This window comes from Lepidochelys kempii, chromosome 8 (assembly GCF_965140285.1).
Source record: "Lepidochelys kempii isolate rLepKem1 chromosome 8, rLepKem1.hap1, whole genome shotgun sequence".
NCBI lineage: Eukaryota > Metazoa > Chordata > Testudines > Cheloniidae > Lepidochelys > Lepidochelys kempii.
The window spans coordinates 11209224-11281312 of NC_136387.1; the positions used below are offsets into that span (position 1 = coordinate 11209224).

A 72089-nucleotide genomic window follows, 5' to 3' on the forward strand; every position below is an offset into this window, starting at 1 on the left:
AAATCAACGCACTGTATCAATACACCTTGCTTAAGTGTGCAACAAATCACAAGCCTAACACCACTGAGTTATGCTACCTTCTACCTCCTCTCATGCAGAGCCTCACCAATTAAGCCCCAAAGAGTTAAGCTGGGTATTTGCTATCTAGCTCACATGCCAAAGCTCACCATGTTAAGGTTAAGATCCAAACAATCATCTTAAAAGAACACATGCAAGGCAATATGCAATATATTGCCACAACTGAGGCCAATATGATGACTGTGGAAGTTAATTGCTTTTCTGGAGATTAAAACAGATTCCAGCACAGTGTTCTGATGGACAGCAGTCACAGGTAACCGTGCCAAGAGAGAAATATTTCACAAGCATGGAGCCTGGAGTAGTGCTGAACTTGGCACGGAGAGATCCCTGTGAAATAGCTGAACTCCTTTCATGGAGAAGAGAATAGCAGAGGCTGTCTGAGCAAATTGCATTTTTTCCCAGTTGGTTAAGCCTTGATGCGTATGTAACTCCCACTCATGCCAATGGAAATTTAGACAAGGACTATGACACAGGGATAACGGTAGAGAGCTCACCCCATACACTAAGGTGAAAGTGGATTTATAGCTTCTCTCAGTGGTGAAACTTGGAGCCTCTGTAGAGGTCACAATCATTGCTGCCGGCGTATGCGTTAAAGTGCCATTCAAAGATTCCTGGTGTACAAAGTATCATCCTGAAACCAACAGGGCTCAAATTTGAAGTTTTAGCCTGTTTTCCGATTATCCTGAAATACCCTTTTGGCTAGAGTGACTAATAACTCTTGAGATCATATTGGCTTAGTTTGTTGTTGGCGTGAAGAGCAAAGTCTTAAGTTTATCCACACAATGGGCAGAACATATGCAGCAGCCAAACCAATTTCTCCACATTGCCCTGCCAATGCGTCTCAACCTTACGAAATATCACACTGCATGAGACCTATAGTCCACCTAATTCAGTGTCCTGTCTTCAACAGGGGCCAGCATCAGCTGCTTCAGAGGCGGTGCACAAAAACCTGCCGTAGACAATTAACCTTGACTGGAGTGACCAACTCTAGATTTAAGGGTTTGGGTGAATTTCCCTTTGGCTTTCGCCTAACACTGCCCATCACAGGAGCAAATATTGGTGTTAGAGCAGGGATTTTTTTGATGGAACTTTTCTCTGGAAACTGGACTGAAGCCATCATTCCATTCCACATAGGCTACTCAACAGCCATTAGTGGATAGTTTTTACTCACTCCAGCTCTGGCCTGGATCTGAACCAGCACTGTAAAAGACAAAAGACTTGTAACCCACATCCAGTTGCATAAACTACCTCATCCCTTGAAGGAATCCACTGTTTGAGACTCATTTAGCTGAGACTAGTTTAGAGCCAAATGAGAGCAAAATACATATTTCAAAACTAGGGGTGAAATCCTAATCTCATTGACATCAATCACAAAATTCCAGTCCCATTGATGTAGCAGGAGCCAGATGCTCACCCTTCTTTCTTTACTGTTGTTCACTTTTGTTTGGTTGACTCACGCAGCAAGTTTTTTTGCTTTTGAAGTGTATGAAATGTTACACAATTGTGCTGGTTCCTCTTTTTTTTTAGCTGTTCCCCTCCCCCACCCTGTTATTTCGCTCTGTCACAGCATCTGGGTTAACCAAGCCCAGGTGTCAACAGCCACACTGCACAGATACACCTGAGGTACCGTGTCCTCACTGGTGCTGCACTCACCTGTGTGTGGTGCTAGGCCTTCGGATGGCTCAGCCCATGGCTCTTTGGGCTGCAGTAAGTTGATCTGCTCTATGATTCTTCCCCAGTGAATTGTGGGAGAACTTGTCTGTCCTTCCGGGCACACAGGAGGGAAGGCATTGGATGACCAGCAGCACTTGAGTGATTTAGCCTGCATCCTCACTGCAAAGTGAGTGAGTTATCAGCCAGAGTGAATGTGGAACTAGGCTCTAACTCACACCCCCAGTCAGGTGGAACTAGCCTAGGCTGAAAGCACCACCAAACTCAGGTGAGAGGTTTGGGTGTGTGGATGAGAGGATGTGTAGGGCAACACCTGGGTAAGAGTCTGTGGTTAACTTTGCAGACTCATTGTCCCATCACCTAGTACTGCAGTGAACGTACTTTGTTATGTTGTTGTAGTTGTATAAATTAGCTGTATTTCTATAAAACAGCTAGTATCTGAAAACCCCTGTAGCTAATACGTAGGCTACCAACTTGGTTTCCTATAGCTTAGCTGATGGCAATATGGAAGGTTTACATTGGACAGGCCTCATTTTTATTTTCCACTGTATTTCTCAGTTGGTAATTTGTTTTTCCAGCGTAACTTATTAGAGTCAGTCACTTGACTTTGTCTCTGTGGGAGTCCTCCGCTCTTAAAATTATACTTCCCTAGGAGAGTTATGTTTTTTCTCAGCAAGGGTCAGTTCCTTTTTTTAAGGGTCTTCCTTATTTAGCCAGATTATGTAATGATTTCCCTCTAGCAAACAAAGAGCAAGTTCAGCATTCTCATCTCAGCTCCCCCTGTGTCTCCAGCTGCTACGCTCTCCCACTCCCTCCCTCTTAACCTCCTCAGAAACCTAAGCAACACACTCATACACATGCAAAATGTAACAGATTTACAAAGTAATAATCAGAAATAGGGTTAATGGAATACAGGTAAGACTTGGATCAGCCAATGCTTTAGCTCTCTCTCTAACCTGAGCTATCTGTGTAAGCTCTGTCCAGCTGCAGAGAGAGAACAAGCAAGATAACATTGGCCAAGGAAGCAAGAGAGCAGTTCCCCTCTAAAACTTCCAAAGACACACAAGCACACAACAGCACTTTGGTGCTTCCAAAAGTGGTACCAGAGAAAATATTTCCCATTCTTAGTTGCAGCCTCTCAGCTCTTCTCAGCTAAGAATATGCCTGCTCACAGCTCAGGCTACAGGAGAAACAAGAAGGAAGGAGCATGCCTGTCTCTCTAATACCAGTGCTGATTGGAGCAGTGTCTTTATTTTCTTCTGGCCACCTTCAGCCCTAGTAGAACAGGGCACAATGGCATGGCCAAGGGGTGCTTTATGGCTAGGCAGTGGAAGGGGTAGAGAGGCTATAGCAGGAGTATGGAAATATGGGGTTACAAGGCTCAGAAGGGATGGAGAGGAGGAAGAATAGTTGGAGAGCAGAATAAAAGATTGAGTGGCAGGAGGGAGGGAGAAAGAAGGGAAAGATGACCCCCAAAAAAAATGTGAAAGGAGGAGGAGACATCCATGGTTAAGGGACAAGAAAAAGAAAACCAAAGTGAATGAATAAGAATGGGTGGGATTTCCCAAAGGGCCTACATAAACCTAGAAGCACACATACCCTTGATTTTGAATGGAATATAGGTCATTTAGGAGCATAGGAGTTTTCAAAAATGCCCTCTGTTATAAAGCAATCACAAAAGCAGGACAGGTCAGTGATGGGAAAGGCAAGATCTGAAATGGAAAGACGGAAAATTAACTTTAATATTTTTGATTCCGTAGAAAAGGGACTTGTTGCTTTGATCTCATCACACCCGTCTTTGCATCATTCTGCTGGCTCCCCTTCTCCAGCACATCAAACACAAATGACGTATCTTCACTTTCAACGTCCTTCACGCCCTGTCCCTACCCTACCGATCATTTCCTGTGCACTATCAAGCTGCTAACGCCCACCTCCAACCAACCAACATTGCTGGCCTTCATTGCCCACTTGTTACATTTTCAAACAAGTCCCTTTGAGGCACTTCTCCCATGCATGCGAAGCAAAATGGAAGAAAGCACAAACATCCACAAAAGCACCTCACTGTTGTCCTTCAAATCAGCCCCTTAGGTTTCTCCTTTGCCACAATGCCTACCAAACACTCACTCAATGGCTAGACACTCTGTGTGCTGAGATCACTCCCTCTCCTGCTACCCAGTATTGTCCCACCGTTTCCTTGTGTGCCCACATTTGTATCTGTCACTACCAGCAGGAGAGTGGGGTGGGGGGGGGAGATGAAACCTTTTGTAGTGATAATCACCCATTTTTTCATGGTTTGTGTCTATAAAAACGTCTTCTGTACTTTCCACTGAATGCATCCGATGAAGTGAGCTGTAGCTCACGAAAGCTCATGCTCAAATAAATTGGTTAGTCTCTAATTTGCCACAAGTACTCCTTTTCTTTTTGCAAATACAGACTAACACGGCTGTTACTCTGAAACCTGTCACTACCTCTTATCTTAGGCAGACCTCTCTTTGGAGCATGGATCATTTTTGTTCAGTGTTTGTACGGGATGTGGTATACTGTGGGACCAGGACCGCAACTGTGGATCTGACCTAGGCACTACTGCAATATAAATCATAAAGGGTGAGTATTTCTAATGGAATGCTGGTATTACCGTGGTCGAACTGTGTTTAGATTAAAAAACTCAGTCTCAAGTTGTGGGCCAGGATGGCCTACCCACTTTGGAGAGGTCAGGACCTCCACTATCCTTGCCTATCACTGGCTGATTTTCAAGCCTTCTTCCTGCAACAAAAACTTTGATTTAAAAATGCCACCTCCACCCCCAGTAAAATTTGGGCCTGCTCCTGTGATCCTTCCAGTCTCACTGAGGTAAACCTGCATGTGGTGCACAGAATGTGGCAGGCTCAGGGCCCCCCCCACACGTACCTTTGCCTTAGGCCCCTGTGACTATAGGGTTGAAAAGCTCCATGTCACTGCTCTGTTTTCAGAAGACTCAGATCCCAAAACCAAGTTCATCGTGCAGAAAAGTAAGAAGTGCGAGAACCCAGACAAAAAGAGAGAGGCTGTTTTTCAGCTTCCTATTATACACATGGTTCAGATACAGCGCGGGGAAACTGGTTTTGCATTTAATGGAAGAAAAATAAACTGGCATTTTTCTCAGCTTGGAAAACAAGAGAAGCCTAGATTTAATATTTCTGAAGTGAGATGTTTATACATTTGGCTTATTCGTTTTATACAGGCTAACAGATGGGCTCAACAGTGACTATAAAGGCTATAACTCAGCGAAGAAACGTTCCTGGCATCCTGATTTCAGAAAGCTTAACTCCAGATGTTTAGAAAATGCAGCAGAACTCCAGGAGGGAAGGCAGCCTTATGTCCGCTTCCCAAGTCTGCAGAGTAGAAGGAGATTGATTTGATGCTCATTAAGCTCCTAGAAGCCTTGAGGCATTAAAGTTAATGCTAATTATACTTGTTTTTCATATTTCTTCTGATACACTATTGGTTGGCGTGTGAAGACACTGGCTACCACAAATCAGTGGAGAGGTCCAGGGGCGGTTTTCTGGCTGGTATACAGAGAGACCAGAGAGTTTTTGCCTTTTAGATGGCCTTTGGACAGGCTTCAACACTTGGCAGCAGGAATTAGTGATTTAAGCCTCCACCCACCAAACCTGTTGAGGCGACTCCAGAGACTTTAACCTCAATGCAAGGTGATGGCCACTGGTGTGTCCCTGTCAGAGCTCGTAGGGGGTCTCACGATCCTCTGACGCTTGTGGAGAGAGAGTATAACCCTCAGCACTGACACCTGATGGCACTGTAGAAGACCAACAGTCCCTGGTAATCGGCAGGCGGGATCGAACCTGAGGCCTCTGGAGCTTAGTACATGAGCAAAAAGCCATATGGCCCTTAGCTAAGGCTGTAGAGAGAGATTAATGATTCTGCATTAAGTGGTCTCGATGCTACTCGATGGGACAGAACACCCCCACCCAGGAAGTGTGTGGGTTATAGTAGCACCTGAAGCCACTCACAGAGGCTCAAGCCAGCTGTCCTAGTCCCATGTAAGGCCAGCCTCAGTGCATAAACAGCTACAAAAATCTCGGTGTGGAGGTGGGCTGTACTACTCAGACTGCAAGGGCTGAATGTCCCACCTCCTGTCCTTGGGACTGCAGCCCTTCAAATTCCTGTCGCTTTGGGAAATGGAGCCAGTTGCATGGTGGAGGCTTGAAACCCTGGAGTGAGAATCCTGCAAGATGATCTCTTCAGGAGAAGCACAAGTGCAAGGTTAGAGATGATTCCTTTCAACAAGTCACTTGTAAAGAGGAACAAGATTGCAAAATAGAAACAAGTGGGAGTTTCCAAACAGATTGTTTTTCTCCTTTCTTTTTACAGTCAGAGCTGAATAGTACTGCCCTGCCAGTTGATGGTCAGGGGGAATCAAGCCTCCAGCCTCATTCAGAGGGACCATTACTGCTACAAGCAGCCAGGACTACTCCCATCTTCCAGTCCATTCTGCAGTGCAACCAGCCAAATTATGGCTGCTCAGGATTTGGGGAGAGAACTGCCGTGAGAGAAAACAAAAAAGGGGAAGGGTCTCTTGTTCTTTCTCCCCACTCTAATGCAGCCATGGTTTGGTCCACAGTATTTACCAGGCCAAATATAACCTAGGTCCCCAGCAAGTCTGAAGTCAAACTGTACCCTCGAGCAATAAAAATCATTCTGCTGTCATTAGTCATATGTTTTTGATTTTATTGTTTGTTTTTTTAAAAACCAACAGTTATTACAAATGAATCATTTGAAGGCTTCCGAGAGGGAGAAGTCTCATTACAGATATGATGTATTTTCAGTCTTCTTGTGAACTGAGACAGCAAAGTCAAATCCATATGCATAAACAAAACCAAACAAAACCAGAACAGTTCAGACCGCAGGTTTATATCATGCAAATTCCCTAATATCAACAGAAGGCTTTTAAAACAAAAACAAACCTCAAACTCAGACTTCCACGGAAGACTTTCAAAACACAGACGGGGGAAAGGAGGGGTGAAGAGAAAGAAAAGATGTATTCTTTGGTTTAAAACACAGTATTGCTTGGAAAACACTTAGTGAGTTCAACAAAAGGATAATCTTTACAATAATCACTGTGTAACCAACTGTAAGGTTGGCACCTGTGTGATCTATTTACTTGAAAGGTGATCACGTACAATTATGGCCCGGTCATTAGGTGAATGTTTTTGAAAAGGTGACACAGACTTTGGATGCTTTTTTATTTTTTGCACAAATTGAGACCATATACTTTAGATCTTGATTTTTCAGAGGTGCTTAGAATCCACAACTGCAGTTGAAGTCAGAGCTGAAGATCAGTCTTGATTCAGGAAAGTGTCCCTGTTCAGGCTAGCCCTTAACTAGTGCTGTCCTGAACAGGGACGGACCCAAGTACTTGCTTAAGTGCTTTCCTCAACCAGAACTGTAATCAGCACTTGCTCTGTGGCAGTTGTGGGCCTTACTTTTCAGAAGTGCAAGAGCAAGTACCTAAACTTGAAGCATCCAGAATCAGGGGTTACTTCTGAAAAGCATTCACCTTAATGTACAGCCCCTAAAGGTCAAAAAGAAGCAAAAATGGTTTAAAAATATATGGCTTTTTTCTCCTATCCATTTGAGTGGAAACAAAATAATCTTAAGTGTTATATTTGGTTTTTAAAAACCAATTCTGTCCTTCCCTTAAAATGACAGCAAAAGCTGATTGTTCTGCTGAATGTTCTTCACTTTATTGTTTCATCCTTGCTAATAACCTGGAATATACAGGTGCTGAAAAGGGAAAGGAAGAAGACAGATGTGAAAAATACAATGCACAGAAACGTTTAAATTCCATCTTCCCCTGGATTCACACAATATAATAAATCTCACTTGGACAGAAATCAGTAGCCAGCCATATACATTTGCTATTGCTTTTGCTCTGTGCTCATATGGTTCTAGTCAAGTCAGTAGAAGGATTCCCACTGATTTTAATAGGCTCTTGGTTATGCTCACAGTGCATGTTTTGGGCTTGTTCCTGAGAGGCAGTGAGCACTTACAACTTCCACTGATTGCACAGGGAGTTGCAGGTGTTCAAAGCCTCTCAAGGATCTGGTCCTTTAAGTCCAATAAAAGGAGGTAACCGCGCTATTTCTGATCTGCATTTCCCATTTATTGGAACATCATTAATACTAAGCTTGCAGTTGCATGGTGGCACCTTGGTCTCTTCTGTGGCACACAAACAGTTTAGTCTCCAGAGGCCTGGAATGCCTTAGTCTAACCCAAGTTATTGGGCTCAATATAATGGCAACTGGGTGAAATTTAAATGGCCTGTGATATACAGAAGTCAGATAAGATGATCGAGTGGTTCCATCTAACCTTAAACTCTATGAAATAAAACTTCGATAGCAGATGGTCTGGCCTTGTAACACCTACAGTAGGTGACTACACACCAGCATCATGGTGGGTAGGAAAGTATTAAGGATCCCTTTAGAGCAGGGATCAGCAACCTTTGTCACGCGGCCCATTAGGGAAAGCAGCTGGTAGGCCAAATCGGTTTGTTTACCTGCCGTGTCCGCAGGTTCAGCTGATCGCAGTTCCCACCAGCTGTAGTTCACCGTTCCAGGCCAATGGGGGCCGTGGGAAGAGGTGGCCTGGCCCGCGCCGCTTCCTGCAGCTCCCATTGGCCTGGAGCAGCGAACCGCGGCCAGTGGGAGCTGCGATCAGCCATACCTGTGGATGCTGCAGGTAAACAAACTGTCCCGGCATGCCAGTGGCTTTCCCTGACAGGCTGCATGCCAAAGGTTGCCGATACCTGCTTTAGAGGATGATAGTGCAACTCTTATTGCAGGTTCCACATGGATTTTTTTTTTCAGCACTTATGAAATAGGTCAAAGGCAGCCTAAAAGTGCATGTTTATTGGGGGAGGGATTGATTTAAAGTGATAAGTGGAAGTTGGTGACACGTAGAGTTCCATGAGCACAGTAGCAAACGGAGAACTATTTGACTCCTAAAGGGGAAAGTTATTCCATTGGTTTAAAAAAACAGAGGGCTAGTAAAATTGGAAATATCCCAGAGAATACAAGAGAGAAAGGAAGATGTGTTATTTACCTAGCCGAGCACTCCTCTGGGAAACCTGTAAGAAAAGAATATTTAAAAACAAAATAAATTCTGACTCTTATCTATATTGGATAGCAACTAATCAATCAATATTTTCCAAGTATACTGAACAGAACTGGTCAAAATGTTTGAAACTATCAGCAAAAAGGATTTGTTGAAAAATAAAAGCCATTTTTTAAATTGGCTTGAATATCAAAGCCTCAGCAGCAATAGCTTGAGCAGAATACAACTGCATCCTGCGTTCAGTGATGTGAGCTGCAGGAAGCACGTTACACTAGCTCTTCAAAGACAAATGCGGACTTCCTAGCTTTGTTTGGGTACAAGGGAAGGTACTGACTATGATGGCTAAGGTAGCAATCCTGAACAGGCTTCTGCAAGTACTTAAACTTTATACACTGAGACTTCAATGGATGATTGTTCACAATTGTTAAGCACCTGCCTTTTTAGGATCAAGCTCTAAAGTCCTACATGATTGGGGTCCTGGTTACCTGAGAGACCTCTCCCATTGTCTACCACCAGGGCCATAGAGATCAGCTGGGGAGTTAGAGATTTTTAGAGTGTGCCATCAAGTGGCTGGTGGAAAGGCATTCTCAGCAGAAGGTCCCACAATTATGGAATTCCTTGCCCCAGTGCGCTAAAAAAACCCTCAATCTGTAAGTGGCAAGGATCAGTGCCAGGTCCATCTCCTCTCCAAGGCATTTTCCTGAGGGGAGGTCTGAGGTAGTTATGGGGTATGATACATAGTTTAATGTTGGATAAGAATCTCCCATTGGCCAACAAGTTAAACATGTTTCTTTCTGGTTATTACTTCTACAGCTACAATTCTCTAGGAGTGCCTGGCACATTACAAACAAATGCAGAGGGGAAGCTCCCTGCAGTAGAGAACTTACTGGATCTGAACAAAGGAGCAGGGGAAATGGTGTAATAATTACATTTGAATATAACATATGCTATTGAGGTTTGGCATGTGTCTTACAGCACCAGGATTTTATCTGCAGTATGTTATGAAATGTTTTTTTTTTTTTTTTAATTGTAAGCAAGAAAGAGAAGACTGCTCAGGGTCCAGAGTGTTATGTGATTAGTATTTTCTTAAATCAAAAACTGAATAAATATAATGATCCTTAAAAATTGTTAATAGGTTTGTAATTTCAAGAGTGTCCCAATACATGGGCTAAATGTTGTTTACCTTGGATAATGCAGATGCCTGTTTGAAGATTTCTAGCGCAGGATCTGCGGGCTCATCTCCTCTTTCTTGAGGCCTAAAAGCTGTGGGTGTAATTAAATCATCATTAATATAGAGACTAAGAATATTTCCTGCTTCCCTCTACTAGTGTTCTGTATATCTAGGCATGAAATCACAATCACACATCAATACAACAGCACCCACTGAATTATAATACTTACTAGGTCATCCCCCGTCTTCAGATAGCCAAGCAAGCAATGGTCCCGCAGCTTGTTCTGAGTAACTTGGGTTGATTTGAACTATTCCTGTGACAGCCCATTCTCTACTGTACTTTAATTGATGCATACATAACAATAGACAGATAGTCCCACTTTACAAAGTTGTTCACTGTAGCCGATAGCTGTATAGTCACTACACTACCATTAGCTCCTTCAGAGCAGGAGCACAATATACAAAGGCCCTGATTCATCCCTGGTCAGGACCACTCTTGAGACGTTAAAGAGAAGCATACGCTTAAATTCCACTGACTTCAGCAGGACTGCCTACATGTTTAAAGCTAGGCACATGCTTATGTAGCTTTCTGAACTAGGACCAAACTTAATAGAACCCAGATGAACAGATTTCAACTGTGACACCATATGTGGTTAAAATATATTAAAAACCACTGGATATGGATATTTTATAGTGTAGCTGCATTGTGTAAAATGAACAGACTATATGACTGATGGTATATTGCACAGATGCTCACAAAGTATCAAAAATTGTACCTATTCTGCTAGCAGAACTTAAAGAACTAGTATATTTGCTATAGCAAATACAGCTATACAAATTTTGCTTCCTAATAAACCTGCACAGAATACCCCTTCTCTTAGCTTCTGCAGAGAAAATGTATTTCCTTTTATAAACTGTGCAAAACATCAGTGAAATTCCTAGCCAGCAGCTTTATATATTTAGAAATGTTGACCTACCTGGAGGTTGTAAGACAGCATTCACAGCATAAATCACACCATTAGTGGCCATGATATCAGTTTCGGCAACAGGTTCCTTGTTGACATTTACTACATTGTTTTTCTGGAAGGGGAGAAAAAGTGAAACCACCATTTAATGGATGGGACAACCCCCCCCCCCCCCCCACCCCCAAACCTCTACAATAAAGTTAGCCTGTATTCTCCGTAGAAGGCTTTTCCTGAGATCTCAAAACAGAGGTTATTATTTCAAGACCATCTGCTTCCTGAGGTTACAAACATCTCTCCGCTAGGAACCAGTGATGCCATTTAGTGAGAGCATATGTCCATTTGGAAGCTGTTTTGACATCGTGCAAGTGAGCATAACCATATTGTGGAAAAAAAAAAAAAAAAGCAAAAAACAAAAAACCCACAAGGAAATCCCGAAACCCCCCCCCACACAAACTTACAGCGGTGACTTCAATTTTATCACCCTGCAGAGACTTCAATCTCACAAGAGCTCCAACTGCTGCACTGACCAAGATTTCATCCCCAATATGGTACTTCAAAATGGTCGCAAGTTCTTTAGCATTACCTGCCAGAAGAAACATTTACAGAACAATGTTACAGCTTTTCCCCTATACACGGTCATAGTTTTAAGAGGTAAATGCCATATGCACAATCAGGTGGGTGAGATAATATTTTCTCATCTTTTATTAAAGGACATCTCACCACCTGGTGTCTCTAATATCCCAGGGCCAGCATGGCTACACCACCACTGCACGTGCATATAAAGTCACTTCACCCTCTACTGAAATCCAATCACCTCCGACATCAAATGGAAAAGATCATCGATTGTTCAAAGCACAGGGGCAATCTGGGGAGGTAAAATGTAAATATCCTAGCTGGAACTGGTTAGAACTTCAGGGTTAACACTCAGCTGTACAGAAAGGCCCCTGGGATCTTCAACCACAAGCAGGCCTAGAGCTGTGCAAACAGCGGATTTTCTTCTGTCTGGTGACCAAAGCTGGAGGTGGAGCGGGGCGGAAGAAAATAAAAATAAAAAAAACGTGCGTTTCGGATTGAGCCCATACAAAAAATTCAAAGCAATTTAAACAATTTTTTTTTAAATGAAAAGAGATTAATTCCAGATCAAAACGTTTTACTTGATTCAAACCCAAGTGTGTAATTTTGAGTTTTTCTAAAACTTTTTAAAATAAAATTGAAGCAAAATTCTAAACAAAGATTTTTGCTTGCGGTTGAAAAATTGAGGTTTTATTTTTTAAAAAGGTGAAAAAAAAACATTTCAACCTAAACAATTTGGTGAATGGACACAAATTCGCAAAACGTTTCAGTCGACCCAAAACTGCAACTTTTGGGAAAGGGTTAAAAAAAAAAAAAGTTTTAGCTGGAAAACATCAACCAACTTCAGTCAAGACCAGTTTATGGTCCAAAAAATAGGTCAGTAGTGCAGTGCCCTCAAACCCCATGCAGAGGTGTTGGGTCAATGGTCACTCGTTGATATTTCCTACTACTTCCAGTACAGATCAGTCCCGCCCGTGCTTAATTTATGAAATCTAACATGACGACAACCCGGAGCCACTCCCAGTCACTTAGAAGATGAGGGGCATACTGAAAAACTCTCCAAAATTAAGGTGTTTCTTTATATTATTTGCTTTATTTCCTGGTATTGACTGGGTTTAAAAAAAAAAAAAGGAAGAACTCCGAGAATCTTGCCTGCTAGTTCACATATCAGAGTTGCCGATACTAATGTTACTTTAAAATAGATACAAAGCTTGCTCGTAATGAGCTAAATTGTAGCACTGGAGAGTCACTATTTTCACGGAACCAGAGTTTACAGACCTTGGTATCACAGACTCTGATCCAAACCCCACTGACGTCAAACAGGAATCTCTCTATTGAATTCACTAGGCTTTGGATCAGGCCCTGGAAGAACTAAGTTGGTGTATTCCTCGCAGTCTGTTTCCTGGTTAGCCAGAGGGTGGAGCAATAGTGGACATCAATCTCTCTCATTTCTCCTTAGAGATGCAGTGCCAACAACTAAACTCTAGGTCAGGCAGAACATGTGATGCTAAGGGCCAGATTTATCAAGGTATTCAGGCACCTAACTTCCACTGATTTTAATGAGAGTTAGGCACCTAAATCCATTTAAAAATCTGGGCCTTGGTCCAAAATGAAAGAAGCCCATCTAGCAAGATGTATATTTTATTTCAGCAGCTTCATCTCAATAAGCAGCAAATCTTTTCCTCTGTGGTCCATGTGAGTCAGTTCACACTCATATCCTCACCAGCACGATTCACTTCACCTTCAGAACCATAAGCTAAATATTTGCTTTGAAAGACCAAGAACATTTCAAGCACTCATGTCTGGGATATTTCACCCGTAGAGCTGGTTACAGTAGTTGCAAAAATAGATGTGAAATATTTATACACAAACACTAGAATGACTGCACAGGCCGACGTAATAGATTACTGCTCCATGCACTTAAAAGGATAGCCAGCTACCATACACAGATGCTTTACAGATTATGTCGTCAGTGTTTGGTTGGGTTTTAAATGAATAATTAGCATTCTTTCCAAACCACAGCCATTTTTTAACTCAAAAAGGGACAACATTCTGTTGCTTACACAGAAAATGGCTGTAAAAGTTCCCATACTTTTTCCATGTCATGTCTGCAAGCCTGTGCTTTACAGCTGTGGTTCTCAACCAGGGGTCCGGGCCCTCTGGGGGGCGGGGCGGGGGTTGGCACAAGCAGGCTTCAGGGAGCCCACCAAGCAGGGCCAGTGTTAGACTCGCTGGGGCCCGGAGTGGAAAGCCAAAGCCCCACCGCAAGGGTCTGAAGCCTGAGGTCCTAAGCCCCATCACCTGGGCTTGAAGTTGAAGCCTGAGCCTCTGGGATAGCTCAATGGTTTGAGCATTGGCCTGCTAAACCCAGGGTTGTGAGTTCAATCCTTGAGGGGGCCATTTAGGGATCTGGGGCAAAAATCAGGGATTGGTCCTGCTTTGAGCAGGGGGTTGGACTAGATGACCTCCTGAGGCCCCTTCCAACTCTGAGATTCTATGATTCTATGAATGTAGCTTCATGGGGCACCCTGTTGCTTGGGGCCCCAGGCAATTGCCCAGTTTGCTACCCCCTAATGCTGTCCCTGCTTTTATATGCAGAAAAAAAAAAAAAACCAGTTGGGGCACTCGTGGGCCATGGAGTTTTTAGAATATGTTGAGGGAGGCCTCAGAAAGAAAGAGGTTGAGAACCCCTGCTTTACAGGGCATCAGTCTCCTCCCGGTCTTTATCTTTTCCTAGTCCAAAATATCGGTCTCTTATCGCCAGATTTGTTTTCTTCTTTCCCTGCTATTTTATATATAAATATAAAAAAAAAAAACACTCAGTTTGGGGTAGGACTCTGCCTGATAAATGCTTGGATAGGAATCATTTTCCATCTGCAATATTAAACACTTCTTTCCACACCCATGCAAAACCTGGTTGTTAAAGCGTCATGAAAAGAGGGCGCAATGATCCTTCTGCCATATACGTTTACTGTGCAGCAGACAGGCATGCAGACTTCAGGCAGGCTCATAGTTCTTGCACAGTCGGCATGTGAGGACCAGAGACCTCAAGTGCCAACAGCATTGCTAGAAACACCATGGACAGGGGAAGCAATTGTGATTCCATGGTTCCAACCAGTCTACACTGGCCAGAAGAGCTAAGCCCAGGCAGGGGAGTGTTCCCTGCAGGCTCTGAACAATCCTAACAGATGCCATTGTATCCCAAATGTTCCCAGAGACCTTGTATCTGCCTCACTAGAAAATTTAAGGCCACTTTTTGATGCCTGCTGGACAGATCACAAGCTTTCTGTTGGTGCATGGCATATGAGTTGGTTATGTAGGACAAGAGCTTTCAATGGATAAGGAGACACACAAATTTTAAGGATCAAAGAATGTGATATTGAAGGCATATTTATCCTGGTCAGCCCTTCAACATTACACAACATTAAAAATCATATCTATGGATATTTACCCATAAGTTTGTTCAGTTCCCCTTGTGGCATAGCTTGGAAAGCTTCGTTTGTTGGAGCAAACACCGTGAAGGTACCTGGCCTATTTAATGTCTCCATTAGACCTGCAGATTGGATGGCAGCCACCAACGTACTGCAAGACACACACAAAACACAGTTGTAGGCAGTGCTTAATTTGTAATGAAAGAAGTGCCAGGGCTTAAGCAATTTTTTTACATTCATAACTGATGCAGCAAGCCCAGAGGTGCCAGGGCTAGAAGCTGCCAAGCACAGAGGTGCCGGGGCTCAGCCTGAGCAAGCCATGGCACAACACACTGGTTGTAGGCTTCGCTAGTTTAAACCTACATTTATCATTATTCTAATGGCAGATACATTCAGCTAAAGAGTAACTGTTGTAGTTATTTTCAAGAAGAATTATAATGTTAAAGATACAAAATACAATAGGTTCTGGCAAATAATGTAACTGAAAACTTAAGGCCTAATCCAAAGTCCACTGAAGTCAATGGCAGTCTTTCCCTGGGGCTTTGAATCACATTCTTACTGTATTAACCTACAGATGATTCTTCTTTTAGATCCCAATCCAGCTCCCACTGAGTTGGTCTAAGGTCCTTTGATAATTTGAAACAAGGAACAAATTGGGGGACACAATAGAAATATTCTGGACTCACTTGGTACTTAAAAGAATTTTAAACCCCATTTTTATTTTAAAAGTTTTGCTGCTTATAATTTAGCAAGACATGCATTTAGATGCTTTTTCATTAACAAATTATATAGTAATGACTTCAATCCATAGCTAATTGGAATTGCTTTGACAGCTCTGCCGCTACTGCAAGACTAACAGCAAGAACAAAATGTCACCTAGTCTATTCTATATGGGTTCTGATATTGTGCTCATCATCACACTATCGGAGCACTTTCCATAAGGTGCATTAAGCAATGTGACTACACACGTGAAACGTTGGTCTGCCTTTAGAACATCCATGACTGTTCCTACTGGTGGAGTCAGCATTTTATCCACTGTAAACAAGGTGCCAAACCTTCCTCTCCTGTCATGGGCAGCAATACAGACGTTTTCAATGCAGAGGTTCTGCAAGTATAAACACAGACAAAATAAATTAAAATACATTTCAAGGGATAGAATATTTTAATTGTTACATTGTTTGTTTGTATTTTTCACTTTGATACTACATTCAAGTTAACTTTTTTATATTATATAAATTAGCCCTTAGCAGGCTTGCATATGTATAACTAAGGGCACCATTTGGCCTCCAGAATCTTTGCTACAGATGACGGATGAGAAAGAATACAGCCTGACTCTCAGATCCCAAACTGAGTTTGCAGATCTGCCTTGAGATCCTGGCCCCGTTGAATTCAATGGAAGAAATCCCATTGACTTCACTGGGACCAGAATTTCACCCCTGATGTGTTATCAGTGAGACACTAATAACAGAGCAACAGCCCTTCTAGAGCAATAATACTGTATCAGACTAAGAAAGAGAGTTAGACAGACACTCACATTGCGGTATACAAAAACTCTCAGTTCTTTGCCACCCAGAGTTTCTAGCTTCTGTCCATGGTAAAGATATTTAGAAGAAAGCTGTTCTTTAAGAATGTGATCTAGAAGCAAACTCTTCGTGTTCTGGTTCATAGGAGGAGTCCCATCTGCAGCAAAAAGCATTTCAACACATAGGGACTCATTTTAACACAATCATTAAGACTCTACAAGGATCTAAACAATAAATATGGTATCTGGATCGCCTTTCAGTTTCAAAGCCACTCTAGCAAAACCAGCTTAAGTGAGAGAGAGGGGACGTGTGTGTGCACACACACACCCCTCAATGAAGAAAGCAATCATTAACAATAGTAAAAATCTGGCATATAACTCTGGTTCCTCCCGGAAGTGGGTCTGTGATAAGAACCAATGGAACGTATAGAAGATTTCCAAAGTTTACCTTTGAACGCAATGTTTACTGGGGCAAGAAGCGTCACACGCTCATTTCCAGTGAGATGAGAGCTGAGATCAGCTTGTCTAAAAAGGTCAATAGACGTTGAAACATCAGATTCTTTTCCTAACTCAAACAAAGTTTTAGCTAAAGAAAAAAAAAAAGGAACAGAAATCACTTGTTAAAACCATATTAAATGCTTCAACAAATTTGTTTCAGCATGGACTACCATCTATTTGTAATTAGAAGTACATACTAATGAGCAATGCATATTGCTGGAAAGCAAATGGATGCAAAAAAAGGATCAAGTAAGAGCACTACTTATTTCCAAAGCAGTCATACTGGGATTTTCAAAACAAACACTGAATTTCAAAGGGAGTCGGATGTCCCAACTCTCTTAGGCGTCTTTGAAAGTCCCAGCCTTGATTTTTTTGACTGAATATAATACCTATCTTCTCTCTTGCCATCTGTTGAGTTATTTCCAATGAGTCCTTCATTAAAGAAGCTTAGAACTTTAAATTAGACACCCTGTTAAACTGTAATGATACAAAATTCTACTGAAAAAAGATTTCCAAAGCAGGGTTGGAGAGGAGGAACATAAGGACATCACCCATGTAAAGGTGCATGTCAACCTCCCTAAAGGATCATGAAAAACCCTGTATTTACGCATGCAGGTCAGGTAATTGGGAACTTAATGACATACATAGTTACCGAATTTGTATGTGCAAATACTGGCTTAGGTGGGCAGACATATTAGCGTGTGCACAGGCATGCTTGTTACATTGCCACGTGAAAATTCTATCACAAAATATTTTAAAACCCCACTATATGTACTGCTCAAAAACAAAAGAAATCCAGTATACAGATCAATGGTTTTACCTGAGTCTGGAATCAGCAGCTCATTAACAAAATGTACTACACCATTAACAGCTAGGACATCCTTTTCAGCAATGATAGCCCTTCCATTCAGGGTGAGTTCATCACCAGTACAGCCTACTTCCAACATGGTACCTTCCAGAGTCTCCATTGACAAGCCAGCAATAATGGCCTCAGCACACATGGCTGATTTCAATATGTGATGGTTTAACAGGTCTAGAAGAGAGAAAATGCACATGGTAAATAGAAGTGTGGAAAGCCAGCCTGGAAATTATTTGTAGTGCCTAGGAGCCCTAGTCAAGGACCACAACCCCACCGTGCTAGGCACCGTACAAAGACCAGTCCCAAAAGAGCTTACAATGATTGATAAGATTTTACAGCCTATGGACTAAGACCCCTGCAAGTGACAAAACCTGCACAAAAGGAGTAAGTCACTGTACTCGAGTTTTTATACAGGATACCATCTAGCTTTTGCTATGTTAGCGAAGATTTAGAATTGAAGGCTCCATTCTTGTCCAAGATATGGGTCTAAACACTATCCAGAGAGTTACATCAATGGAAACCTGAGGGAGCTATATTGACTTCAGTGAATTGCTCCAGATTTACTGTGCTATAGTTGAGGGTAGGATTTGGCCCGAGATATTTAACTTCTCTAGTAAAAATTAATAATCTTCTGCTGGTGATAGATAAAGGCCAGATACCAGCCTCAACTAACTCCCCTTTGAGCTACTCCATTAACCCAAAGGGATGCAGCTAGGGATCTCCCCCGCAAGTAGGCTCAGTGTTACTTCCTCTCAATCTCAGAACTTGGGGTGGGATGGCATGAATCCCAGGCTGCATAACAGCTCCTAGAGGGCCCACGAGCAGCTCAGAGACTGTTGTAACTTATACCTGGAACTGAAGCAGCCACTGGCTGGAGGGAGTGCAAAGGTGGATCTTAGCCCACTCCCCAGGTCCTACACTAAGCAGGGCTTGGCTAGATACAAGGATCCGTGTCCAGATGGCCATTCCAATGGACTGGTAGCTGTGGAACTGATCACATGAGCAAGGTAGCGTGGCCCATAATTTTATGTTCTAAAATTCATTAAGCTGCCTGGATGTTTATAGCAGGAGAAACCCGATTTTCTCTCTACACAGCAGCCCAACGAGTGCATTCGTTTTGATCCGAAGATAGTAATTCTTTTATGGCCCAAATCCTGCCCCATCCCTGTCTGGGTGCAAAGGCTGTCCTACACAGCGGAAGAGCTGCAGTTCCGCTACATGGTGTGGGCATAGATGGATGGCTCTTTGTGCGGGGCACCTTTGCCTTCTTAATGCCACAGAACAGAGTTCCCAGTACAATCACACACACTGGCTCTGTAGCAGTAAGGTAGAGCTGGAGGATTGGTTGCTTTGTGTGTCTGATTTTTCCCCCCACTCAGGCAGAGATTTCTAAAGGAGTTTGTAGTCCAACTCCCGAACACCTTTGGAAATCTCAGCCTCAATTCCCCTGTGAACTAGCTGTGTGCTCTGGGGACTGCATGGCTTCCTCTCTTTCCCCCCAAGGAGTTCTCCTATGCACAGCTTGGTGCAGCATGCGGACCTTAAGTTCCCTGTGTTTTGTCCTAAAGAAAAGGCTGCACCATCTAGGGTTAAAAAAAATAATAATAATAATGTCAAGTGGATTATTCCAGCCTATCTCAGGACATATCAAGGGTCAGTTCTCTTACTTTTCTACCTTTCAACACACTTGGTAAACGGTCATTTACCTTTGAGAGCTTCTGGGTCCCCAAGGATCCTGTTCAGTGTTTCTTGTGGGATCTTCTCAAAGGCTTCATTAGTTGGAGCCAAGAGTGTGAATTGGCCATCACTTTCTAACAAGGTATTAAGATCAGACGCAGCCACAGCAGCCTTTAAAGAAATGGGAAGAGAGAGGCTAGAATGCGCTCAACAAGAACACAAAGAAGGAAAAACGTTCCCCCCTCCCCCCCCCGAATCCAGACAAGGGCTAAGGAGCAGACTTTTAAAAGCATCTGGTGCCTATCTGCATTCATAGGCACCTAAATACCTTTTCTTAAAAATCTGGCCCTATGTACTTAGCAGCATCTTACCCTTCAGGCAGGCAATCTTTGGAACACATCAGGTGGCAGGGGCGGACTTAGGGCTTGCTCCAATACCTATTGAAGTCAATGGAAAGGATCCCAGTGACTTCAAACGGCACTGGCTCAGCTCCTTAACCTGGTTAACTGGGAAATGCCAATTTATGTTTAAATGTTAAAGTTCAATGTATAAGATGTGCATTAACAATTAATATTTTAAGTTGGCATTTATTAAATCAGTTGGGTCAATGTTTCTGAACAGTAACATCTAATGCCAGGATTTTCAAAAGGAAATAAGGGAGTTAGGCCTGGTGCACATTTAAAAAGTTTTACCAAAATAACTGTCAGTAAGCGGTGTGATTTTTTTATTGACGTAGTTAAGCCAGTAAAGGCCTCTGTGTAGACACAGTTATACCAGTACATGATGCTTTATACTGGTATAGATTCCAAATCAGAATAAGCTATATCAGCATAAGTAGTTTGCTGGCAAAGATAAAACAGCAAAACTTCAAAGTGCAGACAAGTCCTTGGTTACGTACATCCTATTGAAATTCAGTGGGAGTTGGACACCTTTGAAAATCATGAATGAAAGCATAAACAAACATGCTGTAAAGCCTTGAGATGAACTCACCCGAAGAGTTTCAAGATTTTCATTGGTCTCAACGATTTGCTGAATAGTGTTTGTTGTGGTGGCGATGACTTTATCTATCAGATGGACCACTCCATTGGTGGCATGATGGTCTGCTTTCAAAAGTCTGGCACAGTTCACGGTCACAATCTGCAGAGGAAACGATCCAGAGGGGACAGAGTTCAATTAATTAAAAAACAAAAACTTAAAAACCCCACAATCCACAAACTGCATTACTACTAGGAGAAGTTAAAGAAACATATGTAGAGAGGGTGCCATGCTATTAATCATCAGGAAGCAACAGTGTCTTTCTGTGCAACTGCTCTCAGGAGCTCTTTTACAAACCATTCCTCTCTAGGTAACTCTACGGTTTACTGCATCTGAAACTTAACAGCATGCAGTATGGTTAACCAGTCCCAATATACAGGAAATAAAAAACACATTACCAGCCAAGCTAAAATTGTACTGTACTATAGGCCCCACCCTTACTCGAATGAGTAATCCAGTGACTTCAGTTTACTTGTAAATAAGAATTACGCAGGTAAATAAGGGTTGCAGGCTCAGGCCCTATATCTAGAAAGATGCCATTCATTTATATTTTAAATAAGTGGTTACCCTTTATAATAGTGACAAACTGCAGTGTGATTATGCTTTATAATACCTGTAATTACCACTAATTCATATATGCTAGAAGGCTAGCTACAGAATAAATCTAATTGCCTTTTAGTTTCATATTTAATACTGTTATGACTCTGAAGTTATACTTTTCAATAAATGCTCCTAGTATATAGTTCTGTCATCAGAAGCTTAAAACACATTTGACATAATTATACTTCAGCAAAACTGCTCTCACTATAGTATGAAGTAAGAGCAAATACATATCAGCATGCTTACCAGAGTGTAACATTTACTGCATCATCATCATCTATGGATCGATCTGTGTATAAAAATTCTATACAAGCACCTTGTGCACCTATACACCAATATCTGCTCAGGTAATTTGAGGCTCAATCGTGTGACATGCAGAGTGCCTTCAATTCTCATGGAGGTCAATGGACACTGATCACCTTCCTGTATCGGACCCTCTTCCTCAGAGTTTTTGGTCTCTTTATTATTAATATTTTACAAAAAAAAAGATACAGTATAAGAATTCTGGGGCCACTGGCATAGCTCCATTGACTTGGATCAGTTTACTCCATTTGGGGATCTGGCCCCCGTTGTTACAGTAGTACAAGTAATTCACTTACTCCGTTAGGATAGTGGTGGATCTGGAGATCAATATTCTGGTACATTGAAGGAAGGGATGTTCCATGTTTCAGCTCATCTGTTAGGACCCGTCTGTTCACCATATGGTAGCGAAGAGCATTTAGCAGTTCAATGTTAACGTTACTGACCAATGAATCCAACATTTCCTGAAAATAAGCAAAAAATAAGCAAAAAAAAAAAGTAATTTTCAGGCAAATTTTTAAGTGTCATTAAATCTAGTGTAAACAGAATTTCTTCAATAGCAGGAGCCCTGATATTGCACAGGGATCTTCCAGCATGGATCTTGACTCCCAAATGGATTTCCACAGCATTCCATGCCACTGTAAAGTTCCCTGGCAACATCTTTCAGTAATCGGTCTATTGAAATTTTGTTGAGGAAAGCTATTGATCTAAATAGAAGCCAGTGAATGAATACTTCAAATGTCTGTTTTAAAATGAAAGTTGGGCAAACCTAAAGGACATGTTTGTCTTCGACTTTAAAACCATAACTTTCATGTAGAACTAGCCATAACTTTGTATGTGTCTCACCATAAGCTTTCATTTAGGATCATCATTTGTATTGTGGTAGCTCCTAGGAAGTCTACAAACAAGGACTGGAGTGCCATTGTGCTAGGCACAGCCGGTGCACGTAATGAAAAGATGGTCCCTGGCCCAATATCTGTTTATTTACTGTTAAAGTGTACACATTTGGCATAGTCTTAGCAGACTAGGTGAACGAGTCTGAATTCTCTCCCATTCCTAGGCTCTCTGGCTCAGGCACTCTGGTGTGACTTGTGGTGAATGCTTTTTCCCATAATGTGTAATTGAACTATGGAACTCACTGTTACATGACATCATTGAGGTCAAGAACTCAAAGAGAGACTGGACATTTATATGGCTAACAAGAACATCCAGAGTGATCTTAATTAAAGAGCCACAAAGAATTGTGGGAGGGATATTAACACTCATGCTTCAGGGCTTCAGACATCCTCTACCTGTTAGAAATCATCATGAGACCTAACACGGGGCAGGATCGGTTACTCCAGGGTTCTTGCACCTTCCTCTGAAGCATCTGGGGCTGTCAGAGATATGATGCTGGACAAGATGGACCTAGGTCTGATCAAGCAGGGCAGTTCCTATGCTGGAAGCTTACACTGCCTCGGTCAGGGTTGTACCTATTATGCGGACAGAGGACTCAGTGCTGCGAATCTAGAAGAGTCGGGGAGAGAACAAGAAGGAAGGTGGATTTTAATCTTACAGCAGGCAAAGCAGCCCAGGCCTCATTGTTTGGGGCAAAGATTGTAAAACTTCCAGGTCCTTCAATTTCTGGTCTCAGGTTAGAGCTGTCCGAGTACAGTTGTGTGGTGGAGGCTCCAACAATCCCCAGGGTATCGTAGAGGTTTGAAAGTGGCAATGCTGAAAGAAAAAAATATCAAATTTGATAACACGGTAGCAGTTCCAGCACGCAGCCATTCCTATCTCCCTGCCCATTGCTGAATGAAAACAGAGCTGCTGGCAAAAATGTATCTGGAAATGAAACATGTCAGCGAACTCAGGCGTCAAAGGAATCGTTTGATATAGGTCTAGGTGTGCCACTCGATTTCCCATGTTTTGTCCCACCTCCCTCAAGACATAGCAGGATAGACTATAAAAATCATGCAACGTTCTGTACGCTGACACAACTTCATCCTCCATCCCTGAATTCTTCTGAAATGGTCCCCATCAAACATATATTTGTTGGTACTGGAATACTAGTTTATCCTTCGCTAATGTCCTAAAACTGGGTGAGATTCTGACCACAATTACAGCAGTATAATTGACAACCTTAAATGGAGTTACTTTGGATTTATACTGGTGTAAAATGACAGTCCAAATTGGGCCTCATGTAATTGGGGTTAGAAACTCAAGAAACAAGGAGGTTTATCAATTTCACATGGTCTGTCATTAGACCTGAGGTTTCACATTTTTCCTTGATTTTTCACATTTCGAGATGTGGGTTCACATTTTGGGGCTTAGATTTTGTACATTTTGGTCCTAGGAGATGTAAACTGTACTTCCCTGCAACTGCCGGGTACACTGTGTCTCAGGTGGCATCTCCCTGGACAGCGGTGGTACCACCTTCCCTTAGAGCCGGTCTAATCTCCCTTGGACTCCCTTAGGATCCTTCACTCTCATAGAAGCTGCCTATGGGATATACTTAACCAGTGCATCCCCTGCTACTCTAACCAAGACTGTCCATTTCCAGACCTGACTAACTGCAGGCACCCCACTAGTATGGGGACTGCAGAACCTTGTTCTGCTGCAACATCCCACCAGGTAAACTTGCCTCCCGCAGGGCACATCAATGAATATGCCTGACTGAATCCAATACAAGCAGCCTCTCCCTCTCACGAGCCCCAAATTCCACAGGGCCAGATCCTCGGCTGGTATAAATTGGCACTGTACCTTGATCTCAGCGGAGCTTCACCTATGTACGCCAGCCGAGAATTTGGTCTGCAGCATTTAAAACGAAATATTGCAACTCCCTCAGTAGCAAAAAGGTAGGGTAGGGATGTCACGCCCATGGGAATGATTAAAAGACAAAGACAAAGCAGAAACCATTTGTTACTGTATCCAGGGGATTTCCCACCTTTTTTGAGGTCACTAAACTGGATCTTCTAATCAAAATAGATCTTACTAAATTCATACTCACTGAAACAATAAGCATGGTCTGGAAGAACTGTGTGTTACAGTAGATCATTTCATATTAAATTTCCAGTAGAGTTATATTACCCACCGGAATGTGTATTTTCTAACAGCCAAACTACCTTAACTTAGAATAAATTGCGTTTGATCGTTTTAAGTGGATAGAACATTTCTGTCAAAACTTGGCATGTACTGGAGCTGATGGGCCCCATAACTTAGTGCTCCGCTTGGTGGGTCTGCCCTTTCCACAGAGAGGAGTGTATAAAAATCACACATAATGCCCAAGAATCAAATTTACTTTGAATAACTGTCTATGCTAGAGCTGTAGAATTATGAAGCATCTATATAAATAGAACACATTTTTACCAGCTGGGCAGCCTTTTTCTCCAGGTACCTTTTCATATCCAGGGCAGCACTCGTAGCTGATCATTCTGTAATAGAACACAGACACCGCAGATAATGACAAACAGCTTTTCAATCCACATCACTTCTACCCAGGCAGCCCAAGATAATCATGGAGGGACAACTGCTGTTCTCTACATTCGACTACAGTTCCTATGTGTGTTGTGCTGAGGGCCTAAAGCAAATCCTTCCTGGCTATGTAACTAGCTATTCTTTGGGCAGGTCTACACTTAAAATACTGCACCAGTGCAGCTCATGATTGCGGCTGGGCTGCTGTAGCACTTAAGTGAAGCTGTTCCTACTCTGGTGGGAGAGCTTCTCCCGCCAGCATGAGAGGCTATAGCTATATTGATGGGAGAAGCTCTCCTGCCGACATAGTTATACCGACCTAACCCCCAGTGTAGGCAGCACTATGTGGTTCAGGGGGGTGGATTTTTCCCCCGATATAAATCTATCTAGTATAGACCTGACCATTATCTCTTTCAAGATTGCAAGCTTCCATCTCGGCATAAAGCAAACAACATTTCCCTTGAGGGTTTGTTCACTGCAAGCCAAATGGAGGGCTGAAAACAATCTGACAATGCCAGTTGGTAGAGTAAGAAGGTGACTGATACACAATGACCATTACAGCAAGATGAAGATTTTTATTTTATTTATTTAAAATACAAATAAGGTGACTTGCCGAAAAACAGCCTGGAACTCAAAAGTCACACTGATTCATTTAAAAAAAAAAAATTAAAAGTGTGTTGGATGCAAATCATACTTCTACTGTATGTAGTGACCTACCCTACAAGAGATCTATGAGTGACAGTGGATGGCAATTTAGACATGAGTTTTCAAAGAGAGATAGCAATAAGAGACCTGCCTAAATTTGGCCTTGGTTATGCATTCCTTGAAGTGTGCTACAGAGCACACGTGCAATTCAATGTTATTCGCAAGAAAATGGAGATAGAGATTCAGTCTTACATGTTCAGCACATCCATGCTGACAGTGCACCCAGACTTTTTAAGTGCTGGTCATATCACTTTGTCCTTGAGAGAGGAGAGGGACACATGAAATATACTGCTGAATCCATTTCACCTAATCAGCCAAGTGCACTTTATCCCTAAAGGAGAATTCTAGCCAAGTAGACAATTGGTGAAACACAAAATAGAAGCAGGAAACCAATTTTTTTTTCTGGCCTTAGGGCAGGTCATCATCCCTAATAACAGAGGTAAGCCGCTTGTCTGGCTGGGACCAAGTAATTATATTTCACTTGACCACACCTGGGTTTGGTCTATCCCAGTCTACTAGCCAACTGGATTTTGCTTACTCTGCATTACAGTAGGTGTATGCCCACAAGTTGGAAGCACATGCGTTCACACTGTATACTCTATCTGGTCTCCCTGCCAGCTCCACTACTGGGCTCCCGGGCCCACACCAGGGGACTGAAATTGACAAAATGTCTTCTCTTAGTTGCTCATTGTTAAGAAGTCTCATCAGTTTCAGTAGCTTAATGCTGGGTCATAACAATGGGAAAAACAGAAGGATGGTAAACAGGCATTGATTGATCTTTAACTTACACCTTAATAGCCAGTTGCTCCTCTCATATTCATGGAGGCCACGGTGTTCATCGGCATGTATCCGATGAAGTGAGCTGTAGCTCACGAAAGCTTATGCTCAAATAAATTTGTGGCACCTTAGAGACTAACAAGTCCTCCTTTTCTTTTTGCGGATACAGACTAACACAGCTGCTACTCTAAAAGGGTTCATTGTGTATTTCATTTACTGTGAAAGGGGGTGGGGGCAGTCAATGTCCCTTTATATAAACAGATCACACCTCTATAGCCCTTACATATTCACTGGAGGAGGAGGGAAGTGAGTCCTTCACTCCTTACTCATACAATCCCATATAATTAATCACTGTGCAGTATACATGACACCCCATTTTCGACCAAAATATCACATCCTAAACAACCACCTAGAGAATAGAGCAATGGCAGTTGATACATGCAATGCTAACTATTGTAGAGATAGGTTTGTAGAAGATTATAATTTAGGAGACACTCCCTCATAAGGGACAGTATTATGAACATAGCAATTTGGAGATGTACCCTGAAGACAGGGATTGGGAACACTGCACATGGCTGCATGCAGAAGTTCAGAGGTGCCTGCCAGTTTGCTTAATTAAAGTTTTATTCCTTTCCCATTCACTGGTTTGTTATTTAAATGAACCCCAAGATAGTTACAACTATACTACACTAGGGTACCAAAAGCCTACATACAGGATTCAAGTGTGGCCTCCATGCAATGTTGCTTCCTCACAGGAGGTGCAGCCATATGTTCTAGAACTAGTAATAATCACTCAGACTGTATTTCTCTTTTATAAAACCAAGAACTGAATTCTATGGGTGGGGAGAAAAAGTATAAGTCGATTGACACTGTACGCTAATATTATGACACATTTGAGGCAGAAGAAAACTCCTTTTATTAAATTTTAGCAGTTTTAATTACTTTGTTTGGCTTTGAGTTACAATGTCTCTTAAAGGGGCATCTGAAGAAGGGAGGTTTTTACCCACGAAAGCTTATGCTCAGATAAATCTGTTAGTCTTTAAGGTGCCACCGGACTCCTTGTTGTTTTAATGCATCTTAAATAATATCTGGAGCACTCAGTAACAGTCCCTTGTGTCTACTTGGTAAGGAATGAAACTGCAAACGCCAGTTCACTTTAGCACATTAAAACAAGCTATTCTGGTATCTCCTGGGCTTGTAAACCACATTTAATCACTGTTTGGATAACACGTTTTAATTCCATCATGTTTCCCCTAACAAAGCAGCCTCGTGTTTTCTTTCAGCCCTGTTGTCAGCCCAACTCTTCCCTTTAGAAAAGCCATTAGCTCATTTACACCCAAAGCTTTGCAACTTTATTAATTGCTAGAGCAGATTAGTTCACCAACTGCAGTTATTTACAATGAGTGGGAATGGAGTCTGCAATCTCTTATACACACACACTGACATGCGGGGCCAGAAAAATCACTGGAAGTGGCAAACTTACATCTACAGCAGCTGTGTAAATTACTGCAACTTGTGAACTAGTCACCGATAGCAATTAGTAAGTCCCAAGGATTTATAGCAAGGACTGAACCACTGATTGATTACAGAACTGTCGGTTTCATTTAACCTGCCTGATCTGTTATAACAAAATAATCCACCAATGGGCCAGATCCTTACGTGGGGTCAATCAATGTAGTTGCACTGACTTATAGCCATTTATATCAACTGAGGAAGTAGCCCATTGCATGTACCACTTTACAGTTTAAGAAATAAGTGCAGGCAGAAGTGTTGTTTTCAGATCTGCCCCCTTAAGAAAATGTGTCTATGTTAAGGGGGAGGGGGTGGGGAGGGCAGGGGAATAAACAACAAACAACAACAAACCCACAGAATTTACCAATTTACTTGTCTCTGAAGTTTGTTTTAATGGTCACCTTTACAGCTGTTAGAAGGGGACAAAACAATTTGAATTTGATCTTAGTGTCACCATAAAGAAGAAGAGCAGACACTCCTCTTACAAGATACTCTTTCCCCCTCTGCAGAATTTCAGAGTATAATTGGATTGGAGGCAAGTCTAACATTGGACCCTCAAGAACTGACTTTCAAGGAGCTGGGTTAAAAACAAACAAACCACCCCAAAAACCCTAAAGCCCTCAGCTTTCATCATCATTTGACCACCGTTAAAAAAACCCCAACAAAAACAGTGAAATGCCTTGAATTTAAACAGAATTCCTCTGGGTAATTAGGAGTCAGTAAATGAAACAAATACCCACACTTCTGTGACGGCAGCAAATAAATTTTGTGTCATGGTTTCTTAACAAAATTACAAAGCAAATCCAGACTGATTGTCTAGACATTATATATTCCATGTGGGAAAGAATTTGCCTAAAGCAATTCCTTCCTTTGAGGACTTGGGATCTTAACACCCTGCTGTTCCACTTCTCTCAGTTCTCCTACTTTCCATGGTCATTAGTAACACACACTTTTGTCCTTCCTCTTTCCCACCCCTGTAACTCTGATTTCCCTTTTTCCACCAAACACACTAACTCAAGTCTAGACAGTTCCTCAGTTCAGAACCATAATCAAAGACAGGGAGCGGATTAAACAGAAATCATTCCAAAGCTCAGCATAACTAATTCTTGAGCTCTGATGTAGTTGTTAAAAGGTTTATTTACAGAATGACTGGAGATTAATGAGCTATGACTAACAGAGCAGGAAACTGCTGATACGCATCACAGAATGTGGTTTGAACTCATTCCAGGGAAACCCCACTGGAGGCTGCCCCCAGCAATGGAAAGGCTGCTGAGGGTGGGGAAGTTGTATCAGAGGAAAAGGCTGCAGCCTCTTTCCCACAAGGGAGAGGACCGTTAGCATCTCCCTCCGTTGAGGGGCTCAATGTGGTAATGGCGCTAGGGGCAGCTCAGAGAGAGAGTCTCTCTCTTCCTCCCCCAGGCAAGTGCCATCCCTCTTTTGACACATCTGTAAAGCACCATGCAAAGTTACAGGGCTGTGTAAAATATTGACTTTTAAACTTGCTACCCTTACAACATCCCTGGGGAGGCAGGGTTGGGGCATCAGCAGCCAACAAGAGGACACCAAATACTTTCACTGGCCAATGGAACTGGTGACCGACTACAGCATGTGATCGATGCCCATCCATCAGGGGCAGAGTTTTGACCTTCTGTTGCAGAGTGACCAGCTCCATATCAACCGGAAAAGCAAAAATGCTGCACATTCCTCCTCTCCAACACGGAATTTGCTGAAGCCATATCTGTCAATCTAGGTCTTTATATGGTGCTCATATCTTTGGTATCTATGCCGTGGTGACCTCTCAAATGGGTTGCCGCAATACCTTCTTAGATACTTCTGAACAGCCCACCTTCTGTACTGACTGGAGTAAAAGCACTTCTTCTCCAGAGCCTCCCCTAACTTCCTGTTAGCTTCTCAGGGGCGGAGCAATCTAAGGTGTTGGTTTTCATCTGTAAAAGCCCTGAATGGTTTAAATCCTGGCTATCTGAGCAGATGCCTCTAGACCACATGGGGAGGTCAGCTGGGGTAGATCATCACTGTAGCAGTTGAGATCAACTAATGGGCCTTGGCTTTAAGCATCTAGGCGCAGCAAGTGTAACGCCGACAGACCCCAGATGTCGGCAGGTGGGATTGAAGTGGGGATCTCTGAAGCTTAGTGCATGACCCTCTACTGCATGAGCTGAAAGCCAACTGCCTCTTAGCTAAGGCTGTAGAGCAAACTCATTAATCTCTCTCACTACGTGGTCTTGGTGCCACTAGATGGGACAGAACACTACACCCAGGAGGTGTGTAGGTTACACAAGCAGGGAAGGTATTAGGAGGAAGGCTCTGGCTGTGAAATTGGCTCTTTGTCCACCAGAGCCAGGTTCTGTGCTTCAGGGCATGGAATAAGACTCATCTACCTCCTCCAGCTTTTGCCTTTGGGGTGAGAAGTGGAAAGGGCAGGGAGCATGCGGAGCTGTTCGGGGGGGGAGTCAGCTTGGTTTGCTTGCTCATGAGATCTTCAGTCTAAATTTTTGTGCCTCTGCTTAGAGCGTGCCACATATGCACATTTTAAAAGGCAGTGAAGAACCGTGGGCTCAATCCATCCCTGGAGTAACACGACTGGCCTCAGTGGAGTTACCCCAGGGATGAATTAGACCTAGAGATCTTTGGTCTTTTGTGGCTGGACCTGAAAATAACCCGACACCCTCCTGGGCTGTTCACAAAACAAAACAAAACAAAAAAACACACAAAACATGCTCTGCTTATGCACAACACCGATGAGTCTCAGAGGGTAAGGTCTTCCCAAAAACCTCCCTGCGGCTCAGCACAGTGAGGTCATTCGCTTCCACCTCAGCTCAGATGCATTTTCAAATGCCTGGGCAATCTCCCAGCTAGGACCTGCTAACTCACTTAAGTCATCCATGTTCTCCCACAGTCAGCTGTGACCCAGGTAGAGCATATTACTTGATAAAACTACCTCCTAATCAGGGATAGGGTTTTAACCCATTCAGTGCCATACACTGGATGGGAGCTGCATCACTCCTAACCCTGCTAGAGGTCTATCATGGAGCAAAGTGTCACACTTGTATGATGCCACTGGGAATGAAACTACAGCATGTCGGGCAGGCAAGGAAGAAGACTGCAGTATATCACAATACACAACACAAGGAGAGACATTGGCTAAGAGTGGAAAAAAGTGCCCATGCTAATTGATGCAACAGTTGTTGGCAGCTGTACTGTTAATGTCAAGGCAGATGAAACTGCAGAAAGTTAAGTGTGACACAAGGGGTTTTAGTGATATTTCTAGCAAATGGAATGTTCCAAATACAGGACCAAATTCTGCCCTCTGTTATATCCATACAACCCACACCCAAGCCCACATGTGCCAGTTAGGCAGAATTTTGCCCATAATGTACATAGTCCCATATGAGCCTGTAGGAGTGTTTACAGTCAGTGTAAGCATTCAGTTAAGTTTTGTTCTTATATGGCTACACATTACATAGTTTACAACAAAAATCATGAAATACACTTCACAACTTACAGAACAAGCCGGTGGTATGCTACTTGACAGCACTTGAATGTGTCAAATACAGTACAGGTTTATGATGTCTGAGCGTTGGTTACAGCTCATTACATCTCAGCAAGGCTGGTGCCAGCTATGCAGGTTAAATAAGCAACCCCCTCAGAATGCCATCCTACAAAGAGCGTTTGTCATATGTTCTCCAATGCCTTCTGACCACAATTTCCTGCCCTCCCAGTCAAGTAGTTTTAAGTAAAATCTTTATAGTTATTAAATCAGATTTTAGTTTCAAAAGGCTACACTGTAAAATTCAATATGCAGTAAAACTTACGCTGAGCTTCCCCATTTTTATTAGTCATTGTTTCATGCTGTTGTGTTCTTAGGGTCCAAAATTAAAATAAGTGCATTTTTCAAGGTAATAAAAATAAGCTCAAGCATACATTACCAAATAAAGATCCATTTGTAATAATTTTCTGTAATCAAACTCATATGTCGTGTTTTATAACGAGAACCAGAGACTTGGTCTTTTCCTGAGCTGGAGAAATCACGTCAGCCAAAAGAAGAATGTTAAACCAGCATGGGAACACGGGAAAGCAGTCAGTGGCAGCTTCATACGATCAATGATTTTTTGAAGGATTTAAAAAGCAAAGTTATCCAGGCTCTCTCTCTGTTCTTAACAGAAAAGTAAGGAGTTTAATTATGTCCATAATTCAAAAAGCATAAGGCTCTAATAGTACTGCCATTGGATTTAGGAAAATATAAATACAGACAGATAAATAAAATACCCCTTTGCCTTTGGATTAACTACATAACCAAAAGGGGAAAATTGCTTAATTACCAGCACGAAGCTCTTGCCCACTGTCTTATCCCACATCATCTCATTTCTTCCAATGAAGACAATTCAATTCTTAGCAAAGAGTAGAACACCAAAGAAGCAGACAAGATGGTTGGAGTCACATCTGATACATGTGTTGAAATTTCCATTATCAATCAGATACAGTGTATTGCATATATGCTCAAGTATTTTACAGCCATGGTCCAAACGATATGACTTAAGAATGAAAGCCTGCAAAGAACTTGCCACCAGGCAGGTGCTTACTACCATAAGTAGTCTGTTGATATCTATGAGACTACTCACAGTAACATTTGCATGAGTGGACCCTAACATAGTACTACTGCTGTGTTTTAAACCATTAATGTAGAAGAATAATGTGATTTCTAAAATGAAGGACGGGGGCAACATACATATATCAAAAAAAATCTACAGGCCAGATTTTTTAAAACCTGGATTCCCCTTTTGTGCCTGCAGTTATGTGCAGGAATAATGTAGATCATTCAGGGATGTAACTATTCCACCATATCATGTGTAAATGCTAAGTCTACCCACTGGGAATTGCAGCTACAAAAATACATACAGGTTGTAAATGTAAAAACAGGAAACTTGGCCATATAAACCAGCCACTCATCTCCCAATGACTGAGATCACAAATAAGTTACATAGAAATCAAAAATCAACAAGGAGTCCGGTGGCACCTTAAAGACTAACAGATTTATTTGGGCATAAACTTTTGTGGGTAAAAACCCCACTTCTTCAGATGCATGAAGTGAAAGTTACAGATGCAGACATAAATATACTAATTGACACCTCCTCATCTATTATTGGGAGTGGACTACATCCACCCTGATCAAATTGGCCCTGTCAACACTGGTTCTCCACTTGTAAGGTAACTCCCTTCTCTTCATGTGTCAGTATATTTAAGTCTGCATCTGTAATTTTCACTCCATGCATCTGAGGAAGTGGGGTTTTTACCCACAAAAGCTTATGCTCCAATAAATCTGTTCATCTTTAAGGTGCCACCGGACTCCTTGTTGTTTTTGTGGATACAGACTAACACGGCTACCCCCGATAGAAATCAAAGATAACTTAAGTGCCAAGTAAGGTTAGTTTAGTAAGAGCCATGTTTCCTGTCCAGTTGCTATAGTATTCTTACAGCTGCTCGCTCTGTGTGTGTGTGTGTGTGTGTGTGTGTGTGTGTGAGCACGCGCACCAGGCCCAACTCCTTAAGTAGGCCCACTGAAATCAGTGGAATGGCTCATGAATTCAGGTATTACTGAATGCAGGCAAGGGTGGCAGAATCAGGTCCTTTACTACTGCATTCCACTGGACCTAAGCAAGTAAACCTGTTTATCCTACCGGGAGTGGAAGTTACTATTACTTCAGGGCTGAAACAACTTGTCTACCTGTCTCATTCTGACGACAATCTCCTCTCTGATCCACACAGAGGATCTTGACTCGGCTTTCTCTGGGAAACATGGTCTTCAACTGACATCTCTCCAAAGTACATGCTTGGCAAGATGGGTACGGGGATCTTATTTCAATGTTTGGTAAAAATCCAAGCACCTAATGCAACTTGCTTAGAGCATGAGGCCTACTTCTCTGATACACTCTCCCACCTGGGTCCAGTACTACAGTGCTAATCAGAGATGTTTGCTGAAGACACTACCCTGTGGAGGTCACATCTACTATGTGAAAAAAAAGGGGAGGGGACGTCAAAACAAGTATTCCCTTTTAAATGTATAATTCTATATCTCCTAATCATGGGCCACATCAAACTTGCCCGCCCCCAGCCCACGCCATGCATTAAGGGGTCTCAGCCACTTCAGCAAAGCTCGTGGAACACTCTTCATTCATCCAGCATCCACAGCGAGGGTGGGAGGAAGAAGGGAGGAGATAGGATGGGTCAGTGGGAGTGAGCAAGCTGGGGATGGGCTCTTAGCCTCCCATGGACTTTACCAGGGAAAGTGTAATCTAGCCCTAGCCTGCATCGCCTTTGATATGTAGAACCACTGGGAGCCTCAGCCAGGGAGGGGCGCTATCAGAGCCAGCATGGAGGCACAAGCCTCATGAAGACACCCCAGAATCTGCCAGGCAAGGGACAGACCCTACACCTTTTGTCCACTTGGGGAGGAAGCAAACCCTGCACCTCTCAGAGAATGATGGGGGCTGGGAGCAGCATGCAGTGCTAAAATAGAAAATGGACATTATTAGTTCTCCTCTCCATTTCATACAGCTGACCTTGACTCTGCTAGTCAGCCCTGTTTACACATGCACATTTCTCATTGCCCCACCCCTGTGTTTGTTTTTTTAATTATTATTCTTGGGGAGGAGGGGTCTGGGGAGCCAAATCCTGCTACTGGAAATGCTTCTTGTACAATAGAGTCATTGCTTCCTCAGTTAGTATTGGCACCCCCACATCTTCCAGGCTAAAATATCTTTGTATTAGGAGTTTGGGTGAAGCCACAAAGACTGATGTTAAGAAGAATCATCTTGTCTTATCTGAGCTATGAATGAAACCATTGGTATGTTCAGCTATCCCTTACTCCAGTGCCTTTTTGGGGAGATCTAGCAAACTCAAATAGAGTTTTTCTTTGCTAATATTTCTGGGGTCTCAATTTCCTGTTCATTCAAAAGTTGAAGACATCCATGTCGGTCTTCACCTCCCAGCGGTGCTGGTGACTTGTCTGAATTCATACTCAGAAACTTTAATAGCAAAGCTATCAGACCTCTGTATCCCCAACAGACATTATGTGTTAACTTGGAGACCTCTTGTGATGATATGTTGATGCTTACATTGGTGACCCTATATTCCCAGGAGTAGTTTAATTTACTTCTAATGGGACTACTCACAGAAATAAGGGCTCACCAACAGATACATGTGTGGCACCATCCTGCCCTCAGAGATTTGGTTTTCTCCGCTAAAACTGCCAATAGCATCGAATAGGATTGTGGGTAGGTGACGTGAAGACTCATCTATCTGGAACGTGATTCAAGTCAAACTCATTTCACAAAGGCCACCATGTAGCTGTCAGATGGTCATGGTTATCGACCCCTTTTTTAAGCTGGCGTGCTTCAGGCATGAGGTGCTGTAGCACTGCTAATCCCGAGAGTCATCTAGATTTGCTCTTCCTGAGGTTTTTGTGCATTATTGTATACTCTTGCTGTAGTAAACATTTTGGTATAGATGAGTGAAACCATTTATATTTTCAGTGTGATAATATAGTCCTTCTTCAGTTTTAATGAGTTACAGTACCTCCACGTAAAGACTAAGGAATCCCCTCCTTTAGATGAATCAGATGGAAATATGCTGAAAGTCCAGAAACTGTGTTAAGTGGCAATTTCTGGTTTTCCGACCTCTTCACTATACAATTAACACAGGGAACCGAACTGAGGCTCAGTACATCCAGTTGAGCCAATCTACTGTTTTCTTTAGAAGCCAACTTAAACTCCAGTTTGTCCATTCAGGTAGACACTGTGAAAGATCTTGGAGTTTGCTGTTTAGCAAAGACTGGACTGGACTGGGCAGTAAAATACTTTCCCAAATGTTCTCACAAACATCTGGGTGATTTGATGTCAGTTCTCTTGATAAAATGATTTATGACACATGAGCTCAGTCCAGTAGAAATTGCTAATCCTCTCATTTCAACTCTTGCATTTATTTTAAATTTGCATGGAAACCTTTGTTTAACATTGGTGCTAGAAAACCCAGAACTAGAACACATAAAGCCCTCCAACTAGCATGTGTCTTCCAGAAACTTGTGAAGCTACCTCAGACCCAAATTATGATTTTCTGGGGCTTGTGTGACCTTGCAAAGGTTTGTGTCTCTTGGAAGAGAGACAGACTTCATCTTAAATCCGGCAGGAAGCAGGGCATACACGTTATTAAATTATGTGAAGACTGCACCTTTCAAAAGAATGTGCTGGGGCTGGTTAAATAGATTACTTTATGCAACGGCTAGTTGAAGATTAATATTTGCAGGTTGGGGCACAGAACTGATCTGAAAGCCTAATTAATTTTTCCTGAAAGAGTCGTCAGGAAACTATGTGTTAATCTGACCGCACCCTCTCACTTCATTTTTTCTCCTTCACCCAAAAATCTACATATGTAGATGCATTTTATGTTGTTCCCAACATCCATCAGCTTTGAGCCACTTCTTTAGATAGAAGCATCTCTAGATCTGGGAGACGAACAGTTAGGTACCAGGTAACACCTGTACATACTTCATTACAGCACTGAGAGCTCTGTAAATGCAGAAAAATACACCCCAATGTATAATAAATAATTGGGCTTTAGATTTATGTAGCCCTTTCCCATCCTTAACATATCAAAGTGCTTGAGGATCACTATCAAAACTTTACAGATGGGAAATCATGAGTCAGAAAGATTTGTTTGGGAATGAATGCTGAAGACTCAATGTATAATGCATAAGAAATAAGAAGGCTCCACATGTTTTTAATTCACCAAGAGCAAAATTAACACATTAGTGCCAAGGATAAGACACTACTTAAATTGCATTTAAGGCCTCAGCGCAAGTGGCCCTTCCTTACCTTTCCAATGACTTCTCAATTCTTGAGAGTCAAGCAGTAGTTTGTGTCTGACCATTCATTCCAATTAGCACATGATACAAGGTCTGATAAGTATGAGTGCCTTGCCCCAAAATGCACTGTTTAAAAAAAATCAAGTAGAATGCTGATAACAGCATTTAATTAAACTGATCTGAAGTACATATAAACAAGAAGCCCTACATTGTAATTCCATGTCCAGCATGTTTAACAACAGCTGTTTCTTTTTCAGAACACTTTGTTTTGAGCCAAAAAAGCCTAATGCGTGTATCCATACTGAAGCTTTCTAGTGAGATTCTAGATACTCTCAAGTACTTACGTTGATTTTCCACAGACTTTTCTCTGGTACCACTGTTTGCAGTTTGTGTAGTATTTCCTGTTAGTTCCAAGAAGCTTCTGCACAGCACACACATTAGGGCTATAGATAAAGAAAGACAGAAAAGATACTGTAAGTTTCTCCCTCATTCAGACATGTAACATTAAGAGACACCCCATTGACAGTAGGCCTGAAAGCAGCACTTTGATTTTTATGAAGGAGGAATATTTTATAGCTGCAATTTATCTTTCTAAGAGATCAGAATGTATAAGGAGGACTATAAATTAAACTGAGAAAGAGCTCTCCCTTCATCAAGCCAGGACTTTTTTCTTTCCGGAATGCAAAAACCTGACCTTTTCCATCCCCTCAACAGTAAAAAATGACAGCTAAAATTACACTTGCATCAGTGTTTCCACTATGGACACCAACTCGCAAAGGAAAATAAGCTTTGGATAAAGACTTGACAGAGTAGATAACAGTGTTAAGATATTTAAATAAACGTAAGCAAAAAAATATTTTTTTAAATTAAAAATATCAGGATCCTTAGCTGAAGATTAAACTAGAACTATTTTGTACATGAAATTAGAATTGTCGTGTTACTAATAGTTAACGTGTGCTACTGTTTCAGCACTAACTTTTTCACAGTATGGATTAATATGAGCATGTTGATAGTATCCATCAGTTATCCCGCAAGGGTCCGTGCACTCTGGCCCCAATCCGGCAAATCACTTAAGCACATGCTTAACTTTAAGCACATGACTAGTACCACGGAAGTCAATGGATCAGGGCCAAAGTGCTCAGCATCTCACAGGCTAGAGCACATTCCAAAGAGTCCCTGCTAACTGATGAATAGGGTCCATATATAGGTTTGTACACTAACCTATGAGGATTTCAGGAGTAGCAAGATATGGACAAAAGGATGGTGAATTCTGGCAGTAGAGTTTGTTGCCTTTAGGGATGGGATGTTTCCCCACAAACTACCGCCTCTGGGTCCTGATCCCTAGATGTGGTGAACACCCACAACTCAGAGCTAAGTTAACAGGAGCTGTGGATGCTCAGCACCATTCAGGGTCAAGCTCTGAATGTAACTCGGCTCAAATACATTGTTTACTTTCGTCAGTCAGTTCCCAATAACTCCAGCAGCGGGTTACTAATGGCCTACTCCTGCAGAGCACTGAGTGCCAGCACCCAAGAGGTGCTCTGCACCTGACAGGAGTCAGCTGAGCTGTAATTCACTGAGCCATAAACCTGGAGAGGGGGGTGGGGAGAAACAAATCACAGTGGTCTTCTGTTACTTAGACTTACTCCGGTAAAATAGACTACTCCAGCCTCTTTGCACATATGCTCTGGAGGTATTATGAACAATGATTACTTGTCCAAATGAACACAGGAGAGGTTGTGGTGTAGTATTGATTCGTCCTCCCCCACCTGCATGATTCGTGTTCTCACTGTTACACAAAAGCTCAGTTCTCCAGTGGTTGGTCTCCCAGTCATTAGTATGAATTTGTGAGGTTCTACTATACGATTGCTAAATCCACTGCCAGTCTCAGTGGGAGCGTGGCTTCTCTTCAGTAAGTCTTTTTTAATCTCGCCACAGCTTTCATCTATAGAGACAGAGCCCAGTCCTGCTAGGTGCCGGGCACTTTTGCCACCCACTGAAGCCAATGGAAGTTGAGGGCTCTCAGTGCCTCACTCACAGCTTCCATAACTTCTGCCATTTCCAATAAAAAGAATGCATTTCTGCTTGAAAGTGTTCATTGCACTTTGCGTGCCAAATGTTAGGAATGCAGGGGGAAAAAAAAATTAAAAACTACTAAAAATAAATCACACAGCCGGCTCTTCAGTTGGTGTAGCTTGGCCTAGCCTCATTGACATCAGTGCAGCTATGCCAATGGACATCAGTGGAGGATCCCGCCCCAGAAATACAACCCACAGACATTCCTGCACCTTCTGACTCAGCCTACCATGGCTACTCCCATATTGCAGTGAGCAAGTCTGGTTACTAATACATGACAACCAAAGAGCTCCGAGATTTCAGTGTCCATTTGATTGGTCAATCCCCTCCAGGATTCATCCTTTACGTGTCTAGCTACTGGAGAACTAGTTTTATCATTTCTTCTGCATCCTTTGGAATGGTCTCCTACTTGTTAAGAGGCTGGTGAAGAAATACTTTATACTCCGAGTACTGTTTTCATATTACCCAATTACCTTTTGTAAAGCTAAAATACTGAAGCTACATGCTGCTGCTGTTCAGGTTTTGATTTATCAGTACAATGCCATGCAGGCTCAGATCAAGCCCCAGGAAAGAAAAACAAACAAAACAAAAACAAAAAAACACTGCTCTGTGTTTTCCGTGATCCCCATAACAAAGCTGGAGTAGTTGCAATGTATATTCTATTGTTCTGCCCAGTTTAGATTTAAATGAATCTGCCAGTTCTCTACACTGTCTGCACTTAAGTCCCTTACTTTAGCTGTGCAACAATTTACAGTGAAACAAGTTGACATATATAAATTGCTTCCTTTCGTCTATCATGTGCTTCTCGCCAGTCGGTCCTTAACAGATAGCCTTGGAGTAGGGACTGGCCTTGAAAGTTTGGAAACAGCCTAGCACATCGTGGATGCTTTCAAAAATAATATGCAGTTCGATCATGATTTACCTACCTGTCTTCAATGGAATAAGTCACTACTTATTTTATGACAGTGGAAATGCATTATTGTCCCTCAATACTTTTTCCAAGCAAATATTTCTATGTTGGTGTTAATTTACCTTCCACAATTCTTAACTGCAGCCCCACTCACAGATCTGCCCCCGTTCACTTATTTTAAAAAATGTGCAAAAGTTGTCACTTATTTCTGTAGCTCCAGATTCTGTCTCCCTTACTCCTATTGAGTAGGATCTTCCTATGCAATTAGTACTATTGGCTTCAATAGACCTACTCATGGAGCAAGGTGATATACAACATGAATAAGGGTAACAGAATCTGGCCCTTTTAAGTTCTCTGCTAATGATACATGGATGTACTTTATGTCCAAGAATCCTTTAGTTGTTTCTCTATTGCTACATGTTTGACGCATCCATATGCTGGCATCCAAATACTCAGTTTGCTCTTACTTGAAACTGATAAAACTGAACTGCTTTTGTAAAGCTCTGTCCATCAGAAAGGGACGAGTGGGCCAAATTCTGCTTTCAGTTATGCAGGATTTACATCAGCATGTGATTCACTTCATCCATAAACACTCGCTTCTTGTTCTCCCTCAGAGATGCCGGTGCTGCTAGGAAAGCAGTGGAAGAAGCGTGCCTCTACTTCTAATGATTGTACTGGCAACAACATTCTCCTCTGTCTCCAGAAATGAAGAGTCATAGGGAAAATACATTAAATGAACATAAGCTTGGTAAGTTACTAAAGCCCTATTTGCACACTTTCATCTTAAAGTTATTGGCAGAATTTGGCCATTGTTTAGTTTCAAGGCATATGTACATGGAGGGCAACATTGCAAGCAATAGCCACTAGAACTCATCGTTAAGGTTCTAGGTCTCATTAAAACACAAACTAATATACTGGTTTTACAACAGCTGATCTAGTTTCCAGGTGACATGTTGATTGCAATATTTCAACATTTTTTTCCTTTAAAACGAAGCAAAACAAAAAAACCCACCTTTTGTGGCCTTGTCTCCAACTACCCATCTGACCTGTAGCTTCTCTTTAATCAACATCATGTTGCAATGGTGAGTCATGTGAATTTTGTACCCTTTTCAAGAGTCTATGAGATTCTCAGTCAGATCTCAAGACAGATGTGACTCAGCGTCACAAACTACAGATTTCACAGTTAGATGCATTGTTAGCTATAACACTGTGTCAACAGAACCAGCATCAGTACCGAGTGTGTTACCAATCCAGGAGAAGACGTCTATACACATTTTTAGATGTTCTTTGAGAAGCATATAACTAAAGAACGGATTACTTTTGTCAAGAATGCTTTTAAGATCTATTGAAAAGACTTCATGAAATGCTACAGTTGCTCAGGGGAAAAAAGCCCTTTAAAATCTGTCTGACATTACTTCAGAATATGTAAAAATAAAATTAAACCAGAAATAGACATGGAAAATTTCAACTCCGCAGATCAACAAAATGTAAGAAATTAAAACATCATGCAAACACACCATGTAAAATTCACTACAAACACCTCTTTCTCATGCTTTGTTTAGATGCTGTAGTCTTGATTTTGCATGATGTGGATAACATTCTTGGTGGTCTGCAGGCACAAATATAAAAGATTGTCCCTGCCTCAAGGAGCCACTAGTCTAGCATCAGAACTGTGCCAAAATCTTTATAGACAAAAGCAGACAATAAAGTCCTGGCCATGAAGGGCCATTCTAAACAGAAATTCTTTTATGAGTAGTACAGAAATGTAACACTATAAACTGGTCTAAAATGGCCCGTGCAATACCAAGGCACTAAAGGGAAAAATAAGACACGTGTAAAATCTGTTATTGTTATTTTGTGACACATTCTCACTATAGTTTATATTTAAATAAATATACAGTATCATGAAAAAAGAAAAGGAGGACTTGTGGCACCTTAGAGACTAACCAATTTATTTGAGCATGAGCTTTCGTGAGCTACAGCTCACTTCAATGGAAGCTCATGATCAAATAAATTGGTTAGTCTCTAAGGTGCCACAAGTCCTCCTTTGCTTTTTGCAAATACCGACTAACACGGCTGTTACTCTGAAACCTGTCATACAGTATCATATTATTAGTTTTGCAAACATTTGTTCAACACAACAGCATCCATATAACTTTGCTTGTATGTAAGTACCTTTCCTCTTAGCAGCTCAGGGCGCCTTACAACCATTAATAAAGCTATTGAAACCCCTCTGAGATACATTAGGTGGAAAAGAGAGGCAGCTTACAAACTTTGGAATTGCCTGTTGTCCCATCGAAATGTCGTTATGGTCAATATTTTTCAACAAATTCTTTCCTACTTTGGGGGCACAGAAAGATTAAGCTTGTCCACAGGTGACAACAGTACATCCTGCAGTATTTTAGTGATTAACACTACTGGAGATAAGCTGAATGTTGGCGTCTCTACCATTATTCCGGGTTGTAGCCGATGTGTTCACCCTAGCGCACTCTGAGTTTCAAAAGGTGTGTACACAGACCTCTATATATATAAGTTTCAAAAGGTGTGTACACACACCTCTCCCTCTATATAAATAAAATGTTATATATGGGCATGCATACACTCACTTCTGAGAGTCCTGATTGATTATAGGCAGCATCTCATTCGAGTATATTTCACTGTATGCTTCTAAGTCTGATTGTACCAATAAAATGATTAAACCGACTAAGCAGCATCTACCTCAGTACTTGCAGATACAGGGGGATGGATAACTAAGCCCTGACCCCTTAGCTATCCAGGGCGGATAGTTTCCCTTGGAGTTGACCGGTCTTGCGGCTGGTCAGTCTCTCTCTCTCTCGCCTTGCAGCGGCGAGGGAGGCAGCTCACTGCACCTAGGAGGCCGGCCAGCCAGCCGGCCCTGCAGGAATGAATCACTGGCCTCAAGCCCACCCATCTACCGTCCGGCCGAGCCCGGCGCCCGGGCATCCTCCACCCAGCCCCGCCGCTCGGGGCGGACGCCGTCCCCCGCCGGCAGAGGTCCGCGGCCAGGGGCTGCGGAGCAGGGCGGCCGGAGCGGGCTGCAGACGCGCGGCCAGCGGAGCGAGGGGGCCCGCCTTACCCGTGCTGCCGGCCGCGCAGCCGGCTGTGTTGCAGGACCTGCTGGTAGGGGCTCTTGGCTGCCCCGGACAGGGTCACCCCCAGAGCCCAGGCCAGCGCCAGCAGGAGCACGCCGCGCTCCATGGCGCGCCGCGGGGACGGGGCGGGAGCAGGCGGGGCAAGTGAGAGCCCGGCCGGGCGGCCGGCCGCGGTTAAATAGGAGCCGGAGGGACGGGGCGGGGCCGGGGAATGGGATCGCGCTGCCCCCGGGCCGGGGAGCGCAGCTCCCACCCCCGCCGCGGATCCCAAGCCATATGAACATGTAACCAGGGGTTAGCATCCTGCTCTGGCTTGGCAATCAAGGGAGAGAAAGAACTGAAGTGATAAGAGAGCCAAAAAACACACACGCCGATTATATCCCACCTCCTGGCCCAGCTTCCTCCTGTGATTAGCTGCCACTGAGCGTGATGTTAGGGCATCTTCCCTTGCCCATTACACAGGGCCAGGTTGAGCATGCATCTGTGTAACATACAATAAAGCCCCTCATTTTCCACTGACTTTCAGGTCAGATTGGCATGTGGCTTTTCCCCCCCTTAAATATATTTCCAGGTTTGTGTTTTTACTTATGACAAGTGGGGTTTGAAGTCTTTCTCTCTCTCTAGCCTGGTCTACACCACATGGTTATGTTGACATAAGCTGCCTGGCATCAACCTTAGTGGGGAAGTGTCTTCACTTAAATTTGGCTCCTGCCGACACAAGTGCCTCTGTAACATCACCTCCCCAGGCAACATAGAGTCATGGTCAATGTAATTAGGTCAACACAGCATGAGCATAGCTTGGTCGACTGCTACTGGCCTCCGGGAGCTGACCCACAATGCCCCACGCTGACAATCCGATTGATACATGCGCTCCTAGGGAGGATGTGCACTGTTGACACAAAGAGTCAAGTGTGCCCGCACATAAGCGCTTTAATAACGCTGGTGGCTGTATGCCAGCGTAAGTTAGGTCGACATAATTGTTTAGTGTAGATGTCGCCTCTCACTTTCTGATTACTAACTCTTACCTGTGCAAAGCCAGCATAGCAGCCGTTTGTGGCTCCCCATGCATATGAGGGATGTTCGGATCAGTGTAGAGAAGCTCCTAGGACAGTCCACGCCTGGGCCCTCAGTACAGGGAACAAAGGAATGGCCAGCACTGCCCCATGCCCCAGGGAGCCCCAGCTGCTGGAACCATCCCTGGGGGGTTATTTTTAAATTACCATCATTCTCTCTTGCGCTCCTTTTACCCGTTGCTTTTAGACATGCAGATAGATGTTAAGGTTGAATGGAAATACGTTCCCAATTGACTTTCCATGCACTCAGATATGAATACTCTAGAAACAGTCATATATGACCCAGCACTCACACAAAGGCACAAATACACATTTTTAGACTAAGCCATGGCTAGAAATGGCAGCTGCTTAAACAGAAGAGAGGAATCTAATGCATCTTAAGAGGTATCACCAAGCCAAACAGAAGAAGCCTTTAGCAATAATAAAGACATTATTTGGCAAGCTTTTTCTGTGGTAAACAAATCTGATGGCTGGAAGGATTGTACTGTTTAGATCATAAATATTGTTGACATTTTTGTGTGAGCTGCATAGGAAGAGCAGGAGGTTGGTGGCCATTTCTGGAGAGTTTCTGAAAAACTATTCCAACCAATTTCTGGAGAAATTGACATGGAAAACACTAAATTTGGATCAACAGCATAGCATTAACAAGTTATACATGGCTGGCCACAATTATGTTCTAGTAATCCGGTAATTATAAAGTATATACAGTCAATACAGCCACATTCATTTCCAGAAAGTATTTAATCTCCCTCTAACTTTAATCTTCATTGGGAGTTGTGCTGACATCAAGTGCTACGTTTTCCCAGATTACCTTCAACTTTCATTGATACAGAGCTCATTCCGTATAGTAGCACTGAAGAATTTTTGAGGACTTTTCAGGCTCTGCTTGTTTTAATTTCAGTGGACTACATTCTAACAAATGAACAAATTGATGTGGAAGGCCATTAAATAGACATTCGTTTATTTTATTCTTTGGACATTTGTAAGATCATGGAAAATTCCCATCACCATCAACAGGTGACAATGGAAATTAGAAAACACGATAGTACCTATGCAGACTAAACAAACAAGCTAAAACAAAAAATTGAACCAGCCAAATGAAACCATAGGGATTTACTTTTTAGTTGTTTGCTATTTTTGTACTGCATTTCCTAGACAGTGAGACAAAGCTGCTTCTGGAAAGGAGGACTCTGAAAATGTCCAATTTAACTGGTAGATAGCTAACATAGGAATAAAGGGACTCAACCAGTGAAACACTGGAGTTGAGGTAACTCAGCACCTGGCAGGATCAAGTCAAACTGTTAGAGAAAAAAGCAGCTGATTTTAAATCAACATAACTCCATTTCACTTCAGTGGAGCAATTCTGATTTACACAAGCTGAGATCTGGGCCCCAGTTTAATAATAAAACTGACAAGGTCATGTGGACCAAATCCTGCTCACTTTACTCACTTGGGAAGCTCCACAGATGACAAAAAAATGGAATTTGGGGCTAAGTTTGTCCCCTGCCAATTCCTCATCCTCTCCACACTTGTCTCTTAGTTTTCAGCTTGTGTGTCTGCACATGGTCCCCTTACAGATGGTGATACAGGAGACCATTTCTCATACTCACCATTCCACAGGGAACTGACTGTGTAAGTCATCATGCCGGCAGAATGCATGAGCTGGAGAGAGGTGATGCCAGCCACAAGTCAAGGCTTAGTTATTTTGTTATTTCAGGAAACACAAAGCAGCTGTTCAAATTCTAGTTCCTGGGCATGTTCCCTTAACAAGTCAAAGTCTTGTGGATGGCAGAAGATCACTGTCAGTATGCACAGCTAGCTGAGCAATGTGCCGTGGGCCTGATCCTGCAAATAGTAAGTTGCAAGTCAATGGGACAACTCATGGCAGTAAGCTTGCTAGGTACTAAGTGTTCGCTGGATTGGGCTCTAAACCACGTTACTGTTCGAAGACTCATATAATGTGATATCGCATCAAGCAGAGTGAAGTGCACAAAAAGGGCTGGCACTCTGCTTTCTAGCGCACGCACCATACACACACCTACTCCCCTACTTACTTGATGGGTATAATGGGGCCTGATCCAAAGCCCTTTAAAGTCACTGGGAAGACTCCCCATTGACTTCAGAGAGTTTTGAGACCCATATCCTCAAAGGTATTTTGGTGCCTATCTCCCATTGAAATACCTAAATATATTTGAGCATGTGGGCCACAGACATCAATAAGACCACTTGCATGAATAAGATGGACATATTTGGCCCTCTCTTTAAAATTCCAGACCACAGATATTATTACACTGAAGAAACTTAAGCAAAATATTCACATCTTTAATTTTTATTTTCAGAATTTTATATTTAATATCTTATCCTCTTACTCTCCCTGCTCCTCTCTCTCTCTCTCTCCTGTTTTCCTTATTAATATTCTCCTTTTTGGCCTCTCACCACTTTTCCTTTGTGTTTCCTTTCCTTTTCATGTCTTTTTAAACTCTCCATCTCAAAAGCATAAACATATGCACGCGCATCCACCCCCTTTGTGCCTGCTTTTCTGGCTCCATGTATTAAAGATATTGCAGATGCCCTTCTGCAGCAAACTCTTGCCTTCACAAGTGGATCTGGCTATAAAAGGAAACTGATTAGGATCACATAATCCTAGTAAATTTCCCTTTCCAGACAGCTCCCTATGATGTATCCAGAGTTTGCTGAAGGAGGAAACTAGCTAATCCTAATTTCCTTCTGCAAGCGCCTGACACACACAGCCTGCTGCAAAAGGAGAATTGACTAGATTTATGCCCCCATGCCTGTCAGATCCATGGCTATAAAGCATTGTGTAAATGTAAAGTACTATTATTACATAGAGTAATGCCAAGATCAGATATCTGTTCGGAATGGATGTAGCAATATTAGCTTTCTCTACAAACTCTTAAAAAGTCTGCAGAATAAAGTCTTTTATAAAAAATGCAACCTGTTCTTAGGAAGTATTTGAAGTATATATTTATAGTTAGTGCCATTAAAAAAAGGTTACAGACTAATGAATAAAGCCATTCACAGTTTTGGTCAGACGCATATGTAATAGTAGAATGAAAAATGGGGAATAAAACCAAACCCAGAACACAAACCAAACTGAAACACATTTTGTGTAGTTAATTTAATGCCAGTGAAAGATGCCTGTGTAAAACCCTCGAACAGAACAGGAACATCCTGAGCAGAGGCACTAAAGACTGCTAGCACTTCCCAGGGCCCAGCTCCACGATGGGACTGAGGCACTGTGATGCTGAGCGTCGCGGCAACTAGAAAAATCACATGAACCCCACCACCATCCACCAACCCTGCGTTAGGCACCTAGAAAGAATGGAGAGAGTTAGGTGCCTTAGACTGGAGAGCCACCTAAGCTAACCAGTGGGAGACACCAACCAGAGTGTCGCTCTCCCCTCAGGGAGATAGGCACCTAAATCTAGGATGCACGGGGGCACCTAGCTCTACTTGCAATCCATGAATTGGAGGAAGGTAGATGCTTGGTGGGGCCCGACCCAGCAGGCGTGCTCAGAGACCACCGATCTCCATAAAATAGGAGGAGGCGGAGGCTTCAGGAGACCCTCCAGTCCAAGTCCCCCCTTCTTCCTGAGAAGAAGAAGCAGCCTCTCCTATCAGTGTCTTCATTATGAACTGCCCCAATCCCCTTATGATGGATTTAAACACATAACCAAGGCCAAATCCTGCTTGCTCTACTCTCACAAGTAGTCTCATTGACTTTAGTAGAGCTGATCCATTACAAAGGCAACATAAACCCTCATTGTTAAATACATCCTTTTCAAAGCAACTCAAAATAAGTTAGATGATATTATTTTCCCTTTTCAATTTTCTTTCCAATCACTGAGGGAAAAATTATTCTCTTAGGCTTCGTCTATACTTAAAAATTTTAGGACTACAACTATGTCAGTTAGAGGTGTGATTTTTTACAAAAATAATTATTCCGGTTGTCACGGGGTAGGCACACTCCGTTCCATGTGCCGGCTCACGTATGGTGAGAAGAAGGAAAAAAACTGTATAGCAGCCAGTTAGGTCCTGTGTTCATAACCCTGATTATAAAATTTGGCAGTACAGCCAGTGGCTGGAATTAGTAAAGCAGTCTTTCCTCTCCAGGTGGCGGGGCCTAATGGTCGGAGTCAGTACAGCGGCCCTTCCTCCCAGGGCAGCGCGGCCTAATGGCTGGAGTCAATAAGGGAGTCTCTTGCATTCAGGGCAGAGTCCTGGCCAGAAGCAATAAAGTAACTCACCTCTGTGGGATCGTATGGCCGACTGGAGAAGTGGGGTGCCACTTAGGGGTGTGTGGCGCACAGGGTAAGGGGACTCGGGCCCTCCCTGCTCCTCTGAGTCCCAGTCCAGGGCCCTAGCGGGGATGGGGGTGCTCACCACCAAGTCAGCGGAGATCCTCCCGAAACACCCTGACTGATTCCTCGGTTCACTCACCGGAGAAAAGTCTAAGTCTCCTGGGCTGCTTCCTACCCTTTCTCTCTCGGTGAGACTCCATGGCTCCCTCAGGTCTTTGGGGTCCTCAAGTGGCCTAGCTCCTGCCGGCGCAGTCTCTTATCTGGGCTCATCAGGCAGCCTGGAGTCCGTCTGGAGCCATGGTTCTGTAATCGGGGCCTGTAGCAACTCCCTGGAGAGAGCCTGCAGTCTGCATCCTCCCCCTTCAGCAGCCTGCCCAGACGGTGTTGGGCTGCTTCCTTTTATACTCCGCCTCCAGGCTGAGCATGCGCAGCAGAGTCGGAAGGACGGCCTGTAAAGCCCAGTTAACCCTTTCGGAGCTGGTGTGGGGTCGGTACACCTCATCACACCAGTAAAAACTCTAGTGTGGACTAGGGTGACCAGATAGCAAGTGTAAAAAAATCGGGATGGGGGTGGGGGGTAATAGGTGCCTATATAAGAAAAAGCCCCCAAAATCGGGACTGTCCCTATAAAATTGGGACATCTGGTCACCCTAGTGTGGACACAGTTAAACCAGTATAAGGGTGACTTTTACAGGTAGAGTTAATCCTCCTCTTGTGTAGAAATAGCTATACCGAGATACAGCATCTTTATACCAGCTGAACTGCATACACCGCGGGGAGGTTGTACTGCTTCAGCTATATCAGTATGAGTAAAGCAGTACACGTTTCTGGTATAGAAGAGGCCTTAAGGACTATTTAGGATTGACTATGACCACAACACATTTTTAAAGGTGCTAAGCCCTATCCAGACAAGTGCTTAGAAAGTGTTAGCTAAAATGTTGCAATTAAGTTTTTAACCTTGACCTATTTTCCTAGACTAGACAGGCCATTAGCCATGCATTGCGATATTCAGCCTCAGTGGTAATTGTTACCCAGTGTTCTGCTTCTCTTTCGTGTATTATTGTGCCTGCTTTGATCTCTCCAATATCACACACACATGGAAAATAGACAAAAACTTGCAGGCACAAGTACAGACGCCGGGCTGATGTCCCTTTAAAAATCTGGTCCTTTATTGGTTTTCTATTTTTCCCCAGTATCTGAGATAGGTGATACATTACAATTATTTAGCAATGTCTTAATGTAAGGGTACTCAAGCTCTATTCAGAGGCTACAGGGCCTCTTACCCACTCTACCTCATATAGAATTACAGGGTTTGAAAGACAGAGAGAGAGAGAATGAAAACAGTTCCTACAAAGCATTTCTAGGGCTCATTTGTTCTCTTCTCTTTCTTATTTTTCAATTCCTCCACACATTTCAATAAACAGACTATCAAGAACCTAAGGAAAATATACAACCATGTACTCTGAATCATTGTATTTATTTGCATTTAGGCCTAGCAGCATAAGTGATGGAAAACTCCACAGCACCATGGGAGAACATATCACTTTGAGAGTGGAGTCTTCAGACTTTACAATGGATAAAAGAAAGTTGTTGTTTTTTCTGGCCCATTGCAACTGATTTAAATGTTTGATAGATGCCCAATGTTAATGCGGTAATCTGCTGTGGTTGGCTGTAGGCCATTTTTTAATGTAGCAATAGAGTAAATTTTCAAGTGTCCTGAGCCAAACTATTATAGACTGTTATTTTGGGAGGATAAACTTTGGCATCTGATTTCTTTTACTTTATTATGATCTAGTGCTATTGCCTGAAAAAAAGAGATTTATTAGCTTTAATTAAACTACAAGAGGCTGAAAATTCTTCTGAAATGCAAGGAAGATAACTATTTCCCGCCAAAAAGATGCGCAAACCATGTTGTCCCAATAACCAGAAATGGATTTTAGCCAGAACACTGCTTCTGCGCTCTTGCTAACTGTGAGTGAAATCCTGGCCCCACTGAATCCATGGCAAAACACCCATTAAATTCAGTGGGGCCAGGATTTCACCGTATGTGGCCTGGCTAGGACTCCAGAGTCAAATTCCAGAGATAGGACTCCACAGCTCAGCATAAGAATTTCCATGTGGATTTTTAGGGATACAGTGCCACGTATAAAAGCGTTTCCCCATCTCCACCCCATAACTGCATACCCTGCTCCCCGCCCCACAAAACCCAGAAGGCTTGATTTGGTCCATAATTACTTAGTGGCCACAAGACATCTTCACAATCACCTGTTTCCTTTCCTTTTGGATATATTTCACATGGAATTATTGAAATTAGAGATGGAAAAGATCTATTAGATCATCCAGTCTATACTTTTGCCAGAGCAAGAGTGTTCCCTACTGTACATTCTCCAATGTATTATCCAGAGTTTATGATTACATTTATGAGGTAATCCAAAAGTTTTATATAAACCATATGGTCGTATTGAGGACCATATTAAAATATTCTGAGTTACAGAGTAATGTTAAGTCAAGAAACTGTTTGGAGACTGGTATAGCATTACATAAGACAGCATTAAAGACTGGCGTGTTTTGTTCAATTTACTCCACAGTAAGAGAGGAAAAGTTACTTCTCAAAAGAAGAACCTTGAATTGGTAAATACTTTGCAGTATTCCTGGAACTTAATTTCTAAGAACCTCATATTGCAAATATTTATGCACATTTTTAACTTTATTACCACGAGTAGTCTGATTGACTTGCACCTGTGAGTGTTTGCCTTTACTGCATGCACACAAGGAGCAGTAGTAAAAGAAACACTGAAGGGGGTAACAGATGTGAAGAGAAAATAGAGGATCAATGACACTGAAATGTCAGGGCACTGCGAAAAAAATAGCAAAGTGTAAACTAAAGCTTCTTTGATTTCTTTCACTGCATCAGAACCCACGTCATATACATCTACGGGTTTTGTTCATATGGTTTCCTAGGTATAATTGTGCTCATCGATCTAGTCAAGGAGTACGAAGCCTCACTGATTGGTTTCACCCGCACTAGCATTACCTGTTAAGTGTTCTGTTCTATGATGTCCTTTTCCACCTTGCTGTGTGTACAGACAAGTGTCCTTGGCTCAGGGAAGGGCTTGAATGTGTCTTCTGCACGGAGATGTTGTCAGCTTCCACCATGAAAAGGCTGGCTTTGATTTTCTCCAGATCATCCATCCTGACTTTTATCTTCACGCACAGTAGATAAATGTACGTCTCATAGAGGCTCTTCTGCAAATAGAATAGGCATCACAGAAACTTGGTGGAATGAGGATAATCAGTGGGACACAGTAATACCAGGGTAAAAATATATATCGGAAGGACAGAACAGGTCATGCTAGTGGGGGAGTGGCACTATATGTGAAAGAAAGCGTAGAATCAAATGAAGTAAAAAAAACCTCAATAATAATAGGGGATTTCAAGTATCCCCATATTGACCAGGTATATGTCACCTCAGGACGGGATGCAGAGATAAAGTTTCTTGACACCTTAAATGACTGCTTCTTGGAGCAGCTAGTCCTGGAACCCACAAGAGCAGAGGCAGTTCTTGATTTAGTCCTAAGTAGTCACAGGATCAGGTCCAAGAGGTGAATATAGCTGGACAGCTTGGTAATAGTGACCATAATATAATTAAATTTAACATCCCTGTGGCGTGGAAAACACCACAGCAGCCCAACACTGTAGCATTTAATTTCAGAAAGGGGGAACAACACAAAAATGAGGAAGTTAGTTAAACAGAAATTAAAAGGTTCACACCAAAAGTAAAATCCCTGCAAGCTGCATGAAAACTTTTTAAAGACTCCATAATAGACGCTCAACTTAAATGTATCCCTAAATTAAAAAACACAGTAAGAGAACCAAAAAAGAGCCATCATGGCTAAACAACAAAGTAAAAGAAGCAGTAACAGGCAAAAAGACATGCTTTAAAAAGTGAAAGTTAAATCCTAGTGAAGAAAATAGAAAGGAGCATAAGCTCGGGCAAATGAAGTGTAAAAATATAATTAGGAAGGCCAAAAAAGAATTTGAAAAACAGCTAGCCGAAGACTCAAAAACTAATAGCAAAATTTTTTTTTTTATGTACATCAGAAGCAGGAAGCCTGCTAAACAACCAGTGGGGCCACTGGACAATCAAGATGCTAAAGGAACACACAAGGACGATGAGGCCATTGCAGAGAAACTAAATGAATTCTTTGCATCAGTCTTCACAGTTGAGGATGTGAGGGAGATTCCCAAACCTGAGCCATTCTTTTTGGGTGACAGATCTGAGGAACTGTCCCAGATTGAGGTGTCATTAGAGGAGATTTTGGAACAAATTGATAAATTAAACAGTAAGTTACCAGGACCAGATGGTATTCACCAGAATGTTCAAATGTGAAATTGTAGGACTACTAACTGTAGTTTGTAACCTATCGCTTAAATCAGTTTCTGTACCAAATGACTGGAGGATAGCTAATGTGACACCAATTTTTAAAAAGGGATCCAGAGGTGACCCCGGCAATTACAGGCCGGTAAGCCTGACTTCAGTACCGGGCAAATTGGTTGAAACTATAGTAAAGAACAAAATCGTCAGACACATAGATGAACATAATTTGTTGGGGAATAGTCAACATGGTTTTTGTAAAGGGAAATCAGGCCCCAACAATCCACTGGACAATCTACAATCTAGAATTTTTTGAGGGGATCAACAAGCATGGGGACAAGTGGGATCCAGTGGATACAGTGTACTTAGATTTTCATAAAGTCTTTGACAAGGTCCCTCATCAAAGGCTCTTAAGCAAGTAAGCAGTCATGGGATAAGACAGAAGGTTTTCTCATGGATTGGTAACTGGTTAAAAGATAGGAAACAAAGGGTATGAATAAATTATCAGTTTTCAGAATGGAGAGAGGTAAATAGTGGTGTCCCCAGGGGTCTGTAACGGGACCAGTACTTTTCAACATATTCATAAATGATCTGGGAAAGGGGGTAAACAGTGAGGTGGCAAAATTTACAGATGATACAAAACTACAAGATAGTTAAGTCCCAGGCTGACTGCGAAGAGCTACAAAGGGCTCTCTTAAAACTGTGTGACTGGGCAACAAAATGGCAGATGAAATTCAATGTTGGTAAATGCAAAGTAATGCACATTGGAAAACGAAATCCCAACTATACATATAAAATGATGGGGTCTAAAGTAGCTGTTATCACTCAAGGAAGAGATCTTGGAGTCACTGTGGATAGTTCTCTGAAAATATCCACTCAGTGTGCAGCAGCAGTCAATAAAGCAAATAGAATGTTGGGAATCATTAAGAAAGGGATGGATAATAAAACAGAAAATATCATATAAATCCATGGTACACCCACATCTTGAATACTGTGTGCAGATGTGGTCACCCCATCTCAAAAAAGATATATTGGATTTGGAAAAGGTTCAGAAAAGGGCAACAAAAATTATTAGGTGTATGGAACTGCTGCCGTATGAGGAGAGATTAATAAAACTGGGACTTTTCGGCTTGGAAAAGAGACGACTAAGGGGAGATATGATCAAGGTCTATAAATCATGACTGGTGTGGAGAAAGTAAATAAGGAAGTGTTATTTACTTCTCATAACACAAGAAACGGGGGCCACCAAATGAAATTAATAGGCATCAGGTTTATAGCAAACAAAAGGAAGTATTTTTTCATGCAGTGCACAGTCAGCCTGTCAAACTCCTTGCTAGAGGATGTTGTGAAGGCCAAAACTATAACAGGGTTCAAAAAAGAACTAGATAAGTTCATGGAGGATAGGTCCATCAATGGCTATTAGCCCGGATGGGCAGGGATGGTGTCCCTAGCCTCTGTTTGCCAGAACCTGGGAATGGGTGACAGGGGATGGATCACGTGATGATTACCTGTTCTGTTCATTCCCTCTGGGGCACCTGGCATTGGCCACTGTCGGAAGACAGGATACTGGGCTAGATGGACATTTGGTCTGACCCAGTATGGCCATTCTTATGTTCTTATTCCAAAAGAAAAAATAAATAAAAGAGAAGCAGTATCATGAGGAGCAGACCTTAGTGACTCCTTTCTGCTAAACCACTTCCAGGTGTTTGCAGCAGCAAACATATCACATGTTGCCATAACCTACTCACAAGTTGCTCCCTGTTCCTTAATGACAGCTCCCGTTTCCTGGCAGAACAGTGTGTGTGTGTTTTTTCCCACCCCAGTAAGGTCACTAAAGTAATATTGCAGGAAGCATTTCTTCCTTATCAATCAAACTTCACCAAAAGGACAGCAGGATAATGCTACAGTGAGTGAAAAATTTAGTCTCTACTGTTAAGTTCAAAGATCTTAGCTCCGGGAGGAAGGGTGCTGACCCAAAAGACCTAGATGTGCTGGATAAATAAATTATTTTGTTGTGGAGAATTTTAAGATTTTAATATCAATTTTAAAACAACAGATTTTTTAACACCATGTGTATTAGTTAGCTACCACACACATTAACAGAGTGCAGAATATTCTTTTGTATGAGACAAATTCTACTATCCTTACCCAGGTAAGGCTGCCAGAAGTTTCAGTGGGAATTTTGCCTGAATAAAGACAACAGGATTTTCCCCAAAAAAATATTCTGCCAGGTACAACTTTCAGAAATTCCTATTGGTGTTGTAAACACTAATTTGAGGGAGTTATGGTCCACTGTATGGACTATGGGATTTAGCTCCATGTGTACAACATTCAGTGGCATTAGACAATCTGTTATACAGGGAGAGTCAGCATTGTTGCCAAAACTGTTTTACTCCCAGGAAAACCTGGATTACAACAGATGGGGTATGGTGTGGAACTGATTTCAATAAGCATCCAGGCAATAGGTTGTTTATGTGAACCGTGTCTCCAGAGGTTCATTTATTTCCTATATTTAGTGAACCCGGCATACCATTGGTATGATACTCTTTTGATTGAACTGTAAGGCATATTCAATGTCATGGAATTGACTATATTAGAGGTGAATGAGTTATTCATGAGACATAATTGATGTGATTAATTTCCCCCCTTTTGCTGTTTGTGGAAGGCCTGCAAATGCATCACCATTTTCTCAAATGGTTTCATTATTCAAAAAATGATTAGACAAAATGTTTAGTGAATTTTGATCAATCTAGTGTTATTTGAAATCTGAGCTGCACTGCTTACCCACAGCATGTCACCATTTAGGTTTTGCATTATCCATTCAGCTCTTCCCAATATCTCGAGAGACAGTGTGAGGCACCTTCTAGCACTTCTGGATCAAAATAAATGCCAGCCAATATGAAAATGGCTTACATTTATATTTTTTCCTTCAATCTTAGTTAACAGGTATAATTAAGAACCATTTGTCTTGCCAGTAAGGATAAATGGTTTCTTCCACAGAGAGTTCCAACCTTGTTCCTTGGCCAGGTGGCACGAGGGACTGATGTAAAATCCATTTGGCTCACTCCCCAACCATGACTGCCACCACCACATTAGATGAAAAAAATGATATTCAGTAGCTCATCAGATGTTGGCACAGATGTTGGCCTGACCTGCCAAGCCAACGCTTGTGCTCAAGTCTTTCAGAAATGTTCTTTTAATGGTCATGTTTGCTTGTTAACATGAAGCTAGTGTTCTGGTTGGAAAGATTTTTTTTCCCTTGTCCTTTGACTTATGAAAGCCATTTCAAACTTTGTCCCCATCATGTTTGGGCATTGTGGCATTTATAGGAGCAGAAAATAGCAGTGGATTGCTTGCAGTATGCTTTTACTATAACCACCTTCAGATCTATGCTTGATGGGCTTAAGAATGTAAAGTCTGCTCTTTTGACTTAGGGCCTGTCTACACTACAGCAGGGATCAACACTCTGAGATCGATCCACCGGCGGTGGATTTAGTGGGTCTAGTAAAGACCCACCAAATTGACTGCAGATCACTCTCCAGTTGACCCCTGTACTCTACCCCCGACGAGAAGAGTAAGGTAAATCGATGGGAGATTTTCTCCCGTCGACCCCCCCGCCCCTCGTGTAGACCCCGCAGTAACTCGACCTAAGGCACGTCAACTCCAGCTATGTTATTCACATAGCTGGAGTTGCATAGCGTAGGTCGATTTGCAGTGTTAGTGTAGACATAGCCTCAATCTCCTTGATTTAGTCACGTGGCTTCAACACACAAGTTCCACTAGCATTAATGTAAAGCATCTGAGTTGGTGGGGCAATAGGCTGTCTTATCGCTAATTTGTTTAGCCTTATTCCTAAATTTCTGGGTTGGACACTTGCAAACATAGGGGCCAGCTGGTGTAAATTGTCATAATTCCATTATAGAGCTATGACAATTAACACCAGCTGAAGTTGTGCCACACTGACTTCTAGGCAATGGGAGCTATGGTTTCTCAGCAGTCAGGCACAAGGTGTCTCACGTAGGTATGCAAAAACTGAGGCACAAAAACTTAGTTAGTCTCTAAGGTGCCACAAGTACTCCTTTTCTTTTTGCGAATACAGACTAACACGGCTGCTATTCCAAAAACTTAGTGAACACTTCTGGAAACTGTGGCTTTCATGAATCCTCCTTTGTAGTTCTTGCACATACTCTTATCTCCTTTTTCACAGATTGCTCCCCTCCCCCTTTACTCAACACTTGCTCTTGTTTGTAAATCTTGTGGACTAGCTTGTGCATCGCATTTATCAGGCATTCCTCAACCTGCCTGCAATCTTCAGGATTGTTTCATCTCCTGTGCTCTGCACATTGTACAGGTCTTCAAAATATTCTTTGCATGGCTTATTCTCTGCTCGTTAGCCCTCAGTTATTTGCCTGCATTTGTCTTTCACCGCCAACATCTTCAACTCGTATATCCCACTCAGTTCTTGTATCCTGAGAGACAACCCGTGTCACATTTCTCTTCACATAGTCGACTGCTTCTTCACATTGTTCACTCATCCAGTCATTTGTCTCCTTTGCTTTCTGTTTTATTCCTCCAGTCAGCCTATTGAACTACAGAAAAATCACCTAACTGAGTGTGCCGGGAAAAGCAGAAGTCAAGATGTGGCAAAGGAGAATGAAGATGTATGTGGAACTGGCACTTGCAGAGGAACAGGTAAATCTGGACTAGGATGAAGTCCAACGGATCAGTGTATTTGTGAAGTACACAGAATACAATTGAACCTGTTACAACAACTTTATAGAGTTCAAATAGGTTTTTGGTAACATTTGACAGAAAAGATCACCTATGGCAAGTTATGAGACTGTATGGCATCCGCAAAAAATTGATCAAGCTGGCAGAAAAAATCTACTGCAAGTTGGTGAGTGCAGTGAGACTAGACAAGAAGCTGATGGAACGGCTCGGGACAACTCTAGGAGTAAAACATGGATGCATGCTATTACCAGATTTGTTCAACTCGGTAATGGAAGCAGTGATGTCTATAGCACTGAGACATGAAATGGAAGGGGACATTTTAGGTGGTAGGACAGTGACTAAACTTAGATTTACAGACTAATATTGACTTCATAGCATTGACCAAGGAGGATTTAAAGAGAATAACTGACGAGGTAGAGCAGGAAAGCAAAAAATTCAGATTGAAGCTCATCAGCACAGAGAAGATAAAAAGTGTAGCAACCAGAAGACTAGAGGTAGAGATAAAAAACTAGAACAAGTGGAAACATTTGTGTACCTTGGAGGACTAGTACTGAAGAATGGGAATTGTGAAGACGAGATAAATAGAAGAGTCAGACTAGCCACTGCTGCAGTCAGAAAACTCTGCAAGATCTGAAAGGCTAAAGACATTTTGATAAAAAGTGAGACACCTCTCCCCACAAATTGTGCCCAAAATGATTGTGCATGTTCCCTAAGCTCCACTGGGTTCTTTGGCCTTGGTTCCCCCTTGGTGAGGCTTGAATAAGCACATGGGCTCTGTTGGGCATCTTGGGCTTGGCTCTTTCCTGATGAGAAAAAAGTAAGTGGTATCAACTCACCCAAATGCCACCCACGTGTGGCACCCAAATGCCACATCATTTACAGTAAATTTTGCAGATCTGTGATCCTCTCTCTCCTTTCTTACATGAGGAATGAAAGAGTGAATAATATTTACATTTAAATTGTCATTACTGGGCACCTTGCTGAAATGAATGGGGCAGATCACATCTCTCAGAGCTATTTTTCAAGCTCTATACAGATATATTACTGCACTGGTAACACTGTGTTTACATTTGAGAGGTTTTCTTCACAACTATAACAACTAGTGATTTAATGGGGCTTTTTATAGCACAGCTGGGATTCTAGAGGCCAAGAATGCAGTTTGAGAGAGGAGTCAGTATGCCATATTACCCCATACTAGCCTAATCCAAAGCCTTTATACAAATAACTGGTTCAGCTCACACCTCTCTGAAACCAGGAGAAGCTGTTCTAATGGAAGTCACTTTTTATGGCGGTACAACACAGCTTCAGTAGGGGGGTTGGACTCAGGGCCAGCCCCTAGGTATTTTGCCACTCCGGGAAGAAAACATTTGCAGCACCCCTACCCAGCTGACTGATTGGACTGGTGCTGATATATTGGTGAGCAAACATATCCATTGTAGATAAACCCTTAGCCACATTGCTATGTTTCTTCTTCCTGACTAATTGAACATTTAAACAGGATAATAGCAAATAATTAGCACTCTTGTTCATGCCCAAGTACCATTGTCCATATGTTAATTCAGGCTTGTGTATGAATAACAAAGTGGGGTGAACATCAGTGTGAACAAAGACCCATTTGCAAGCGTTTATCAAGTTGCAGAATGGTTCAAAATTCAAATCAGTGTTTGCGCAAACTGTTTTGTAACAAGAAAAGAAAAAGGAGTACTTGTGGCACCTTAGAGACTAACCAATTTATTTGAGCATAAGCTTGCGTGAGCTACAGTTCACTTCATCGGATGTATACTGTGGAAAGTGTAGAAGATCTTTTATACACACAAAGCATGAAAAAATACCTCCCCTCACCCCACTCTCCTGCTGGCAACAGCTTATCTAAAGTGACCACTCTCCTTACAATGTGTATGATAATCAAGGTGGGCCATTTCCAGCACAAATCCAGGGTTTAACAAGAACATCTGGGGGGGCGGGGAATAGGTTACCTTGCATAATGACTTAGCCACTCCCAGTCTCTATTCAAGCCTAAGTTAATTGTATCCAATTTGCAGATGAATTCCAATTCAACAGTTTCTCCCTGGAGTCTGGATTTGAAGTTTTTTTTGTTGACGAATTGCAACTTTCATGTCTGTAATCGCATGACCAGAGAGACTGAAGTGTTCTCCGACTGGTTTATGAATGTTATAATTCTTGACATCTGATTTGTGTCCATTTATTCTTTTACGTAGAGACTGTCCAGTTTGACCAATGTACATGGCAGAGGGGCATTGCTGGCACATGATGGCATATATCACATTGGTGGATGTGCAGGTGAACGAGCCTCTGATAGTGTGGCTGATGTTATTAGGCCCTGTGATGGTGTCCCCTGAATAGATATGTGGGCACAATTGGCAACGGGCTTTGTTGCAAGGATAGGTTCCTGGGCTAGTGGTTCTGTTGTGTGGTATGTGGTTGCTGGTGAGTATTTGCTTCAGGTTGGGGGGCTGTCTGTAGGCAAGGACTGGCCTGTCTCCCAGGATTTGTGAGTGTGTTGGGTCATCCCTCAGGATAGGTTGTAGATCCTTAATAATGCGTTGGAGGGGTTTTAGTTGGGGGCTGAAGGTGACGGCTAGTGGCGTTCTGTTATTTTCTTTGTTAGGCCTGTCCTGTAGTAGGTGACTTCTGGGAACTCTTCTGGCTCTATCAATGTGTTTCTTCACTTCCACAGGTGGGTATTGTAGTTGTAAGAATGCTTGATAGAGATCTTGTAGGTGTTTGTCTCTGTCTGAGGGGTTGGAGCAAATGCGGTTGTATCACAGAGCTTGGCTGTAGACGATGGATCGTGTGGTGTGATCAGGGTGAAAGCTGGAGGCATGTAGGTAGGAATAGCGGTCAGTAGGTTTCCGGTATAGGGTGGTGTTTATGTGACCATTGTTTATTAGCACTGTAGTGTCCAAGAAGTGGATCTCTTGTTTGGACTGGACCAGGCTGAGGTTGATAGTGGGATGGAAATTGTTGAAATCATGACGGAATTCCTAAAGGGCTTCTTTTCCATGGGTCCAGATGATGAAGATGTCATCAATATAGCACAAGTAGAGTAGGGGCGTTAGGGGACGAGAGGTGAGGAAGCGTTGTTCTAAGTCAGCCATAAAAATGTTGGCATACTGTGGGGCCGTGCAGGTACCCATAGCAGTGCCGCTGATCTGAAGGTATACATTGTCCCCAAATGTAAAATAGTTATGGGTAAGGACAAAGTCACAAAGTTCAGCCACCAGGTTAGCCATGACATTATCAGGGATACTGTTCTTGACGGCTTGTAGTCCATCTTTGTGTGGAATGTTGGTGTAGAGGGTTTCTACATCCATAGTGGCCAGGATGGTGTTATCAGGAAGATCACCGATGGATTGTAGTTTCCTCAGGAAGTGAGTGGTGTCTCGAAGGTAGCTGGTAGTGCTGGTAGCATAGGGCCTGAGGAGGGAGTCTACATAGCCAGACAATCCTGCTGTCAGGGTGCCAATGCCTGAGATGATGGAGTGTCCAGGATTTCCAGGTTTATGAATCTTGGGTAGTAGATAGAATATCCCAGGTCAGGGTTTCTTGAGCAAATGCTGTAGTTTCTTTTGGTAACTCTCAGTGGGATCAGAGGGTAATGGCTTGTAGAAAGTGGTGTTGGAGAGCTGCCGAGCAGCCTCTTGTTCATATTCCGACCTATTCATGATGACAACAGCACCTCCTGTGTCAGCCTTTTTGATTATGATGTCAGAGTTGTTTCTGAGGCTGTGGATGGCATTGTGTTCCGCACGGCTGAGGTTATGGGGCAAGTGATGCTGCTTTTCCACAATTTCAGCCCGTGCACGTCGGCGGAAGCATTCTATGTAGAAGTCCAGTCTGCTGTTTCGACCTTCAGGAGGAGTCCACCTAGAATCCTTCTTTTTGTAGTGTTGGTAGGGAGGTCTCTGTGGATTAGTATGTTGTTCAGAGGTATGTTGGAAATATTCCTTGAGTCGGAGACATCGAAAATAGGATTCTAGGTCACCACAGAACTATATCATGTTCGTGGGGGTGGAGGGGCAGAAGGAGAGGCCCCGAAATAGGACAGCTGCTTCTGCTGGGCTGAGAGTATAGTTGGATAGGTTAACAATAGTGCTGGGTGGGTTGAGGGAACCATTGCTGTGGCCCCTTGTGGCATGTAGTAGTTTAGAAAGTTTAGTGTCCTTTTTCTTTTGTAGAGAAGCAATGTGTTGTAAATGGCTTGTCTAGTTTTAGTAAAGTCCAGCCACAAGGAAGTTTGTGTGGAAGGTTGGTTTTTTATGAGAGTATCCATTTTTGAGAGCTCATTCTTAATCTTTCCCTGTTTGCTGTAGAGGATGTTGATCAGGTAATTCTGCAGTTTCTTTGAGAGTGTGTGGCACAAGCTGTCAGCATAGTCTGCGTGGTATGTAGATTGTAATGGATTTTTTACCTTCAGTCGTTTTGGTACGATGTCCACCTGTTTGCATTTGGAAAGGAAGATGATGTCTGTCTGTATCTGTACAAGTTTTTTCATGCAGTTGATAGATTTCCACTCCATGTTCATTAACATTGTTCCCAGATCTTCTGCACAAATGTGAAGATCAGAAGATTAGAGTCACTCATCAGCAAACGTGGCTACTATCAATGTGAATTATTTTTTCTTTTTTATAAGTACATAAATCAGGATTTATGTGTATAAACTTAGGACAATGTTAATGTCTACTACACAATTTTTCCATCGCCTTTTCATCAGAAAGCCCAATTATGCAGAGCTGTGCCTAAGTCCATCCCTATTCAGCAAAGCACTTAAACATGTGCTTAACTTCAAGCACATTCTTAGATACTTGGCTAAATAGGGATGGTCTGGTGAATTGGGACCAATGCTGAATAGTGCTGTCAACTGTTTCACACATACATTATATGGTATGTGTGGCATTTCAGCTCAACTTTCATGCTTCAGAGTAGTCTGTATCTCTTGGGGATGCAGAGATTCTGAGGTGACTGGTGCTTTGGATTGGAAGCTGGAGAAATAATCAGGTAAAAAATAACACCACAAGAATACAAAGAAGATAACTGCTCAGTTTATCACTAATTATGTGAGTTATGAGTAATCCCAATCCGCAGGATTGAAAGGGATAATACAGGATTTGGAGGGGGGTGGGAAATCTGAATAAAGCTCTTGGACAAATGATTGAGAGAAAATAAATCAGAGCTTGATTGTGACTCCATTCTACATGGTCATGCAGGGAAGTGAGGCTAGAGAGTAAGATCCCACTAGCAACCTCTTGTGCTGCTGCAATAGTTATGGAAAGACATCATACTTTTCTCCTTTCTGACTTACCCAGAAAATTTGACTTCTGACCCAGAAAATCCAAGACATAATTTCACTCTAACTCTGGATATAAATCCCATTTTTAGGAGCAAGTTTGGACAAAAGATATAAACCATCAATGAATAACATCTGAGCAATTAAAGAATGGAGTAGAGTGGAGGTAATTCTTTGTGAACCTTTGCTTTGACAGCATTCGTAACCCCGTGATTCACTTTCCATGAATCTTATGCTGTCGTTAGCCAGAAGGTCCAGGAAAAGTGACAGTGTTATGAATTATCATGTATTTGCATTCATGATGCATTATGAATTATCATGTATTTGCATTCATAATCTGGATTATGTGAGTTATCCAGGGAGCAGAAACAATTCCACGTGACAGCACAAATTAGAAATAGAAAATATTCACCGTAATAGACATGGTGAAAAATAGTTGATATATAACCCGGAGGCAGAATATGTTCTGATAAGCCACTATTTGAGTAACTTAGAACAACATACAGATTTGTAAAAGTCTGTCTAGTCATGGATAATTTGCAAACAAAAAATGGGGCACACTGGAGATTTTTAAGAGCAAGTTAGACAAACACCTGTCAGGCATAATACTTAGTTCTGTCACAAGTGCAGGGGTCTGGACTAGATGACCTCTCGAGGTCCCCTCCAATCCTATGATTCTATGATTCATCAATCGGAAGGTTAGTCTTGTGTTTAAGGCACTGAACTGGGAATCAGGAGATCCGGAGCCAATTTCTGGCAGTGTCACAGGATTGTTAAGTGACCTTGGACAAGTCACTGAATCTTTGTGCCTCAGCTTCCCCCACCTGTAAAATAGATAAAACAACACTTCCTTTTCCCCAGATTTTGTCTGGCTTCCCAATTTATATTGTAAACTCTTCAGGGCAAGGAATGCTGTGTATTATAGGCAATTAGATGACTAGTATAATGAGGGCCTGGTCTTGGTTGCAGCATCCAGACACTATTGTAATACAAGTAAAGAACGATATGTTGAATACATTGTTCAACTGCAAAACGTTGGCTCTGCTTTAACATGGAGGCATACCTGTCTCCCAGCAGCATTATAGGATCCAAAGCATGGCACAAAGATTTGCATCAATGGTGAGCATTTGCTAGGAGATTAGCTCATAGCAAGAGCTGCTAACATGTTCCAAATAAACATTTGTGATCCCTCATCCTTAGCAGGCAAGTGCCTGCGTATAATAATTAAAATCCAATTACATAATTGCCATTCTCAGCTGAAGATTTTTAAAGGAAAAAAATAGTTAAATAACAGAACATTTTTACAATGGAAGGCCCCCAGTCAGCTTAAAGGGAGGAAAAACAAAAACCAGTTACATAAAATTGATCCTACAAGGAAAAACAGTAAGGAGACTGAATTGTAAAAAAGGTCCCTTACTAAACAAGGACACTCTTTCCTCTTGTTATTCCACCTTCTAAGCTTCCCTTCGATTTTCTTGCCTTTCAGCATAAAGCACACTATGCTAGTGTCGAATAAATGCCTTGCTTAAGAAAATGAGAAACATATTGTAGCACATATCATAATTGCAGGCTGTGAGTCAAATCCATTTGAGCACCTACAGCTAACTTCTTGCTGCTACTGAAGTCTGTTTGGCAAGGGCTGCTTTTAATTTTCATCCCAAAGTGGAGTCATTTAGAAGGGAACACGAGACTGTGATGCAAGCTCCCACTGTGCTGCTTTCTGCATTATGTCTAAGAGCATGTTATCATACCAGAAAAAGACTAGTTAACATTAACGGTATGGAAAACAGAGCAGGAGAAAGGAGGAGAAAAATATCACAGCAATTTAATTACTATATAAACTTAATCATTCTTTGCAGTTATACAGCACCTCCCATTCCAGGACCTCGAAGGTCTAACAAATATTAAGGAATGTCATTACAATGTCCTCTTGAGGAAAATAAGTAGTATCCCAATTTTATGCAGGGGATGCACACAGACAAGTTAAGCAACTTGTCTACAGTTACAAGGTAAATCTTCAGCAGAACTTGAAGTAGAAACCAAGGTAAAATCCGAGTTCCACTGAAGTCAATGGCAAAACTCCTACTGAATTCAGTGGGGCCAGGCTTTCAGCCTCGATCTTCTGAGGTCCAGCCCTTCTAACCTTTAGTCACATGAGTAATTGTATTTATGTGATTAGTCCCCTAGAAGGCAATCAGATAGCTCACTTGTGTAAAATTCACCCCTGTGCAGGCCAACACAAGGCCTAGCCACCAATTTTGAATGCTTGAGTGGGACTTACTGGATGCACAGGCCTTGTGCTCAACCTGTGCTCTGGGGTGACTCTCATCCAATGGAAGCACAACTGAACCCTCGCATGAACCGTACTCTCTCACACAACTTAAAGGGTGCAGGATCAGGCAGTTATCAATCAGTTGCATTCAGTGTTGGAAGCCCAGACTGGCAGCTGGTCACCAAATGGATTGTGGCTCTCCACAAACCAGTCATCAAGGAGCATTGCCATGACAGTTTGTTACAGCATCTGTGCAAGATATTGGATCAGTATATTATATCAAATGCTTACATACGGGCTTGAAGGACCACTGTCCCAACTCTGTTTGTGCATCACCTAGCACAATGGGGCCCCAATCTCAGTGGTGATATCTAGGTACTACCAAAACACAAATAATAAAATCATCATCATCATCATAATTCTGAGCAGGCGTGAAATGACCTTGCTCTATTGAAGTTAATGGAGCTATACGGATTTACACCAGCTGAGGATCTGGCCCAAGGTCTGACTTAATTCCTCTGTATGGTTTTTTTAATGATGATTTTTAATTTTGTAATGTTAGAAGAGTGCCCAGTTTGCCTTTTACACGCTGGTTGAGAAAACTAACTCCAATGCTATTTGGTTGGCATTCTGCTTCAGAGAGAGACTGAAATAAAGCAGCAGAGAAAAAGTTCAAGCTGGAAAAGTCAGGGTGAAAAGTAGAGTACAGCAAAAAAGGAGACCACCTGAGTGACAGGACTAGACAGGGAGAGAGAAAAATTCTAATGAAAACACAAATCCAGTCCATAATGCCCCCTTTGTGGCAGCCTGGCATTCAGTGGGAGTTTAACTTCCCCCTAATATAGAACTCAGGCTCCCCTCCGGCCAGAAAAACATTTTCTCTTAAGGGGAAAAATAAAAAAGGATTTGCCCTTGAAAGAATAAAATTAAAAAGAGGGGAGTGAGTGGAGACGTGATAAATTCAAACTGATGCCGTAACCCCTACAAGCCACAAAATAATTGGAGAGGTTCCAGAGTGTTCACACTAAATAAGGTAACTTAATGGAGTAGTCAAATACTTGGATATCTTTACTCACACTGAGTAGTACTTCAGTCCCACTGAAATCTATGGCTAACTGAGGGAGTAAAATACTACTCAGTATGCATCTGGCCCCCCAGTCTTTCATGGCAAAAAATTTGATGTGGATTTTTTTTAAATGTTAGACGTGCCTGGCATGAATTTGGGACACAAATTAGCTTTTTAAATTAATACATCAAATTTGATTGCATTATAGTAATAAGCAAAATTTTTATTTTTTCTGTGTTGTTTTATGTGAGGCTGGCATTTTAACTATGGCTAGCATCCATATATATATAGTTTGCAATAAGTTAACATAAACCATGTGAAAATGTAGAGCAGATGTTATATAGTAGCTGGGATTATCATGCCTTGGTTGTGCTTTCATGGAAAATGACCCACAGCAAGCTTAGAAGAACATGCTTTATGGATATAGTAATGTGGCTACTTGAAAAGAATATTTATGTGTTGGGCTAGCCAGGTTTTTTAATATGAGAGGTGACTCGTCTTAGTAGTCTGGTTTTAGATGAGTCAGACTCAGTACGCAGACAGTTTGGTTGGAGGAATATTTTCCAGTTACTGATTACCGGTAATTGGTCTGCAAAACCAGGATCTTAAGTTTTCTCAGCCTTCTTCATGGTTCACAGACTCCCAAACAGTTTACACAGAATTACTCTACTCTTCCAGTGCACATCCCTGGAAGTTCCCTTTCATGGGGAAGTAATCAATCACAGCTTGTTTAGAATCTCGAATCGTTTCCAGTGAAACATTTTGCAGCACGTACTGAAGACTTTTGAATGATAGCCCAAGTTCAGATCTTTGACAAGAAAGCCACTATGCACAGTACTCTTGTTGGTGCCAACAGGGATTTCCACATACAAAGGGTTTGCATGATTGGATCCAAGGTTTTGGTAAAGCAAGTGGAAAAGGACTGATTTAAGATCAGAGTCAGAAATATAGAGGCAGAATATAATAGGGGGTTAATACTAATGTCTCTGGGATGAAATACTGGATGAGTTCTTTATATAGGGTGACCAGATGGAAAGTGTGAAAAATCAGGACGGTGGTGAGGGGTAATAGGCACCTATATAAGAAAAAGCCCCAAATATCGGGAATGTCCCTATAAAATCGGGACATCTGGTCACCCTACCTTTATATCTTCTCACATTTCCTATTTGCTACAACACATGCTACTTCACAGAGGTATGTATATCCAGATCCTACAAAAGCAACAAGAAGGAGGTTGATTAGGACCATAACTCTGCACAAATATCTTAAATTCTAATTGGTTTGTTTTTCCATATTCCTGGATGATATTGCAGTTGCTGACTAATCCAAAGCTTGACTGTAGATTGGTGTTAAAAGCAGGGAATTATATTCCTCTACAATATAAATTACAATAATTAAGAAGCCTCGTAATATCCTCCAGTCCTAACTCTGTCAGTACTATGCACAGAACTTGGAAGCAGACTCATACTGAAAAAGTGACAAAGAGGAAATTCACTGCAGAGTAATTTCTGGAAGACACACAAATCTAATGTTTCCTGTATTTCTTAGGGTTTGTTTTGATTTGGGGTTTCTGTTTTGTTTTTAGCATATGCAAGAGTGCCCACCTCCACAATAGTCTAATTGTAAAGGGGTAGATCGCTCAATTCATTATGTAACAATAGAGATATTTAGGAGTAAAATTAGAGCTAGGAGGGAAATGTGAGAGTTTCCATCCTGTGAGAGTTTGTGAGGTTTCAAAAAATTCTCCTGTCCCAAATTGGGATGAAAAGTCAAAGTCTTGACAATAGTTACACATTGCTAAGCAGAAAAAAAAATTTGATGGGTTAATCAAAACATTTTGTCTCAATTTAGACCTTTAAAAATGTTTAACCTTCTTTTACTATAAATTACGGTAACTAATATTTTGAAACAAAAATGTGCTTAGAAGCAAAAATAAAGCCCCAACCTTTGCATTTTGGAAATCAAAAGGAGACATTTTGACAATTTCAATTACTTTAGTCAAAACATTTGAATCAGAAAATTCACTGAAGCCAACTTTTTCCCACAACCAGTTTCAGTTTCGACAAATCAACATTTTCAGACGAACAAACATACTGATGTAATATTCCTGAGAAGCACTAAGATAGCTGCCTATGGGAACTGTGGGCTCAATACCCATGAAGGGACGAGTGCATGAAGGGGTTGAAGGTGGCTGGGGCCAGACAGGTACCAGTTCTGCCCTCAGCATAATTTCGAGCAGTCTAAACAACGACATCGTCTTACCAGAGCATGGTATACTCCAGTCATGCCAGTCCACACCTCCAACACACACCATCCTCTCCCAGTCCACTGGGAGAAGCAGGAAGGGGTGGCACAGAGCCCGCTACCCCATCAGAGCATTTCCCCATGAATCTTCAACTGACTATTTAGGGCAGACTTTTTAAAGAACCTTTTGTGCCACCGGAGAAGTGCAAATGGCTCTCAACAAGGATCAGGATACGGCCATGTATTAGCTTTTCTTCTGTGTCCTTTTTTTTTTTTTTTAACAAAAAGGTTAAGAAATTTACTGCAAATCCTAATGAATTTATAAGAAAATGTAACTTGCATCCAACTGCGTTAATCCCTTGAGGGTACATGTGTTGTTACACAAGAAATTAAATCTTCCAACTGAGTGCATCGTCATTGCATAACTGTCCTTCTCTACTCTCTTCCCATCCATGCATTTTTGCACCTCTCTCTTCTAACAATCTTACACAGCTCTTGCAGTAACTTGCTGCTTTGCAGCCCCAGAAGGCTCATTTTCTACATGGATACTTAAATCCCAGAGCACGCCCAGCCTCAGCACCTCCGATGCCCCCAAAAGGGAGGAAACTACATATTCTGCGGCTCAGAGAAGTGGGCATTCCTGGCACCACCTTAAGCCTGGATGAGTACTTCCATATAAGATGAAGAGTACTTGTGACACCTTAGAGACTAACACATTTATTTGAGCATAAGCTTTCATGAGTTACAATTCACTTCATCGGATGCATTCAGTGGAAAATACAGTGGGGAGATTTATATACATAGAGAACATGAAACAATGGGTGTTACCGTACATACTGCAAAGAGAGTGATCAGGTAAGGTGACCTATTACCAGCAGGAGAACGGGGGGAGTGGGGAAACCTTTTGTAGTGATAATCAAGGTGGGCCATTTCCAGCTGTAGACAAGAACATTTGAGGAACAGTGTGGGTGGGGAGAATAAACATGGGGAAATAGTTTTACTTTGTGTAATGACCCATCCACTCCCACTCTTTATTCAAGCCTAAGTTAATTGTATCCAGTTTGCAAATTAATTCCAATTCAGCAGTCTCTCGTTGGAGTCTGTTTTTGAAGTTTTTCTGTTGAAGAATTGCCACTTTTAGGTCTGTAATAGATACAGTTCTGTGGTGACCTAGAATCCTATTTTCAACATCTCTGACTCGAGGAATATTTCCAACACACCAATGAACAACATACTAACCCACAGAGACCTTCCTACCAAGACTACAAAAAGAAGGATTCTGGGTGAACTCCTCCTGAAGGTCGAAACAAGAGACTGGACTTCTACATAGAGTGCTTCCGCTGACGTGCATGGGCTGAAATTGTGGAAGAGCAGCATCACTTGCCCCATAACCTCAGCCATGCAGAACACAATGCCATCCACAGCCTCAGAAACAACTCTGACATCATAATCAAAAAGGCTGACAAAGGAGGTGCTGTTGTCATCATGAATAGGTCGGAATATGAACAAGAGGCTGCTCGGCAGCTCTCCAACACCACTTTCTACAAGCCATTACCCTCTGAGGGTTACCAAAAGAAACTACAGCATTTGCTCAAGAAACTCCCTGAAAAAGCACAAGATCAAATCCGCACAGACACACCCCTGGAACCCTGACCTGGGGTATTCTATCTACTACCCAAGATCCATAAACCTGGAAATCCTGGACACCCCATCATCTCAGGCATTGGCACCCTGACAGCAGGATTGTCTGGCTATGTAGACTCCCTCCTCAGGCCCTATGCTACCAGCACTCCCAGCTACCTTCGAGACACCACTCACTTCCTGAGGAAACTACAATCCATAGGTGATCTTCCTGAAAACACCATCCTGGCCACTATGGATGTAGAAGCCCTCTACACCAACATTCCACACAAAGATGGACTACAAGCCATCAGGAACAGTATCCCTGATAATGTCACGGCAAACCTGGTGGCTGAACTTTGTGACTTTGTCCTCACCCATAACTATTTCACGTTTGGGGACAATGTATACCTTCAAATCAGCGACACTGCTATGGGTACCTGCACGGCCCCACAGTATGCCAACATTTGTATGGCTGACTTAGAACAACGCTTCCTCACCTCTCGTCATGCCTACATGCCTCCAGCTTTCATCCAGACCACACCACACGATCCATTGTCCGTAGCCAAGCTCTGCGATACAACCACATTTGCTCCAACCCCTCAGACAGAGACGAACACCTACAAGGTCTCTATCAAGCATTCTTACAACTACAGTACCCACCTGCTGAAGTGAAGAACCAGATTGACAGAGCCAGAAGAGTTCCCAGAAGTTACCTACTACAGGACAGGCCTAACAAAGAAAATAACAGAACGCCACTAGCCATCACCTTCAGCCCCCAACTAAAACCTCTCCAATGCATCATCAAGGATCTACAACCTATCCTGAAGGACGACCCAACACTCTCACAGATCTTGGGAGACAGGCCAGTCCTTGCTTATAGACAGCCCCGCAACCTGAAGCAAATACTCACCAGCAACCACACACCACACAACAAAAACACTAACCCAGGAACCTATCCTTGCAACAAAGCCCGTTGCCAACTGTGTCCACATATCTATTCAGGGGACACCATCATAGGGCCTAATCACATCAGCCACACTATTAGAGGCTCGTTCACCTGCACATCTACCAATGTGATATATGCTATCATGTGCCAGCAATGCCCCTCTGCCATGTACATTGGCCAAACAGGACAGTCTCTATGTAAAAGAATAAATGGACACAAATCAGACGTCAAGAATTATAACATTCAAAAACCAGTCGGAGAACACTTCAATCTCTTTGGTCACTTGATTTCAGACCTAAAAGTGGCAATTCTTCAACAAAAAACCTTCAAAAACAGACTCCAATGAGAGACTGCTGAATTGGAATTAATTTGCAAACTGGATTCAATTAACTTAGGCTTGAATAAAGACTGGGAGTGGATGGGTCATTATACAAAGTAAAACTATTACCCCATGTTTATTTCCCCCCCCCACTGTTCCTCAGTGTCAACTGCTGGAAGTGGCCCACCTTGATTATCACTACAAAAGGCCACCCCACCCCTGCTCTCCTGCTGGTAATAGCTCACCTTAGCTGATCACTCTCATTACAGTGTGTATGATAACACCCACTGTTTCATGTTCTCTGTTTATATAAATCTCCCCACTGTATTTTCCACTGCATGCATCTGATGAAGTGGGCTGTAGCTCAAGAAAACTTATGCTCAAATAAATTTGTTAGTCTCTGAGGTGCCACAAGTCCTCCTTTTCTTTTTGCAGATACAGACAAACCCAGCTGTACTCTGATACATATAAGATAGACGCACATGCAGATCTCGCTTTGAGATGAGGCATCTTCAAGGCAAGAAGATAAATGCTGAAATATTTACCGAGGCCAAAGGACGAGATAAAATAAAAAGGAGCCCATCACGTTTTCCTCATTCCTATTATTCTAAATTCCAGAGAAGCTCAGTGTTTGGCACGAAAGATTGGGAGACCCAGGACTTTCACACAGTGTAAATGATCGAGCAGGTGGACAAACCTATTTAAAGAATCATGGATGCTTCTATCACAAAATGTACCTTTTTTTCCATTAGAACTGGGCCAAAGCCACAAGATGTGACTCCCTCCTCCCCCAACCAAAATATTGGCTCTAAAATCGTGATTCAAAACCCATCTCTAATTTGGGTGGGAAGAGATCAGTTTAAATTATTTCAGTGCACATGAGTAATGCCCTGCTG

The 72089-nt window shown here is 42.3% G+C and overlaps 1 protein-coding gene across 2 annotated transcripts; it reads right to left on the reverse strand.

Moving 5' to 3' along the window:
* Positions 1-6453: 6453 nt before the first annotated feature.
* On the reverse strand, positions 6454-43077 carry TGFBI (transforming growth factor beta induced). Of its 2 annotated transcripts, none has more exons than XM_073355508.2 (17): positions 42899-43077; positions 37160-37258; positions 24839-24903; positions 23046-23203; positions 21790-21954; positions 20546-20692; positions 19585-19726; positions 17840-18052; positions 16970-17107; positions 16534-16679; positions 15968-16104; positions 15020-15150; positions 11454-11578; positions 11008-11110; positions 10043-10122; positions 8848-8872; positions 6454-7530 (listed from the first exon to the last, which is right to left on the reverse strand). In XM_073355508.2, the coding sequence occupies exons 1-17, from the start codon at positions 43018-43020 to the stop codon at positions 7490-7492; spliced, it is 2037 nt and encodes a 678-aa protein (XP_073211609.1). In that variant the 5' UTR covers positions 43021-43077; the 3' UTR covers positions 6454-7489. The 2 variants fall into 2 exon arrangements, with proteins under 2 accessions (XP_073211609.1, XP_073211610.2); XM_073355509.2 differs by lacking the exon at positions 42899-43077 and adding an exon at positions 40269-40445.
* Positions 43078-72089: the final 29012 nt, after the last annotated feature.

Coding starts and splice junctions, on each gene's coding strand:
- TGFBI (XM_073355508.2), bottom strand. CDS start 43,020: ATGGAGCGCGGCGTGCTCCTGCTGGCGCTGGCCTGGGCTCTGGGGGTG. Junction 16,105..16,533: donor GAGTTTTTGTATACCGCAAT/GTGAGTGTCTGT, acceptor TTATACTTGCAG/AACCTCTGCATTGAAAACGT. Junction 8,873..10,042: donor AGGCATCTGCATTATCCAAG/GTAAACAACATT, acceptor CTTTTCTTACAG/GTTTCCCAGAGGAGTGCTCG.